The sequence below is a fragment of the Microtus pennsylvanicus genome, chromosome X (genome assembly GCF_037038515.1).
Source record: "Microtus pennsylvanicus isolate mMicPen1 chromosome X, mMicPen1.hap1, whole genome shotgun sequence".
Classification (NCBI taxonomy): Eukaryota; Metazoa; Chordata; class Mammalia; order Rodentia; family Cricetidae; genus Microtus; species Microtus pennsylvanicus.
Genome location: NC_134601.1, coordinates 84,416,031 through 84,488,119, shown reverse-complemented (window position 1 = coordinate 84,488,119; position 72,089 = coordinate 84,416,031). Strand labels below are relative to the sequence as shown.

General features: G+C 40.9%; 1 pseudogene; it reads right to left on the bottom strand.

Annotated features, from left to right (window-relative positions):
• Positions 1-20,181: 20,181 nt before the first annotated feature.
• On the bottom strand, positions 20,182-44,707 carry LOC142841591 (nicotinamide phosphoribosyltransferase-like; annotated as a pseudogene).
• Positions 44,708-72,089: the final 27,382 nt, after the last annotated feature.

The following is a 72,089-nucleotide window of genomic DNA, read 5'->3' as shown; positions in this document are numbered from 1 at the left end:
TAATATTTTCCACATGGTTTGTAAACTAAGCATTGCTAACTGGATTTCTACTGTTCATTTAGCTCACCTGACTGTCTGTATTCACAATAATCAGAGGAATGCATTTGTTTTATAACTACCAATTTGATGACTAGCAATTAGAGCTCAGGGCTGCCATCCTGTAGTTATGTATGTCTCGACCACTTTGGGTGTCAAAGGATCCTCTCACAAGGACCATCTAAGACCATCAGAAAACACAAGAAAAGTAAATTATGATTCATAACAGTAGCAAAATTACAGTTAAGAAGTAGCAAAAGATAATTTTATGATCAGTAGTCACTGCAAAATGAGGGACTGTATTAAAGGGTCAGAGTGTTAGGAAAGACGAAAAGCACTGCTCTGCCTGTTGTTTTTGTAATATGGTACAAGCTGCACTTACGGATACAAGTCAGTAAGAAGAATAAACTTAGGAAGTAATGATCTTTGTTCTTGAAATTTGCTGAACTGGAAAACATCTTGTGCTTAGGAGAGCATGTCATTTTTCTAGAATATTTCACTTGTCTGTGATGATCCATGTCATAAAGTATGCTGAATCAAGGTGTCTATGGTCGCTTTCTTCAGCAGAGATAGCTCATACTAATGATGTCTTTTTCTTTACTACCACCTTACCTCTGGGCCAACTTGTTTCTGTCATCCAATGGCAAGACTGATGAAGTGTATGATTCCAAATTGGAGAGCCAGCCAGGAACCTAGAGCTCTTCCTAGGGTTAGCTACCCCAAATTGGCTATCTTTTTTGATAAACCTGTAGCATCTTCCAAGGCAAGCTGCCAAAGGCAGCCAAAATAGGATGTGTATGAAAAGGGTAATGGAGGGAAGTGCTGAAGAGGGGAGAGAATGAGCCCCAACTTCAAATGCCATTAGCATATGACTTTGAGTTTTAATTCTAAGTGATATAATTTCTAACCAGGGTCCTGTTTTTTTTTTCAATTGAGGCACATGTTAGAAGCTCTAATTCGGTTTAGGTGTCCACAGTGGACACCAGATAATCTGAATATAGAAATGAATTTTAGCCGGGTGGTGATGGCACACACCTGTAATCCCAGCACTTGGGAGGCAGAGGCAGGTGGACCCCAGTGAGTTCGAGGCCAGCCTGGACTACAAAGTGAGTTCCAGGACAGCCAAGACTGTTATTCAAAGAAACCCCATCTCAAAAACAGAAAAGAATTTCAATCATTTGATAGGAAGAGCAATAGGATAAAGGGGGCTGGGCAGTGGTGGTGCACGCCTTTAATCCTAGTGCTTGGGAGGCAGAGGCAGGTGGATCTCTATGAGTTCGAGGCCAAGCTGGTCTACAAGAGCTAGTTCCAGGACAGGAACCAAAGCCACAGAGAAACCCTGTCTCGAAAAACCAAAAAAAAAAAAAAAAAAATAGGATAAAGGGGAGGATGAGCACTGGAAACTCTCTTTATTAATTATGAAACTATATACTGTTAACTTTGTGGTCAGCTAATGATCATTCAGATTGTGGTGCGTGCGTGTGTGTGTGTGGTATTGGAGATTTTTTAAATCCGGGGCTTCGCCTGTGCTAGCCTAGTGCTTGTCCTATTTACTATTGTATTGCTGTGATAAGACAGTATGACCAATGTCATAAATAAATTAAAGCATTTAATTGAGAGGGTTCCTCCAGTTTTAGAGTGAGTCCATGACCACCGTGGTGGGGAACATGGCACAAGGCAGGCAGGCAGGGTGCTGGAGCAGTAGCTAAGAGTTTACATCTGATCCAGTACACGGCAAAGAGAAGACTGGGCCTGGCATGGGCTTTTGAAACCTCAAAGCCGATCCCCACTGACATACCCTTCATCAACAAGGCCACACCTCCTAATCCTTCTGTATTAGTTGGGGGTGGTCTCTCTAGAGGAACAGTGTGTGTGTGTGTGTGTGTGTGTGTGTGTGTGTGTGTGTGTAGAGAGAGAGAGAGGATTTATTAGAATTGCTCACAGGCTGCGGTCCAGCTAGTTCAACAGTGGCTATCTACCAACAGAAGGTTCAAAAATCCAGTAGTTGTTCAGTCCATGAGGCTGAATACCTTGGTTGTATATGCCAGAATCCCAAAGAAGTCATCTGTAATGCAGTGTTAGGAATGGACTTGCTGATGAGAGCAAGAACAAGGAGGCAAAGAGAGGGCAAGTTTCCTTTTTCAATGTCCTTTATGTAGTCTGTCCACAGAACGTGTGGCCCAGATTAAAGGTGGATCTTCCCACTCCAAAGATTCACATTAGAAGTGTATCTTCCCACTTCAATTGATTTAATTCAGTAAAAAATCCCTCACAGGTGTTCCCAGCCATTTGGGTTTTAGTTAATTCCTGATGTAATCAAGTTGACAACCAAACCATCACACATTCCTAAACAGTTCTACCAAATGGGAATCTATGGGGCCATTCCCACTCAAACCACCTCAGTACTCTCCCACTGAGTTAGGCTTAGACCAGAAACATGCATTTCCTTATACCCATGGAACCAAAGAAAACCTTTCAGAGCTTGCAAAAGGACTCATATTCAAGACTACTTGCACTCTTCCCCAATCTTCAGAGCTTATGGGTCAATCCTCTGAGAAAGCTTCGGGCTTCTGCAGCTCTCCGTATTCTTCTAGACTCTGTGCCGTCATCTTCCAGAAAATTTTCATTTGGTTTCTCTTTAACATTAGCTTTGATTCCTGTTCCAGGCACTAGTGACTAATCCTAATTAATGTCTTTGTCTTTAGGTGGGATGGTACTCAACCCTGCATTCCAGTTCTCTGAACACCCGCAAGCATCACAACAAGCTGCAATTTTTTGTGTCAAGGTTTGTGCTCTCACTTCTGATTCTGTAGCTGTTGTAGGTGTTTGGTCTGTTGTCTGCCTGCCACCGTCAGTTTAATATTCTCTTTTTCCCGTGAGCTTTTAATTAGTTTCTGAAGCTCCAAAACAGTTGACTAACATTTTGGTTGTTTCTTATCTGCTTTTGGAGCTCCTTTCTTTGCCATTTTTCTGCTATTCATTAATGGCTTTTGCTAAATTTTAAATTGACTTGACTGAAAATCATGAACCTCCATTAGGTTCCCATATATGGGAAGGAAAATGGTCCTGAAAGAGAGTAGATCCAAAATTGGCATTAAGTGTGCACTCAGTTAGTTGGACAGCTATCTACCTTGAGTCTCCATTGTTGATAGTGGAACATCCAAGGCTGCAAGCTCAATCTATGACTCTCATTCTGTTATCAGAGAACTAGGAAGGAAAACTTTATCATGTTGTATTAGTTTTTATGATTTTATGTATTAGTCTTGATGATCCCCAATCCCTTCTGAGGCACAGCAGGAGGGACTAGAACCAAAGAGGTTTTCAAGACCATAGATGCTAATTGGGCCACCTTATTTCTAATGGTCCCCCACCTTAACAAGTGTCTAATCCTGCTGCCCTCTCTTTTCCTAAGCTTTGTATTTGGGACACTCCTTCTGGGTATCTACTGCACGATATTGCTGACAGGAAGTTACTCCACTGTATTCTGATTCCTCATGCTGATCTCTTAGCCCCAGAGCTGTCATCTTTGTACCCCAAGATCAGGTATTAGTGTTGTCCAATTTCCCCTCTATATATTCCAGCTGTAGATTTGATTGAGGAAATTTGCCGAAAGTGGTTGTGGCTTATGTTGGTTAGTTTTTGTCAACTTGAAACCTGCTGGAGTCACCTGGGAAAGAACTGAAATTGAGGATTTACCTCCACCAGACTAATATGTGGAAATGTCTGTAGGCTATTTTCTTCATTAATGACTGATGTAGAATAGCCCAGACTACTGTTGGTGATGTTGTGCCTGGACAGGTGGGTCTGGGATGTATAAGAAAGCAAGTGGAGAAAGCCAGGGGAAGCAAGCCAGTAGGAAGGGTTCTTCCACAGTCTTTACTTCCATTCCTACCTTCTAATTCCTATCCTGAGTTGATGTCTTGGCTTCCCTTGATGATAGATTATAACCTGTAAACCAAATTAACCCTTTCTTTCCCAAGTTTCTTTTGGTTGTGGTGTTTATCACAACAACAGAAAGTAAACAAGAACAGGAATTGGTACCAGAAGAGCAGAGTTGTTTCTGCAATGGACCTGACTATGTTGCTTTTGGCATAGACTCTTGTGGGAGGAAGGTGGACAACTTGAGGCTTTGGGATGGAAAAACCATTTGAGTACTCAGGCTATTTTGTGGCAGCTTAGTAGATAACTTGAGACAAATTAGATGAAGGAAGCACAGTTTGTCAAATGTAAAATGGGAGTTTAAGAATCCCTCAAAAATCCTATTCATGGTTCATTCATGTGATATATTTGAATTAAGAACCTGTAGTTTTTGGTTCTCGGCTGTGGCTGAAAACTCAGCTGTGATTTGCAAGAGTCCAATACCATTGAAAAGAAACCTTTGCTTTACTGTGACACTTGTTCACATGTGATGCTTGTTAGGTGGGACTGAAAAATCTGTTGTGATTAATAAGAGACAAGCATCACTGGGGAGAAGTCATCTGAGAGGTGTTTTCCCAAGGTCAGCACACAGAACTGTGGTCTGGGGGAGGCAAAGCTGCCTCTTAAACCAGAGGTCAAGCCTGAAAATATAGTAGAGTGTCCCCCATGTGATACTGGTTTTGAAGGTCAAAATAGTCATGATGAACAGCAGCTGAGACTTGGCACTGTAGGAGGTCACTGGTGAAAGTTTAGCTTCAGTTACAGTGAATACCCAGGGATATTGGAGATTCCCAGACCGTAGGACAGCCACGTGAGATACTCACAGGTGTAGAATGGAGCTGACTGGCATGAGCCTACCAGATAAACTTTCTCTGCAGATGGTAGAACTGGAGTAGTAGAACTTCCTAAACCTTTTAGAGTCCAGAAAACCATGAGTGAGTTCTGAAAAATTGTCTCCACCAGACTGATCTTTGGGCATATCTATGGGTTCATATATTGAGTTTCTATACTGTTGATTGATATGGGAGGGTCAGCCCACAATGTGTGGTACCAAAATTGGGTAAGTGATCCCGAATTATATAACAAAGGTAACTACTAAGTAAACTAGGGGAAGCAAGCCCACACACAACATTCCTCCATGGTTTCTGCTCCAGTTCTTGCCTTCTGGTTTCGGCCTTGAGTTCTTATCTTGGCTTCACTTGATGATGAACCATAACCTGTAAATCCTCTCCTCCCAAATTGCTTTTGTTCATGTTGTTCATCACAGCAACAGAATACAATCTAGAAAATGACTGCTTAAGCCCATTATTCAGTTACTCCTGGTGACCTTCCATATGTGATTTACATGTATGTCAAACAACAGTGCCACTGGAATGACACCCTTATTGCTATCCTGAAAAGACAACTAGTATGTGGCCCCATTGTGAGTTCCTGAATCCACTACCATCCTGTCCAGAAAGCTCTGCAGGAGCCCTGTCCACCCTAACCCCAACACGTCTCCAAAATCCTAATCCTGGCTGTGTTCTTCTTCCTCTGAGAACCCATTTCTCTAATTCCAGGCTTCAATTCTCTCACTGTTCACCCATGGCCTCTGTGGTGGTTTCAATGAGAATGGCCCCCATATACTCATGTGTACGGAATACTTGTTTTCTCAGTTGTTAGAACTGTTTGGGAAGAATCAGGAATATGGCCTTGTTGAAGAGAGCAGTGTCACTGCAGACAGGCTTTGAGGTTTCAAAAACCCATGTCATTCCCAGTTTGTCTCTCTTTCTTCTTGTGGAGGTTTAAAATGTGAGCTCTCTGCTGTTCCTGCTATCATGCCTTTGTTCTGTCATTGTGGATTTTAACCCTCTGAAAGTGTAAGTTGAATTAAATGCTTATTTTATACATTGCCTTGGTCATGGTGTTTTGTCACAGGAATAGAAAATTAACAGTCTCCTTCCCCATTATGTTCTCCTACCCAGTACCCCCTTTCTCCCATTTGTTCATATGTCTTATATATTTCACACTTCTTCAAATTCTCAAATATTTCCCAAAATCTGGTGGAGGAGTTAGTGCAGCACAAATCCTGTCTGTCACTAATGATGCTACCAAGGCCTAGACTCTAGAGCAAGCTCTTTGGAGAAGCCATTATCTTCTCTTGTATACAAGGAATACCAGATAGCCAATTTGTGAGACAACCAAGGTGTAGGCCATATGTATGGCTCCTAGCCCTTAGTCAGTTATGAAGTTTATAGATTGGCCTCAGGTTCCTAGTTAATCATAGTGATAAGTTATGCCCTACCATTTCTTCTGGAGAGGAATCTAAGAGTGCCTGGTCAGTCCTGAACATTCAGAGTGCCCCTATCCTCATATCTCCTTGAAGATCGCCTTATTTTATGAGATTGGAAAAAGTCTTGAAAGATCAGATGGATGATGCCTCTGCAAAATATGATGTTTAGTTGAATTTCTGTTTAGTAGGACGTTTGCAGACAGAGCATTTCAGAGTGTCTGCTCTATGGCTGAGGGCAATTCCTCACAGGAATGGTTTCACATCATTGTTCATCCTGCCACCCCCTTTCTCCCTGGCATAGTGTTTTGGACTAGTATCAGATGAATCAACAAATGGAAAATGATCTCATTGCCAGGAGGGCCCCAAATACAATGCCGCAAAAAATATGGACCCTGTGGTTCTCCAGTTGTCCACTAAATAGTGGTGTAGGCACTTAGGTTGAGAATACAGATGTGGACAAGAACACTGCTAACAGCATGAAGCCTGTGATCAGTTGAGACACTACATGCAGTACCTGTGCCTGGAACCAGACTCCTTCCCAGTTCTTAGTCCTGTTCGTTTTCCTCTGTAACCCCCCAGATTCCTCCCCAGGATTTTCCTGTGGTCTCAGAGCCCATTATCATATAATGATATTATACTCTGAATGTCCCATATTGGCAATGCCATGTGTACTTGCACAGCCCTATGATCCTGGGATACTATGGAAGGCTCCCAATCTGCCTATTCCCTTTGTTCCTGTGAGATTTACCAAGGCAGCTTACCTAGCCTGAACCCTTCATGTCCTCACCCTTTACTCTGCACACACAGACCACAGTATATGTGCTGAGGCTTCTGGAGCTTATTTTGCAATGGGGATGGGGCTGATGTCCCTCTACGGCTTCTGAACAAACGGTTTCTCTTTTCAATGGGAAAGTGAGTCATAATTTTTCAATCAAATAAGTCTTTGCAATAGCTGATTTATTTTTAAATGTCTGCCAATGTTTCCATTGCACCTAGACTCTAACCCCCCCCCCCTGAAGTGTGCTCATGAGGCTTTAGCGGATATTGCATCTTTTGGGGCCATAGACCTATCCTCAGAGCTCTGTACTGGAGAGATCACCATGGCAACCATATCCAGTCTTTGGGCAGTGTGGCAGATGGGGAAGAGGATGACTCAGACACTGCAGAACAACACTTAGCGTGGTTAAGGCCAGGAATATGGCTTTATTCAATGCGTCAGGAAGGCCCCTGGTGAGGAAAAGCCTAGTAAAACAGTCACAGAGTCATGGATCTGAGTCCCAGGATGCAGAAAATGAGGTAATGGGAGTCCACACTATATATGAGGAGGCCGTGTCTGAGCTCATAGTATGTGTCTGTATGGAGGGTGAAGATTTCCTGTAGACATTCTCCCACCTCACTTGGGTCATGGTACATATGGAAAAGTCAGGGCCAGTGCCTGGCCAGAGTGGTGGTTTTGATGGCTGGGGTATGCATTAGATTATAAGAATACTCAATATTATCATCAGAGATATTCAGACTGCTGGCCTGGAAATCTGTGAGGTTGTCACTGCCATGCTTAAGCCTAATACTTGGAATTATCAGCTGACTTCCCTCTATACTCAGGAACTGGGTTTCCCAGAACAACAATAATCTTTGTTTTCTCCATTTTCATAGAAATTTCTCCTTACAAAATGTTTGATTATGGGCCTCAACCAGCAGAGGTCCTCTACTACAAAGCCTTAACACATGATTCAACTAGTTTCTAATTAAAGGTGAACAAATGAGACAGCTGACTTAGATTGTTGAAAGGAAGAGGGAATGTTTCTTCATTAATTTTTAAATATTTGTTTAGTGCTGGGAACCAAACCCAGAAGCCATTCACAGGCTAGGTAAGTACTCTAATGTTACTAAACCATATACCCAGCCATCTTTTTAATTTTCTTTGGGCAGAGCCTCACTGAGCAGGCTGGCCTTGAACTCAGTTTATAGCAAAGACAGGCTGTGAACTTGTGACCCTCCTGCCTCAGCCTCCCAGATAGTTGGAATTGCAGTCCTATACGACCAAGATCTCTTCATATTTTGAACAAAAGCCAAAACAAAGATTCTCTAATTAATTAAACTTTATCCAGACTCCCGAACCTCTCTTAAACTCACCTACGAGTTTTAGAAGATTCAGGGTTAACAAAGAACTCTTGCTAAGTCAATTTATCAACCATTCTCTACTCTGCAATGTCTAATGTTCCTCAATTTCAGATGAAGTTCTTCTTCCTCTACATAACTTCAATGATAACTGAGCATCCTGACCTGTTTTCAGTAAGAATCCTCTTAGATAGGTTTAGCCATATTGCCTTTATTGCCCGTTTCTTCTTAGTCATTTTCCATCTATTGACATGTATCAATATGCTTCTCGGGTATGAATTCCATTTTGCCCAAGCTGTGTTTGGGGTGGAACCCAATGTCCCTTTCAGATGTTCCTTCCCAACTTTAATAATCTCTTGCAAAGCAAATTTGGTTATGTTTTAATAAACAAAGTTGAATAATTACTTCTCTAAAACTATTCCAAGGAGCACCAAATACTGTTAGCAACATTTGTGGACAGGTGGCTCAGTAGTTCAGAGTAGTTAATAGTTAGGTGCTATTCCCAGCACCCAAACAGTAGCTCACAATCATCTATAATTCTAGTTCCAGGTGATTTGACTATCTCTTTGGTCCCTGTAGGCACCAGGTATGCAAGTTATGCAAAGATATAGTGTAGGCAAAAGACCCCTACACACAAAAATAAAATAATAAGAAAATTGTAGTATGAGCTGTGGGCCTGCTTTTCGTCCCGCCCGGCTCCAGCACGGCTAGCTTTACACCAGAAATAACAACACACAAACTGTATTCATATAAACACTGCTTGGCCCATTATATCTAGCCTCTTACTGGCTCTCATATCTCGCTTTAACCCATTTCTATTACTCTGTGTAGAACCAGTCTTACCGGGAAAGATTCAGCATGTCTGACCTGGCAGCTTGCTTCATGGCGTCTGCCCAGGAGAGGGGAGCATGGCCTCTGAGCTCACTTCCTCTTCCTCCCAGCATTCTGTTCTGTTTGCTCCTCCCACCTTTGTTTTAACCTATGAGGGCCAAGTAGTTTCTTTATTTTTTAACCAATGACCTTCCTCCATCAGAAAATTTTAGAATAAGTAGATAAAATGTCAACTAAAGAAAAGCCAGGAACTAGAGGAAACAAGAAAAGATTCTCCTAAGCAACTTTCAGGGGAAGCATGGCCTTATTGATGTCTTGATTTTGGAATTCTAGTGTTCAGACCTATTTGATAATGAATATCTGTCTTGAACTGTATAATTTATGGCATTCGTGACAGTAGCCCTAGGAAATAAATGCATACATAGCCTGTCTCTTTAGTAAAGATATCATTTATTTCTTCTACTTCATCACTTTGCTTATCACATCAAGAGGACTAGGAGATTATTCTAAATTTGAAGATACAGACTTTAATCAAGGAAGAAGACTAAGGAAATCAAAAATGGCTTTGGGGAAGAAGATTCGAAAAATCACAGTGGTGCATGGCCTCAGACCAAGTCAGAGATAGGTGTACAGCTAGTAGTTGTGAAGCTAGTAGATGTGTAGCTAGGAAGGAAACTGACTTGATTTTGAACAACTATCCTCCCTATGCCCCCTCTCCTTTTTTCTGAGTCTGCTTCCCATATTATCATGCTCTGGGATCATTTCAGGCTGACAGTCTTGTGTCATCAGAGAAGTGATCCATGTCCAAGATTCAGGAATGAACTCTTATTCTACAGGCAGAAAACAATGACCCCCAAATATTGAGGCCATTTGTCCTCTTCTTTGCACATTTCTGTTCAACTTTTTCCTGTAAGGAAAACTTCAGCACATCTTCATCCTGTTCTACTGGAGTATGAAAGGGAGATCTGATTAAAGCCTATTCCAGGAGCACAAGAAAAGGACTGTAGTAGTAGGGGTTGAAGACTTCTCTGTAGGACTGTAGCCATGATGTCTCTGCCCTCCTGAGCTGGGCTGGGTCCTGACAGAGAATTATGGATTTTAGTAATGGGCAAGCTGTAATGCTAGTTCTTTTGATGTTCTTTCTTAAAGAGGACTGTTTTTTTGTTCTTAGATTGTGTTTCTTTGTACCATGATTAATAAAAGCCCAGTGACAGATATTGGGGTTCAGCCTGAAGACCAGAAAAGCAAAGCAGTCATCCACTGGCTCTTACCTCTACCTCAGTCTGAAATTGCGATCCTACCTCCAGGAATCCTCAGAATGAGACTGACTGAGAGCTGTCTCCTCCCATCTTATATTCTGTTCTAGTGCTAGGATTAAAAGTGTGCACCACTACTGCCCAGTTTCTATGGCAAACTAGTGTGGCTATTGGGATTAAACGTGTGTATCACCACTGCCTGGTCTGTAAAGGCTGACCAGTGGGGCTGTTTTACTCTCTGATCTTCAATACTTGACCATAATCCTAAATTTTCTTTGGGTCCTCACAAGATTATTAGTACCCCCAATCAGCAGGAAGTAACCTAGAAAACTATGCCCACATTCCCTAGAAATGGATTATGCATGTTTGTTGTTTTTTTTTTTAGAGTGTTGGTTACAAGTTGTTATGGATAATGCTCAGGAAAAAAGCTAAACAAAGAAAATTAGATTCAAAATAGGTTCAATTAGTTCTTGTTTTGAAAAGAAAAGGGGGGATATAGATATGATAGGATAAAAGGGTAGATTATTGAATCTACTCTGAAAATAAAAAGTGATGATATAGATTTGATAAGATATAAAGGGTAGATTATTGAATGTACTTTTAAAAAGCTACTACTAGTTTTGAATGTTTTACAGTGGATTGGACTTTTGTATCTTGTATACAAATATGAGATTAATTTTGTAAAAACTTACTGTACATGCATTTCTAATCTTTTTCAATGTATTATACCTATATAGCTCATTTAACAATTTAATGTAAATTTCCTTGAATGTTATTATCATCAATTGTTTAGGAAAATAAGGAAATGTGGGTTATTAATTAGTCTCCTATTATAACTGAACTTGTAGTCACATTAGGTATGTTTTCAAGGTCAAAAAATATATATTTTAGATAGACAGGTCATCTTCAAAACTTCAGAGATCTACAGAATATAGCATTTAAGATATTTTAATAACATAGGCTCTTTTTTATGACAATGAGGCATGTCTGCTCCTGACAGCACCATTCTACTTCAGAGAAGATAGTGGACATTGGAGAAACTCCACATGGAGTTTACTTTCTTTTTGACAAAAGTAAGCCACTGGGCAAGAAAATGCCCTTGCCTCAACTGCTGACAGTATGCTGTCCAAACTAGACAAGCGGGACAGAAAAGATAGTGACTGCCAAACATTGTCAAGACAAGGAGGGACAGCCCTTCAGAATATCCTGCTTCACAGAAAAGTCTATCTGATATGGTAGGCCTATAGACTGAAGATAAATGCCCCAGAATTTCAGAGAAACTGTGGGTGACTTCCAGGCAGCCAGATGTTTCTGTCATCTCTTATATATTTTGAAAGTCAGTTGCTCGCACTTTCTGCTTACTCAGTTAATATTATATCCTTCTTGGATCTCTGAGGAAGTTGATAGCTAGATAGTAATAATTTTCCTTGTTTACCTGATGTAGAAAACAAGTTATGATAGAAAATAACTTTGAACTCACCAAGATGGGATAGATGTGGAATATTTTTACTGAATTTGTCAAATACAAATGGACTAGACATTGTTGATGTATTTATTGCCTGTATATATTGTATATAGTCATTGTATTTATTGAATATAGTTTTCTTATATTAGTTAAAGCCTTCTTTTTATTTTTGACAAAAAGGGAAAATGTACTGAGTGATATTGCATTTGTATTTTAGTAAATAAAGCTTGCCAAAAGATCAGAGGGTAAAACAGCGCCACTGTATGCCATGGGTGGGCTCCCATTTTCTAATGTCTTCCTTAATGCCTTTCTTTAGAAATTTGAAGTTTTCATTGTAGACATCATTAATTTCTTGAGCAAGAGCAGGATCAGTGATCAATAATTTCACAAAGAGGCAGGATACAAAACTAATCTTATAAAATTAGTAGTCTTTCTATATACCAACAATAAAAATGCAGAGAAAGAGATCATGGGCATACTCCCATTCACAATAGGCTCAGAGAAAATAAAATATTTTAGAATGAACCTAATCAAGGAGGCATGACATTGTTGGAGGCTCTATGTCTCTGCTTCTAGTACTCTTTAGGCTTGGTTTGGTAGACATGAAATTTTTGAGGCTGTTTATACCACAAACAGTTTTTCTTTCTCCTTAAACCATAGTGGATGGTTCTGCTGGGTACCACAATCTAGGTTGCCATCCTCTGTCTGTGTCCTGAGGTTCAACTGAGTAGTTCTCATTAGAGACCATTTCTACAGGACTGGAAGATTTGGAGGAGACATGCTGTTTTGACCTTTCATATTTTGTGGTTTTGTGATGTGTCCTAAGAATGTGGGCTTTATTTTTATTGGTTCTGTATCTGTTCTGGACACAGGGTGCTTGACTATGCACGGAATGTGTGTCTGGTCCCAAGTCTGGAGGTTGGAAAAGCATGGACAAGGTTCCTCAGATTGGGCTAAATCACTGGGCATGGGACTCAAGTTCTGGCTGAGGGTTAGGTTAAGTGTAGGAAGCTTATGGATAAGAAGATGGAGTAACTAGTCTAGGCTGGGCAGGTTTGTTGGCCTGGCTGGGAAAATGTAAGGGGTCAGGAGACCACCTCTAATGCTTCTAAGAATTGTGAAATGGAAGTGTAAAGGACATTCTTCTATGTGATGCTTCACTCACACTACCTGAAAACATCAGCCTCCTTTCCATATGTCCCCTCTGGTACATAATATGTGACTTATTAACAAGTCTTGCACACACACTGCTGATAGCATATGGCTACTTTTTCTGTGTGTTTCTAGTTCCATTCTTGATAGATAATGTGCAAAATTTCTGATAATTCATCTATGGGCTCTGTTTTGCCACTAAAGGAAGTGATTGATTCAAGGTAGAAACTGTGAAGCTGTTTACACTTACAGCTCTCTTATCCCATCTTCCTACCTCTTCCTTTAACTATGCCCATGTCCTGTGTAACAGGCAATGGTTTCTGGTGTTTATAATACTTCTGGGATCCTGGCTGGTCCCTAGATTCCTTACTTTGTGGCTATGGTGGAGTGATTGGCCCATCTTAATACTTTGTGCAGCTTTCTGGTACCATGACCCACAAGTGAACCCTGGATGTTCCTACTGGATAAAAAAAGTTGCCATGGTTTCTCCCTCCCAGTTATGAGTTTCTGAGTAGCTTCTGGACAAGAATGACCTGGTTCTTTCTGAAGTCCTCCCTAATTGGCAACTTTGACCCTCTTTCCATTCTCCAGGTATGGACATTGTCTTGACATTTTATCAGTGTCCAGAGTATTACACAGAAAACTTGATTTTTTTCTTTCACAGGGAATCTCGCTTTCCCAATTTTTATTTAAAATGTTACTTAAAGATTAAAACTGAGCAACTGCTTTTTGACATCTTCCTCCAGAACATTGGATGTGACTCTCAAGAACCCAAATAGTTGAAAGTAAAGGCTGAGTGGGACAATAGTTGTGACTGGTGCTTTGGATGTGCCTTCTCTGTTGTAGGCACTGCAAGCCTTCTCTGCAAAGACATAATAGCCAGTGGCTTTTTAGATCTACATCTATCTAGTTTAGTGCCATGCATCATCTCTCTAGTAGTAGCCCAATGTTAAGGGGCTTGAAGTATGCATGTGTATATGTGGAAGGTATATTTGGTAAAATTTCTTGGTCCCACCAAGATAACACCTTACTTTTGGTGATAGGGATTTCCTGTGTTTCTGATGGATAATGATCACATCTTCTATTTATGTATACAAGTGGAATTTAAGGTGGAAATATTCAGTCTCTGCAGCTGCAGAAAGACTCAAGTCAGGATGCTTTTAGGATTTATTTCCTTGGCACATATACGAATCTGTATACTAATTTCAGCCTCTGTGAACAAACAGCTTTAAACTAGGGTATCAGTAAGTTTCTTGATGGACTCAGTAGAGTCCTGTGCTGAAGGTAGAGTGGCACAAGACAGTAAGAGAATATTCTGAACAATTATGTTGTTGCATGTTCAAGAGGAAAGTCAAATACAAGCCAAAGTTCCACTATCTAGAATCCTCAGTGGGCTCAGTGTCTAAGGGTGAGAGATACACTGATACATGGGAGTGCTATATGTAAGGGAGGAATTTTTGATCTACCACTCCCAGATACTGCTGAAAAATTCACTTCTGAACTTTGCGTTCTCTTCATTTTGACACTGACAATACTGGCTGTCTTAGTCACTGTTCTATTGCTGTGAAGAGACACCACAAGCAAGGCAATTCTTATAAAAGACAGAATTTAATTGTGAGCTTGCTTAGAGTATTGGAGGGGGTTAGTCATTATCATTAAGGTGGGGGCATGGCAGGGACCATAGTGGGAACATGGTGATATTCATGATACTGGAGTCACACCTCCTAATCCTTATAAATCCTTTCAAAGAGTTCCACTCCTTAGTGACTAAGCATTAAAATATATGAGCATATGGGGGTCATTATTATTCAAATCACCACTCCCTGGCTTCTTATAAAAGAAATAATTTAATTCTGGGTTTGCTACAGTTTTGGAGGTTTACTCCATTATGGCATGGACATAGAAAGATCATGACAACACTCATGGTTCCTGAACAGTAGCTGAGAGCTACACCCTGTTCCATAGGCAGAGGTAGCGAGAGACTCTGGGCCTGGTATAGTTTTTTGAAACCCCCCACTGACACACTTCTCTAACAAGGCTACATCTCCTAATCCTTCTAAAATCCTTTCAAATAGGATTATCCTTTCAAGAAATTCCCTGATGACTAAGCATTCAAATATATGAGCCTAAGGGGACCATTCTTATGCAAACCACACTGACATTGGTATTCTTGAAACTCATGATCCTAAATGGGGCTAATGAGTAAAAAAGACATTCCCTCTTAAAGACTCTTCCCTGGGACCTTAATGTTGGCTTTCTATTTCTATTTCTAAGGCATAATTGTTGGTCACACACTTTAGCAGTGTGCAGTTGCAGGTCGCTAATCTGACCTGCAGTGTTCATATTTTACGGCATTACTTGAACTCATGAACTGTGGAGGTTAAAATTTCTTCTGAGTTTGAGGATAAATGTGACTGACTACCAGTAAAGCCATCAGAACAGACTTGATTCAGTAAGGACTGACAATAGAGGAAAGGGATGAGCTCCATTCTGGTTTGTGTAGAGGTGATTTGCATATTGTAAGCAGAGTATGAGGAAGGGGAAAGTATGAGGACTCATGACAATCAGTGAAGTTAAAAATAACAAAGTTGTGGCCAGTGTAAATATGATTAGGTTATCTGTTTTTGTGGCAGCCAACTGTGTGCATTCAATCTTCCTGCAGAATGAGAGACAGACTTTATCCTCCTTTCTTTTTCTTTCTTTTTTTAAAGATGTATTTATTAGTTTGCGTACTGTGTTCTGCCTGTGTGTATGCTTGCATGCCAGAAAAGGGCACCAGGGCACCAGGGCACCAGATCTCATTAAGATGGTTGTGAGCCACCATATAGTTCCTAGGAATTGAACTCAAGACCTCTGGAAGAGCAATTAGTGCTCCTAACCTCTGAGCAGTCACTCCAGCAGCCAGTGCTCTTAACCTACGAACCATCTCTCTAGTACATCTTCTCTTCCTACCTCCCTCCCTTCCTTCCTTTCTTTTAAACAGAATCACGTTATATAACTCTGACTGTCCTAGAACTTCACATTGTAGACCAGGCTGAACTCAGACTCACAGAGATCAGTCTGCCTCTGCCTCTGAGTGCTGGAGTTAAAGGTGTGCACCAATTGCCTAACAGACCTTACTATTTTTGATGATCATATATCAGAAAAAAAATGTTCTCAGGCTCACAGAGAAGTCCTTCTGAGCTACCAACTATATATATTTCCTATTTTGGTTGTTTTTCAGTATATGCTTCAAGACGGAGGGTGCCACAGGCCTGTCTTAGGCTGTAGCATGATAAGGCTTTTGGCAGTGCTGAAATTTTCTTAGGCATTTTTTCTCATAATTATATGTGGAATTTAAAAAATTTATTATGTATTTATAGTACAAAATAGTGGGTTTTGTTATGGCATCTCATACATGTATATCATGTAACTTGGTCAGATTCACTCCCCATTACTCCCTTATTGTTCTCCTTCCAATTGGGCCTTTTCCTCTTCCCAAATAATCTTCCTTGTGCAGTTATGCCTTCTGTTTTTTTCTGGATGGTTCTTTTTTCTTTTATTGAAAATAGGCTTTTTTTGTACAATATGTTCTGATTACATGGAGGGAGGGGGCTGTGGGAGGGAATTCAGGAAAGGATAGATAAAATAAGTGGCATTTGAGGGATAGTATGGGAAACTAATACAGTAGAAACTTTGTAAAATATATACATATATAAAGGCCATCTAAGTAAAATCACCAAATAATGGAGGAAACAGTGTCCTAATGAACTATCTTTTGTAACCAAACAAAGCATCCAGTATCAAAAGTAGGTTACATCTAATTGAGTTGTTGGCCAAAGGGCACCATGGAAATCCTCAAACAACCCAGGCTGTTGCCAAGACTATAGATTGTTCTCTACAAATTGACAGCAAGGCCCCATTGCTGAAGACAGCACCTGTACAACTCTTTGAACATGGAGAAGTCCAGCTGGTGTTTATATAGAGCCTTTATCCCTATGTTCTGGCATCTTTGGTACAGAAAGGTACTCTGAATGCTGCCAAAGGAGAAACATAAGCACCAACCCAGCCACAAACCCTTTAATCTACAATGCTGTGTTGCCTGCAAGATAGGCTCAGGTAATGGTGGCACAAAGGTTGCGGGAGTAACCAACCACTATCTGATTTGACTTAAGGCCTGTTTCACAAAATGGAATTCATACCAAACACTGCTTGGGTGACCAAGAACCTGAGACTAGATAGTCCAGGGACTCAGGGTTAAACAAAATAATACTAGTCTAAAAGAAGAAAAATGTAATGATAAAATTACTCCTAATGATAGTCTGTTGTATTCATAGATCAATGCCTTGTTCAGCTATTATCAGAGAAGCTTCCTCCTGCAGTACATGAGAGTACATAGAGACCCACAACCAGGCATTATGCAGAGAATGAGAGACCTTGGAACACTCAATCTTATACAGGATGTCTCTCCATCAAATACCCCCCTTCAGGGCTCAAGGAACCCTGTAGATGAGGAGGCAGAGAAAATGTAAGAGCCAGAGGGGCTGGAGTACACCAAGAAAGTAAGGCCCTCTAAATCTACATGATCAAAGCTCATATGACATAATGACCTCACAGAGACTGAGGCAGCATGCATAGGACCTGCATAGGTCTATATTAGGTCCTTTGTGCATATACTATGGCTTCTAGTTATTGACTGAGTTTTCTGTCCCACCTGGTCCCTGTAATCATTAAGTTCCAAAGAAATCACACAGAATTCTACATTAGTTATAAACTGATTGGCCCATTAGCTCAGGCTTCTTATTAACTCTTATAACTTATATTAGTCCATTATTCTTGTCTCTTAGTCATATGGCTCGGTACCTTATCCGGCGGGGCAATTATATCTTGCTTCTCCTGTGGCTGGGACAGGACTGCACACTAGGACTTCCTTTTCCCCAGAATTCTCCTGTTCTCATTGACCCACTCTACTTCCTGTCTGGTTGTCCAGCCTATACTTCCTGCCTGGCTACTGGTCAGTCAATGTTTATTTAAAATATAATTGACAGAATACAGACCATTGTCCCACACCATCTAGTTTAACGTTTTTATTTGATTTCTGAGTGTGTGAATGAGTGGGTCTTTGATTCTTGTGTCTTCTCTTAGGCTCTTTTCCTTCTGTTTGTTTGTCTTGCCCAACTTTAATGTGATAGTTTTTAGTTTATCTTATTATATTTTATTTTGTTACACTTTTTGAAAAATTAATGAATGAATGAAAACCTAGCCACTACAGTGAAGGTTAACAACTGAACTGTTATTTATACCCAATGGGAGAAAGAAAATCAATTTTCAACAATGGAGTGACACTGGGTATATCAACCATTCCAGGACAGGCCTAATGTTTTAGAGGAGTAGTTGACCAACATGTAATGGACTCCTTGGGTTTTGGTGTTGTTGTTTGTTGTGCATGTATGTGTGTGCTTTTACTTGGTTAGAATTAGATTTTATCTTTTGGGGACATGTATTTGTTTGGTTTTCTTGGTTTGGGCGTATTTTATTGTTGTATTGGATTTTTGTTTGTTTGTTTTTTAGAAAGAACTTAAAGTTGTGTGGGTAAGGAGGAGGAGAGGATCTGGAAGGACTTGAGGGAAGGGAAGAATATAATCAGAATATATTTAAAGTTAAAATTGTTTTAAATAATAAAAATATAATAATAATAGCAATGAAAAAGTATAAACTAAAATATAGATTTTTGTCACATAATATATCCTGATTATGGTTTCTTCTCCCTCTTTTCCTCCCAGCTCCTCCCTATCTCACCTCCCATCCCAATCTACTCCTTTCTGTATCAGAGAGCAAACAGGCATTTAAGGGGTAATAAGAAAACAAAATGTAAGCTAAATAATAAACAGACAAATTGGAATAAGGAAAAACAAACAGAAGGAAAAGATCCCAAGAGAAACATATAAATGCAGAGACACTCAGGAATCCCATAAAAACACAAAACCAGAATTGATAATATATATGCAAAACCTTTAGGGTTAAATAAATAAATAAGAATAAATAAAAGTAAAAATAAAACATAAGAAAAAAGCCCTGGCTTAACATTGTGAGACAAGGAACTTCCAAAGATGCTATGGAGTTTGTTTTCTGTTGGCCATTTACTGCTAGGCATGCAGCCTACCCTTAAGAGTAGTTTATTTTTGCAGTGAGACTCCCTCGGAAAAGTTAAATTTTCATTTTCAAGTGGATATCAGTAGGAGGTAGCTTCTGGGTTAAGAATGAGGGTATGTGTTCACCTTTCAGTTCGAGGACTTCATCTGGTACAGACCCACGCAGGCCCTGTGCATGCTGTGTCAGTCTCTGAATTCATATGTGCATCAAGCATGTTGATTTAGAGGGCCCTGTTTTCTTGGTGTCTTCCATTCCCTCTGGCTCTTACATTCTTTCTGCTTCCTCTTCTGGAGGGGTTCCCTGAGCTTTGAGGGGGAGGTATTTGATGGAGACATGCCATTTAAGAGTGAGTGTTCCAAGGTCTCTCACTTTCTGAATAATGCCTGGCCATGGGTCTCTGTATGTATTCCCTTCTGCTACAGGAGGGAGCTTCTCTGATGGTGGCTGACCAAGGCACAGACTGATCTGAGTATAACAGAATGTCATTAGGAGTCATTTAGGGTTTCCCCTAAGTTTCTGAGTTATCTAGTCTCAGGTTCTTGGCCACCTACACAGCATTGGGTATGGGTTCTATCTCATGGAGTGGGTCGTAAGTCAAATCAGATATAAGTTGGTTTCTCTCACAATTATGTTACACAGTCTAAAAAGTCAGTTTCTAATAATTTTTTTACTATGGATTATAGGATAAAGACTACTAAGAGTGACTAATGTTGAATATTTCCTTAGTGTAGAATAACCCGTGAAAACATCTTTTCTGTCTAATTGCACTTGTAAGCAATTAAATAATTTATCTCATTCTACTGATAAAATGATTTCTCATGTTTTAGATAATTTATAGCTTTAAAATTTTTACTTTTAATAGCAAGATGTTAAGATATTTCTAAATCAGTTTTCTAGTATCAAATTCTTAAATGAGAAGGAACAAGAGGTAAACACCATAAAATTTAGCTTCCTCAATTCTCAGAAAAAAACAACATCTCTCTTAAAATGCAAGAGCATGCTCATTTTCTTATAACACAACTAGCTAGCTTTTGTTTCATTCCCTCTGCAATGTCCTATAAAGTATTAAAGTATCCACTGCCTCTCCCCAAATAAGATAACGAGGCAGCAACTTGTAGCCTTTTGAGTTCCCAGTAACAGGAAATTTCTTACTCAAAATATTGGAGAGCAGAATCAGATCTGATGATAAGTGGTGCCTCTGTACTTTTGATACTATTAAATTTCTTAGGTCTTCACCCCACATTTTCTTACACACTTTGTAAATGCCATAGCTCTGCTGGCCATAGACTGTTCAAAAGTATCTTTTTCAAGGTCTTTCCGTGAAGTTGGAACAGAACAGGATGGAACAGATCTTGTGTTCTGTATTATTATTGCAGTTCCTAGTACGGTAACTGTTTCTTTCAAGTTAACCAAATAAGCAAGTGCCCCTTCCCTAGAAATCTCTTGTAAAGAGACTCCTCTGTAGTCAAAACCATGTAACCTGTTTTCCAGACCATTCAAAGTAGGAAAAGTTTCTAACAAATATTTGGTCAGTCTTTTCTTCTTCTGTCTATAACTTGTGGCCACTTTGACCAGATACCAGGGACTGAACAAGAATAGTCTCAATTCAGTGTATAAGCAGGGAACAGCTTTTTTTTTGATGGGATGTGACCATCAAAGTCTAGTTCTCATGAGCAAAATTTCGTTTTTCTCATTAAAGACATCATATGGGACATGCTCTTTGTGCACTTCGTTGACTTCTTGGATTTTCTCTTTGGCCACTACTTTACCTTTTAAGTATTGTTGCGGGAGGTCCTTCCGCTCCTACAGCCAATAGCCGCTGAGATACCAGCCCATTGGGGCGTGGTCTCTCTCCCTTTAAAAAAAAGCGGCTACTTCCCTTCTCGCTCTCTTTGCTTCCTGCTCCGGTTCTGGCCACTAGACTTCTTCCTGATTGCGCAGAGGGCTGTTGTCTGGGACGGTTATCTGTAAGTTTTTTTCCCCTTTAAATAAGTACCACCCTATTAATCATAATTCCAAACTGGTGTGGCATTGTTTGTGACTTACGCCTTCAAAGTATTTATGAAGAAAAATAAAATTGTGTTTCCTCATATTTCACCTTCTTCATATTGTCGTTTTCTGCTTCTTTTCATGTTTTTCTTGTGTTGGGGGTTATTGTTTGTAGAGAGTAACCTTGTATGAGGCAGTCAGTGACCATCAGGATGTTGAACTCTGCTTCTGTCACAGCATTTGGCTCCAGCTAGAGCAGAGGCTCCATACTGTGTGCATCTGCAAGGGAGAAGGAAACTGGGCTTTGCTGCGCTGAGTTGTTTAAGTCACCATCCTTCTACCAGGTTTTGGGACAAAGTCCCCCACGAAAGTTGATCTTTCTACTTCAGCCTCCTGAATGCTGTGCCTCTTCTTCTTTGTTTTCTTTTTTTGGTTTGTTTGGTTTTGTTTTGTTTTGGAGACAGGGTTTCTCTGTGTAGCTCTGGCTGTCTGGATCTCACTCTGTAGACCAGGGTGGCCTCAAACTCACAGAGATCCGCCTGCCTTTTCCTTCTGAGTGCTGGGATTAAAGGCGTGTGCCACCACTGCCCGGCAAGTGCTGTGCTTCTTTTTGGTTATCTAACTGCATTTCTTTTTTATTTTTAAAATTGCATTTATTTATCTATCCATGTATTTATATATGTATTTGTTTGTGTGTTTGTTTTGTGTATGTGGGCTCAAATGCCCCTGCATGTATGTGCAGATCAGAGGGCAACTTACGAGAGTCATTGATTTCCTTCAACTATGTGGGTTCTGAGACTCAAACTTAGAATAGAGTTCCATTTTTATACTGATGGGGATAATTTATCAAAGAAGACAGAGACAAGGTAGCTAAGGAGTAACAATAACAGCAATCATCCACCATCATTATCATATCATCATCAAAGTTCCCTTAAATTCTTGTTTATATATCACCTTATAATCATTGTTTATAATCTTGTTTTATAATCTTGGAGGAGGAGAACAATTTCCTCCTCCTCCTTTTTTTTGTTCCTCCTCTTCCTACTCCTTCTCTTCTTTCTTCTATTTTCTTTTTTTCCTTCTCCTAAAAACAGTATTGGAGACTGAACTTAGGACCTATGCATGCTAAGTAAATGCTCTAGCGTTGAGCTGCGTCCTCAGCCTTTTTTAACTTTTTATTTTGAGATAGGGTCTCACTGAATTGTCCAGGCTGGTTTTGAACTTGTTATTCTTCTGCCTTGCAAGTAACTGGAAGTGCTTGCCAATGCCATCAGCCCAGTTTCACTACTTCCCTGAATGAATACTAAAACTTTAATGAACTGATCCAACCAAAAGATGTCATTTATGTCCTGGTTGACCATTGTCTCAATTATTTTATTTTGTTTTTGTTTGACACATAATAACTGTTTATATTTAGGAGGTATAATGTATTTTGATATATGTGGTCATTGTTGTGATGCTAAGATTCTATCCATTTGTTGTGCAATTTAGTGAAGCCTGACAGAATAGGATTCCTACAAAATGGTGCTTCCTTAAAACAAAGAGCTTTTTAGTTTTAAATTTATTTTTATTTTTTAATTTAACATTTTTAATTTTTTGAGAATTTCATATGTGAACACATATTGTCATAATTTTTATTCCTCTCCACTCTCCAACTCCTCCCATGTCTTCAACAGTAGGGTCTTATCTTCAACCTCTGGGAGGCAACCAGTGGTAACAGCAATAGCCTATATTGTTTTGGAAGTTGCTTAAACTCCCCTGAAAAACAATTCAAGAGAGAGTTTCCTTATTTACACTGTGGTTTTTGTTAGAGAGTCTGGGGATCCTTGGGAGAAAATTATTGTCCCAAGAGGCATAATGTCATTCAGTCTCTCTCTCTCTCTCTCTCTCTCTCTCTCTCTCTCTCTCTCTCTCTATCTCTATCTCTCTCTCTCTCTCTCTCTGTGTGTGTGTGTGTGTTTGTACACTTACATATATTATGTATGTGTTTCTGAAGATTTATTTTTATATTATGTGTATTAGTGTTCTGTTTTCATATGTACTGTGTGCACACCTGGTACCTGTGGAGGCCAGAAGAGAACATGTGATTCCCTAGAACTGGAGTTACAGAAGCTTGTAAGCTGCCAGGTGTGTGGCTGGGAACTGAACCCAGGTCATCTGAAAGAGCAGCGAGTGCTCTTAACTTCTGAGCAACCTCTCTAACCACCTATACATGTATTTTTGTTTTGTTTTGTTATGTTTTCAGGACAGGATTTCTTTTAGTAATCTTGGCTGTTCTAGAACTAGCTCTGTAGTTCAGGCTGTTCTCATTATATATGTATTTTTAAGTGATGATAAAATGTTTTTATATGGCTTTCTCAAACATGCTTAGTAATATTTATCTCTTTTCCCTTGCCCTCCATATTTTCCTTCTTTCCCAATTAAATCCTTCCACCCATTTGTTCCATTTCCACTTTCATAGCACCTGTGTCCTACTAACTCCCCCTCTAGAGCTTTACCATCCACAGACCCATTTTGCTCTCCTGGTTTCTGCAGTTACGCCAGGATGTATACTCACTTCTAAATGTTCAGAGCTATAAGCCACAAATAAGAGAGAACATACAAAACAACAGCCTACAGAATTGGAAAAGATCTTCACTAACCCCACATCAGACACAGGTCTGATCTCCAAAATATAAAAAGAACTCACAAAATTGGACACCAAAAGATCACATAACCCAATAAAAAAATGGAGTATAGACCTAAACAGAACTCTCAACAGAGGAATCTAAAATGGCTGAAAGACACTTAAGAAAATGCTCCACATCCTTAGTCATTAGAGAAATGCAAATCCAAACAATTCTGAGATTCCATTTTCCATCTGTAAGAATGGCCAAGATCAAAAACACTGATGACAACTTATGCTGGAGAGGTTGTGGGGAAAAGGAAACATTCCTGCATTGCTGGTGGGAATGCAAGCTGGTACAGCTCCTTTGGATGTCAGTGTGGCAATTTCTCAGAAAATTAGGAAACAAACTTCCTCAAGACCCAGTAATACCACTTTTGGGTATATATTCAAAGGATGCTCAATCGTGCCACAAGGGCATGTGTTCAACTATGTTCATAGCAGCATTGTTTATCATAGCCAGAACCTGGAAACAACCTAAATACCCCTCGACCGAAGAATGGATAAGGAAAATGTGGTACATTTACACAATGGAGTACTACACAGCAAAATAAATAAATAAATAAATAATGACATCTTGAATTTTGCAGGAAAATGTATGGAGCTAGAAAACATCATTTTGAGTGGGGTAACACAGACCCAGAAAGACAAATATCACATGTGCTCACTCATAGGTGGTTTTTTAACATAAAGCAAAGAAAACTAGCCTACAAATCACAATCCCAGAGAACCTAGACAACAATGAGGACCCTAAGAGAGACATACATAGATCTAATCTACATGGATAGTAGAAAAAGACAATATGTCCTGAGTAAATTGGGAGCATGGGGACCTTGGGAGAGGGTTGAAAGGAAGAGGAGAGGCAAAGAGGGGAGCAGAGAAAAATGTAGAGCTCAATAAAAAATAATAAAAAAATAAAAAAGAGAACATTTGTTTGTCTTTCTGGGTATGCATTGTCACACTCAATATGATCTTTTTTAGTCCCATCCTTTTATGTGCAAAGCTCATGATTTAATTTTTCTTTATATCTAATTAAAAATCCATAGTATATATTTACCACATTTTTATTATCCATTCATCACTTGTAGGATATTTAAGTTGTTACAATTTCCCAGCTATGGTGAATAGAGCAGCAGTGAACATGGCTGAACAAGTACCTGTGGAGTTGGATGTAGAATCCTTTGGGCATATGCCAAGGAGTGGGACAGCTGGATCATATGGTAGGTTTACTTTTTAGCTCTTTGAGCGTTCTTCATACTGATTTCTATAATGGATGCACCACTTTGTAATCCTACCAATAGTGAATGAGAGTTCCCATTTTCCCACATCTTCAGCAGCAGTTTTGTCAATTACTTTCTTGATTTTAGCCATTCTGAATGATTTAAGATGAAATCTCAAAGAAATTTTGATTTGCATTTTCTTAATCGTTAAAGATGAGAAACACTTAAAAGATATTTTGTAACTATTTTTATTTCTCTTTGAAAATCCTTTCTTCAGATACATAGACCATTTTCAATTGGGTCATTTGTTTTTTTTTTAGATTCTTCGTGTTTTCAGTTTTTTGTGTTATGAATATTTATCCTCTATAAAATGTACAACTAACAAAGATTCTCTCCCACTCTGTGGGCTTCCTCGTCATATGACTGATTGACTGTTTCCATTGTTGCACATCAACTTTTTTGTCAATTGCTGGCCTTAATTATTTCTGGACAAATGGAGTCCTATTCAGAAAGTCCTTTCCTAACACCTATATCATGTAGGGTGCCACTTCGTTTTCTTCTAGCTGTTTCGGCATTTAGGTTTCAGACTAAGGTCTTTTATCCATTTGAAATTAATTTTATGCAGAGCAATCACTAGGGGTTTAACTTCACTGTTCTACATGTGGACATCTGATTTTCCCAGCACCATTTGCTGAAGATACTGTCTTTCCTCCACTGGGTGTTTTTGGCATCCCATTAATGGTAGTTATGTGCACTTACCATTTGGGTCGTCTGTATTTTCCATTGACCTACATGTCTGTGTCACTGTCGTGTTGTTTTGTTTTTGGTTTCTGCTGTTGTTTTTTTATTTGTTGTCTTGATTTTTTTAATTATCACTCTAATATAACTTGAGATCTGGAATGGCAATCCCTCCAGCAGTGTTCATTTTGTTCAGGATTGCTTTTACTACCTAGAGTCTTTTGTGGTTTGAGGATTTTTTTTTCTATTTCTATGAATGATGGTCATGTTTTTATTGGAATTTCATTTAATCTGTACATTGCTTTTGCTGGAATGACCATGTTCACAATATTAATTTTACCAACCGTGACTACAGAAAGTCTTTCCATCCTCTAGTGTCTTCCTTAATTTCTTCAGAGATTTAAGGTTTTTATTAAGGTCTTTTGTTTATTCATAGATAACTGACCTTTTTGAAAGCTGTTGTCAATTTGAGTGTTTCCATGATCTTTCTCATGGTGTTTGTTATTAGTATAAAGAAAGGCTATTGAATTTTGCTAGTTGATTTTATATCCTACTACTTTGCTCAAAGTATCGATCATTTCTAGAAATGTTCTAGTGGAATTTTGGTATATGTTTTGTGTCATATATCACCTGCAAAACGATATGATTTGGTGTATTCTTTTCCTAGTTTTATTCCTTTATTTTCCTTCTCCAGTTGCTAACCAGTGCTTGCAGCACTATATTGAAAAGGAGTTTGGATGGTGCAAAGCTGTGTCTCAATATTGATTTTCATGGGATTGTTTTGAGTTTTTCCCACTTGGGATGATGTTGGCTGTGGGATTTGTCATATATAGCCTTTATTATGTTGATATATTTCCCTTCAGTCCTATTCTTTCTATGACTTTTATCATGAAGGCATGTTGTGTTTTGTCAAGGGACTTTTCTACGTCTATTGAGATGATCATATATTTTTGTTTGAAAGTACATTTATATGACATTACATTAAGTGATTTATGTGTATTTATAAATCCTTCATGTTAAGTTAGGGTAACTATTATGACAAATCACCATGACCAAAAGCAATTTGGAGAGGAAAAGCTTTATTTCAACTCAGGTCACACTTCATCACTGAGGGAAGTCAGAACTGCAGCAGAGGCCATGGAGGAGTGCTTCTCACTAGCTTGCTTCTCATGGCCTTGTCAGCCTGCCTTCTTATAGTACCCAAGACCTCCATCTCAGGGGTATCACCACCTGCAGTAGGCTGCACCCTCCACACATGAATCACTAAATAAGTAAATGCCCCACAGACTTGCTACAGGTCAATTTATTTTCTCAATTAGGATTTCCTCTTCCCAGATATGTCTATTTGTGTTGAATTGAGAAAAGCCAATCAACACAACTTTTTGTCAACTTGACACACATTATTATCAATCTTATATATTAATAACACTTATTAATCTATAACCTTTTCTTTCTTGTTCATCCCCAAGATCTCATATTAATATTAATATCAAAATATAAAGAATTCCAACTTTTAAAAGTCCCACATTCTTTTTATTTATTTATTAAAGATTTCTGTCTCTTCCCCGCCACCGCCTCTCATTTCCCTCCCCCTCCCCCAATCAAGTCCTCTTCCCTCCTCAGCTCACAGAGTAATCAGGGTTCCCTGCCCTGTGGGAAGTCCAAGGACCTCCCACCTCCATCCAGGTCTAGTAAGGTGAACATCCAAACTGCCTAGGCTCCCACAAAGCCAGTACGTGCAGTAGGATCAAAAACCCATTGCCATTGTTCTTGAGTTCTCAGAAGTCCTGACCCATTGTCAACTTGACACACATTATTATCAATCTTATATATTAATAACACTTATTAATATATAACCTTTTCTTTCTTGTTCATCTCCAAGATCTCTTATTAATATTAATATCAAAATATAAAGAATTCCAACTTTTAAAAGTCCCACATTCTTTAAAACCTCGCTTTATCTCTTTAAAACATTCAAATGCTCTCTCAAAGTTCAACATTTCTCTAAAATACCCAGTCTTTCTGAAATGTCTGAAGTCTCTCTAAAATTCCAAAGTCCCATAACTGTGGACTTCTGTGAAATTAATAAGTTACATATTTTTTAATTTCAAAAGGGAAGAATCGAAGTATAGATACAATAAAAAAAAATCAAAGGAGACCCAAATTCCAATAGTATAGAAAGGTCAATCATTGATGCCTTTGACCCAGTCATGATACTCTGGTCTCCAAAGACTCTGTACCATCTGTCTGGCTCTTCCTTCTGCAGCACACACAAACTTGTCGCCTAGGCTCAGAACGACTCCAATCCATGACTGCTACTATTCTTGGCTTTCATCCCATAGCACTGGAATCTTCAAAATGCTGGCGTCTCCACTCTAACTGAGCTTCACCATTACCAACAGCCTTTTGTAGGCTCTGTTTGGGGACTCTAAGCCTGCCGCAGGTGAAGTTTCAACTTCTCTCCATGACCCCTTTAGTTCCGGGGATTGTACTGCAACTCAAGTTGTGCCTTCACCAGTGGCCTTTCCTGGCTTCTCAGTGCCAAGCCTCAGATGCTCTCCATGACCCTTTCATTCTTTCAAACCCAGTATTACCAAGTTTGGCTGCCAGCATGGGGTACAACCTTGGATACTTCTGGAACACTGCTTCTGTATGCTGACTCTGAGAAAACACTTCCCAAAACATAGCACCTCAATGATGCTGGTCTCTTCCTAATCATAGTTGATTCTTCAGCCCCAGGTGACCAGAACCACAAAATTTTAATTTAAAATATCACATTAATAGGCCTTATAGAGTCTTTGCTTTCCTCTGAAGCTTCACAAATCAGGTCTTCATCTTTTTTGCATAGCTCTCAACATTCTTGTCTTCCAAGTTCCCACAATAGCTCAGTAAGCTCTGAGCAACCAATGGCTTTTCTAGCCCCAATTTCAAATACTACCACAGATCCTCCCCCAAACACATGGTAATGTCTGTCACAATGAAACACACATGAACCTGTGACCTATTTCTGGCTTACTTAGGGCTTCTATTGTGATGAGAGCATAAAGGACCTTGTTCTAGTACTAAGGAAACCACGAATGTTAAACAATTTTCAAAGAAAAAGATGCATAACCTGTTTTCAGCCCAGAAATCTGAGAGTGGAATCTGAGAGTAGCTAATAGTCTAGATGATCCTTACATTATCTGTAGGGCCAGGCCATACCAAGCTCTCAGAAGTAGGACTGGAGGTGGCTAATAGTCTAGGTGACCTTTGTATTATCTGTATGGTCAGGGGTTCCCCCAAACTCTCATAACCAGGACCAGAGGTAGCTAATAGCTCAGATGACCTCTGCACTATCTGCATGACTGAGACCACACCAGATCCTCTCCCAGGTCCTTAAGATAACACATGTAGCCTATCTCTAGAACCCATCTTCATGGAAAAAGTGACATGTACTTTGAGAAAAGTTTCTGTGTAACTGTGCCTCATTGTTCACTCAAATCTTTTTTCCCCAAAGTTTTCTGTACTTAAATATGCTTACAATAAATGGCTCAGGGTCAGACTCTAGAAGTTTGAACCAACACCATCTAACTAAGTGATGTTGAACCAGATTTCCTTCTTGCCTCACATGGATCGTTACTCTGCCTGCCCTGGTTGTCACAGAGACCCCCACACCGTGGCTGTGAGAAAAACAACTTGAGGAGGAATAACGGGTCTATTTTAAATCTACAGTTCCATGTCGAAGGAAGTCAGGGCAAGCACATGGAGGCAGGAACTGAATGAAGCAGAAGCCACAGAGGAGTGTTGCTTACTGGCTTGCTCTCCATGGCTTATCACCATGCTTTCTAATATTCCCGAGGACCACCATCCCGGGGTGGGAGGTCACTATACACAATGGGCTGGGCATGTTCACATTAATTATTGATTATTAAAATGCCCCATATGCTTGCCTACAAGGCATTCTGGTAGGGGCATTTTCTCAAATGAGGCATCCTCTCCCCCAAATTACCCTAACCTGTGGAAAGTTGACATAAAAATTAGCCAGCACACTTGGGCAGGCTAAAGTCAGACAAGCTGATTAGACCAGAATGGAACACAGGGTGCGTAACTTGGACCAAGCTTCCAGATTGGGAATAGCACAGGCAGAACTAGCCAGACTCTGTTGGCAACAGCACAGATGGGATTAACTAGATTCAGTATCAGTACATTTTAAAAGTGTAATTAGCAATCATCTAATAGTAAAACATATGGTAGCATCATTTAACCATCATTTTAACAAGGTTGTTGCTTTTTGATTTACATAATTATATTTATAGTGGATTGAATGAGAATGGCCCTCATAGGCTCGTATCTTTGAATCCATGATCCCCAGTTGGTGGAACTATTTGGAAAGGTGGAACCCTTCATGGATGTGTCACTGGGGGAAGGCTTTGAGGTTTCAAAAGACTCATGCCAGGTCTGGGATGTCTCTATCATTGCCTTCTACTTGTGCATGAAAATGTAAAAACATAAGCCAAATGAAATATTTTCTTTTCTAACTTGCCCTGAGCTTATGGCTTCAGAGGGCTAGAGAGTCCATAGTGGTGGAGCAAAGGCATGGTGGCAGGAATAACAGAGAGCTTACAATGTCATTCGCTCTATTTCCCTCATGGCTGTTAGCTCAACATGTAATCTCTCATCTGCTTCTGTAAACCAGCCTCGTACTGGATGTTTTCTTTTATAAGTTGTCTTGGTCATGGTATCTCTTCACGGCAATAGAAAAGTAACGATGACACCCTCCAAGTTGTCACATTCCAAATTCTTCTTGGACCATACATCTAAGCTCCCTCACTGGAGTTATAGTATAAAACTTTGCACCTCACATTTTTTATGGACTCATACAAAACATTGATGATCTGATTTCTTTTCTCCAATAAGGGCCTATAGATCTTAGCAAATTTCCTCTTTATAAAACTAAATTCCCTCGGGTATTTGGAATCTAGGCCAGAGGATTTGGCCCGAAGCTTTTGAGAGCATACTTAACCATCAGAGGCTTCAGTTCCAAGGGTAAGGATTAGCCCCATCAAAGCCTTCAGAGAAACAGAGGATGTCATAGCATTCGGTAACTGGACCATTTTCCGTGCTTGCTATAATCTCCAATCCCTTGTACTATTAGCTTTGGGGGCCAGAAAAGACTCACTGAAATGATGGATATAGTTTGGACTGGGTGAGATTTAGGCACAGGCAGAGGAGGGCCTAAGAAAGGCAAGAGGAAACAGATTTTGGAAAAACTGGCCCAAGATGGAGACAGCAGCAGAGGACCTGATCAATATTATCGGGTAGAAGGCTTATTGAGCTGGAGCAGTCCACTAAAGAACGTTTGTGTTAGCTGTTGTGGCAAAAGGAAGCAGGGCCCCAAATCAATTGTACAAGATGATCCTGTAATTTTCCCTGCCTTCACAGATGACTCTGTGTGCTAAGTAGCTTTGAAATGGAATAAGGTAGAAAAGAGTAATAACTAGATTCTGATTGATTTATTTAGTTAGTAATTTACTTAAAGCACTGCCTGTACTGTCTATTTGCCAATGACGTCACTTGCTACCTGAAACAGAATGATCTGGAGAAATAGCTGAAATAATGGACCGTTGCCCTTAACAACCAGCTGTCTGTTGCCCTTAACAACCTGCTGGCTGCCACGTAAGCGTCTGTAAAATTTTCCTAGCTTGCTTGCCCCACCTTGTGGTTTTACAGTATAAAACGAGAATACAAATGACCTTTCTGAAGTCTTTCAGAAGCTCTCGTGGCTTTGGTCCTGTGGTGACATTTCCTCTCTTCCACTGTCATGGTGCTGGAGTGCTTATTCCAGAAAGATTTCCACAACAGCTATAATCAGCAAATCTTCATGCACAAGTGACTAAAATCTATTACATGTCAAATGCCACTCACCTTCCTAGCAGTGGCAGCTCCCCAATCTTTATTTAATCTTTATTCCTGTGTTATTGAGTTTAGTTGCTTTATATATTTCTACTTAAAATATTATTACATAGTTTGCTTCCTTCCCTTTACTGCCTTCAGCCCCTCCTAAGTCAAAGCCCTTTTTTCCTCCAACTCCCTCCATATTTCCCACTCCAAAATTCATAGCTTTTATTTCCAGATTATTATTGCTACATATATATGTGTATGTATATATATGTATTCATGAATACATAAATATAGCCTGCTGAGTCAGTTCTTGTAGTGTGTGTGTATGTGTGTGTGTCTGTGTCTGTGTACGTGTATGCATGTGGTTTCAGGGCTGACCACACTATACTTAACAACCATCTGGGGAGCTGTTATCAGTTGCTTGTCCAGGGATATGACTCTGCAAGATTTCCACCTTCCTTTGTTAGTATTTTCCATTGATATTACCATTGTTCCCATCTTGTTTATGTAGCCGTTTGTATGAGAGACTTTTACACCTTACTTCCTGGTATCCTGGCTCTTAACAGTCTTTCTGCCTTCCCTTTCTCGGTGCTTCCCAAGCTATAGGTGTAGATGTATCCATTGGGACTGGATGATGACACACTGATCTCTGCATTGTATTCATGTATTAGTTGGGGTTCACCGGAGAAACGGGATGGATAGAATGAATGTATATACATTAAAAACAAGATTTATTAAAATGCTTACAGTCTGTGGTCTGACTATCCCAACAAGGCCTGTCTCCTGACAGAAATTCTAAGAATCCAATAATTGTTTGGCTCATGAAGCCTAGATGTCTGAGATGGTCTTCAGTATATGTAAGAATCCAAAAGAAGTAGGCTCTTCTATGCCAGTTGAAGGAATGAACTTGCCACTGTATGCCAGTGAAGGAATGAACTTGCCACTGTATGCCAGTGAAGGAATGAACTTGCCACTGAGAAGAGGGCAAGCAAGCAAAAAGCAAAATCTTCCTTCTTCCATGTCCTTTATGTAGGCTGTCACCAGAAAGTGTGATCCAGATTAGGGTGTCTTATAACCTCAAATGATCTGGATTCAAGGTGGGTCTTCCAACCTCAAATCATCCAATCAAGAAAAAATACCTCACAGGTGTGCCCAGATGCTTGGACTTTAGTTAATTTCACATGTAGTCAAGTTGACAAACAAGAATAGCCATCACAGTCCAGTTGTGGTTTTCTGTGATGACTTCCATTTGTTGTAAAGATAAACTTCTTTGATGAAGGGTGTCTTAGAGTTTCTATTGCTGTGAAGAGACACCATGACCACAGCAAGTCTTATAAAGGAAAACAGGCGTACAGTTTCAGAGGTTTAGTTCATTATCATCATGGCAGGACGTGGTGGCATGCTGGCAGACATGGTGCAGGAGAAGGCCTGAGAATTCAACATCTTAATCAGAAGCAGAAAGAGTCTCTGTACCACACTGGGTGTGGCTTGAGCTTATAAGACCTTAAAGTCTGCTCCTTTAGTGACATGCTCCCTTCAACAAGACCACACCTACTCCAACAAGGTTACATATCCTAATAGTGCCACTCCCTATAGGCCGTTGAATGCCTATAAGCATTCAAACACATGAGTCTATGGGGACCATTATCTATTCAAACCACTACATTCCACTCTCTGGGTCCCAAAGGCTCATAACCATAACAAATGCAAGATGCATTTAGTCCAATTTCAAAAGTTCCCATTGTCTATAACAGACTCAACAATGTTTTAAACTCTAAAGTTCAAAATCTTCTTTTCTGCTCTTACTGTGATACCCTATAAAATTAAAAAAAAAAACAGATCACATGCTTCCAAAATATAATGGCATGGGATATACATGACCCTTCCAAAGCATAGGGAAAGGAGCATAGTGAAGAAAAACTGGACCAAAGCAAACAAACAAAAAAAAAAACAACTGGGCAAACTCCAGACGCTGCATCTCTATGTCTGATGTCAAAACACTCTTCAGATATGCGACTCCTTTCAGTTTTGTTGACTGCAACACCTCTATCTATCTATCTATCTATCTATCTATCTATCTATCTATCTATCTATCTCTCTATCTCTATCTCTATCTCTATCTCTATCTCTATCTCTATCTCTATCTCTATCTCTATCTCTATCTCTATCTCTATCTCTATCTCTATCTCTATCTCTATCTCTATCTCTTGCTGGTTCCACTCCCTGTTAGCAGCTTTCCTTGGCAGATATCCAGTGGCTCTGGCATCTCCAACATCTTGGTGTCTCCAAGGCAATCCAGGCTTCACCTTCACAGCTTCACACAATGATCTCTCTGGCCTACACATAGGGACACACCTGACACATGTCTGGCCCCAACAGCTTTTCTTAGTCACAGAGAAAGATTCCAAAACCCTGTTTTTGTATCCTTGACTCTAACGTCAGAACCATGTGGCTGAAGCTGCCAAGTTCTGTTGCTTGCTGGAGTTGGAACATGGCTCCCTCATTCAATTACATCTTTACCAGCTGAAACCTCTTGAGCCAGGCCACCACAGCTCAAATCACCCTCAGCACCACTATCTTCAATGTCCTTTTAGTTAGGCCCATCAGGCAGCACTTAAAGCATTCCACCGCTTTCCTCACCCAAACTTCCAAAGTCCAAATTCCTCCAAACAAAAGCGTGGTCAGGCCTATCTCAGAAATACCCCAGTCTCTAGTACCAACTTCTGTCTTAGAGATTCTATTGCAATGATCAGACTCCATGACCACAACTCTCATAAGGAAAACATTTAATTGGGGGCTGGCTTACAGTTTCAGAAGTTCAGTCCATTGTCATCATGGCAGGACATGGCAGGGTGCAGACAGACATGGTACTGGAAAAGAAGCTGAGAGTTCTACATCTTGGTCTGCAGGCAGTGTCCTACACTGAGTGTAGCTTAAGCATATAAGACCTTAAAATCTGCCTTCACAGTAAGATATTTCCTCCAACAAGGCCACACCTACTCAAATAAGACCACACCTCCTAATAGTGCCATTCCCTATGGGCCAAGCACTCAAACACATGAGTTGGTGGGGGCCATTCCTATTCAAACCATAACAAGAGGCAATAGCTATTCATATATGTGGGGAAAAGGGATAAGATTTATGAAGTAATTAAAAATTATGCTAGGTGTAGATATCTTCTAAGATCCATGATGTCACTAGCCCCAGGGAGTCAGATAGGTTTCTAGTACCATATATTGTTTCCTTCCTGTTGAGTGGGCCTTAAGTCCAACTATATAGCTGCTGATTACCACCACGATTTGAGTGCAGTAAGTCGACATTTTGCTATGCTGGACACTATCTGTTGTGGTTCATAAATGTCACAGCTGAGTGGGACTATTAATTGACTTCCCAAATGTCCTTACAAATATAAATGAATAGTGAAAATATGCTGTATGTGTACAATGGAATCTATCTATAAAGAAAAATAAAATCATGAAAGTTGCAGGTAAATGAATGAACTTAGGAAAGATTATAGTGAGTGAGTAACCCTTGCTCCAAATCCTCAGATGTGAGTATATGACATGGAGTACCACAGAAACCAGGAAAGTATGATGGGGCCATAGGGAAAGGAAAGGGGCTCAAAAGGGGGAATAGCAGGATACAAGTGATGTGAGGTGGGAAATGGGGAAACAAGAAGGGGTCTCCAAATGGGCAGGATGGAAGTCAAAGCCTAATGAGGAAAAATAAATAATATTAAGGTTGTTTGATAAGGCTTCAATTCAAGGAATCTTTAATATTTACCTTAAAATTATACCCAATACATATAAGAAAGTTATGACACATGGCAATGCTCCCCACAAGAACCATAGACTAACCAAAACCCCAGTACCAGGTACCAGAAACCTCCTTTCAAATGGTTGGTCAGGGTAGACCTTGTGACTCCCCAAACAGTATCGACCATGGCTCTTGCCCTTAGTCGCCTCTCAGAGATTACTGAGGACACTGAATATTTGCACACATGGCTCGGATTATTTGAGCTGAATCTAACCTGAAAGCCTCTTTCCTGTAGTTTAACTTCAATGCTACCAGTTTCACAAATTTCTAGACCCATAGAGTTAATTGAGAAAGACTTAACCAGGAGGAACTCCTTCAAACTACTCTAATGTTGGTCTTGAGTAATCCCAAGAAAGTCAAGCAAAGAAAGGAGGTGAGAGGAGTTTTCAGGGGGCAGGAGTATAGGTCAAAACTTATATTCAAATGGACCATAAACAAAGGGGAAAGAAATGCCAAATGCTGACAATAAGCATCTTTAAGTGATAAGAATTTCTAGACAGTTTTTATTTTCTACTACTGATTTTTTAAAATTTCTATGAAGGGTATGCATTCTTTTTTATATACTACATTTTAATGTACTTCCTGAGGCCGCAGGCACAGAAGGCTTTTGGTTTTTTGTTGTTTGTTTTGTTTTAAACTTTATTTTTATTTATTCTCCTTGATCCAATAGGATCAAGAATACATTTCTGCATCCCTTTGTATTCACCCTCTGCCCTTGCAACCTCCCAATAAAATAAAATTTGTCAGGAAAAAAAGAAGGCAAAATCTCGCCATGGAAGCTGTACTATCTGGCATGATAAACCCTTTTCTCCATACATCTTTATGCAAGACTTCATTGCAAAGAGTCATTGGTCTGGTTCCTGCTACACTGTTGATGCTGGGTCCTCACTGGGACTCCTCTTGGATATCCTATTGTTGCCCTGTGTCATGGAGACCCTGTAACTTTGGGTGTGCAGGGCCTACCCCTTCATTTGTTCTAGCATATCATAGACGGGTGGGCCAACTCATAACCCTGGTTCTGAGCCTGGGTAGTTGCAGGGCTGGTGAGCCCGCCAGCTCTCCCCTGTCCTCACCACCAGGTGAGCTCTCCAGCACTGCCCCAGCTAATTCACCCCTCCTTGCAATGAGCAAGGGGCGGGGCCAGTTCTCCTGCTTTCATGTCTTCAGGGTTGGCTCTCCCACACCTGAACCATCAGAGCTAGCTCTACTGTGTTGCCCAGGTGGGGTGCAGGGGCCACGAGTGCTGTAGCTAGTGAGGGGGCAGGAACAACTCTCTTGCTGTTATGACTTTAGGGCTATTACGACCTTAGTGCCAGCTGTCCCACCTACTACAGATGGCTAGCATCCCCCCCCTACACCACCATGTGGCAGATGAGGGGCAGGACCAGATCTCCCATGCTCACATTCTCAGGATGGTTCGCCTGCACACCCCTGTCAATAGGGTCAGCTCTACTGTGCTGCCCAGGTGAGGAGCAGGGCCCGCTTTCCTGAGTGCTGCAACTAGTAAGGGGGGGTCACTTCCCTTGTCACAGGCAGTGAGAGGTAAGGGAGACATTTCTCCCCCCACCCATGCTGCCGCATGACAGATGAGTAGTGGGGACAGCTCTCTTACATTCACAATTTTGGGGCTGGTTCACCCACATATCCATCAACAGGGTCAGTGATACTGTGCTGCCCAGGTGAGGTGCAGGGTCTTCTTTCCTGAGTGTGGCAAATGATAAAGGGGAGGGTCAGTTCCCTCGGCAGGTGGGGGTAGTAGGGGCAAAGAGGGAGGGCATTTTTCCTTCGCCTCCACCACCACACCACAGACGAGGGAAGTAGTACCAGCTATGTCCCTCTCCTGTTCTCAGGGCTGGCTTCCCTGCACCCCTGTCTACAGGGTCAATGCTACTGTATTGCCCAGGCTAGGTACAGAACTCATTCTCCCAACTGCTGCAGCTGGTGGGGAGTTGAGTCAGGTCCCCCACCTGCTGTAGATGGTAAGGGGAGGAGGGCATCTTTCCCTCAATCATGACACCACATGGCATATGAGAGGGGAGCGACCTGCTCTCCCATTTTTATGCACTTAGGGTTAGCTGTAACCCTGCAAACAGAAACAGCTCTATTGTGCTGCCCAGGTGAGGTGGAGGACCCTTTCTCCTGAGTGCTTGAGTCAGTGAGGGGCAGGACCAGTTCTCCCTAGGGATGCAGCCACCAGTGTGGGGCGAGGCCAGTTCTGTACAGACATATCCTTTCTGTCTTTGGTGGTATCAGGAGCCATAGATATCAACAGTGACCACAGCTGCATCAAAACCATGAACCCAGACATGGACGCCAGCAGAAGCCCAGACCCAGACATCAGCATGGGCCTGTTCCTCATTTCTTTTGCCTCTATCTTTTGTTACCCACATTTCTTTTGCTTCTATCTACAGTACATGAACCATTTTGTAGCTCTCTCTCCCGTAACACACCATAGTAGTGCCTGTCTGCCTGACACCTCAAGGTGCCGGTGGGTCTGTGTTTCCTCCTCAGAACCCAGGGCGAACTGCCTCAGGGCCTTCATGTGGATCTCCTTGCCCCTCTCAGTCCATCCTGGCACTGGGTAAGACTTTTGCTCACTCCTCACAAAGCGATCATAATAGTGCCCAACCGCCAACTGGATGTCTGGTTGGTGTAAAGGTGTTGCTGGGGTCCTCTCATGGGCCTGGACTAAAAAAAATGGGTTTGCATTCTTTTTGGTTAAATCAACCCTTATAATACTTCTGGGGAAGAGTGGGATGAGATGAAATGGGGGAGGGAAAAGAAAACCTACTTTCTTTTAGGGGTAATTGGTGCCCCTATTCATGTATCTGACCAGTTAATCAATTACATTAAATTACCAATCAGATTACTGTTGCTTATCTGCCAATTACCCCTTGTCAAGTCTGGCTTTTTTGAAGTCCTAATAGAAGTATGCTCAAGTGTGAGATGTTGTAATATGAGCGGCGGGGCTGAGTCCCCAGCACCCCGGCCGCCTGGCTAGCTTATGCCCTGAAATAACAACACACAAATTGTATTCTTTTAAACACTGCTTGGCCCATTAACTCTAGCCCTTACAGGCTAATTCTTATATCCCAATCAACCCATCTCTGATAATCTGTGTAGCATCAGTCTTACTGGGAAAGATTCTAGCCTACGTCCATCCTGGGTCTGAGCTTCATGTGTCTGCCTCAGAGAGCAGAGCTATCGCGTCTGCCCGGGAGAGGGGAGCATGGCGTCTCTGAGCTCACTTCCTCTTCCTCCCAGCATTCTGTTCTGTTTACTCCTCCCACCTATGTTTTAACCTATCAGGGCCAAGCAGTTTCTTTATTGCTTAACCAATGAAATCAACAGATTGATTTATGACACTCCCACATCAGTGAGATTGCTGGAAAGAAAAATATTTACCTTAAATTCTGAACAAATTATAAATATTCAATGGCCCAGCACAAGGGGAAAGATTAAGGCACATAATATATTCAGAAGATGGCATGCCATGTTGCATTGCAAACTTTTTAAGAAAGGGAAAACAGGACAGGATTCAGTGATGGCTCAATATAGCACATAAAAATAAAAGCTGTTCATTTGTACAGAAGGTTTATGATATTTCAGATCTAACAGTTTATGGTTCAGTGGCACAATCACAGAAAATCTTACTTAAGATGTTAATGCATTCTTTCCAGGTTTTTAGATATGTGAAGTGTAGTGTATTTTTAGTTTTAGAAAATGATAAATATAGATTTGATTCAGGGATTCTCCTCATTTTACCTCACAGCCTCCCTTTTAGATGGCAGGTTTCTAGAGACTGGTGGTGTTATCTTTGATATGGTGCCAGTGCCACTTCTTTTTTTAAAGTGTGCTACTTTTAGCTAATACAGATTTCCACTAAATAAACTGTTTGACAACGAGAAAGGGGGAGGGCAGAGAATGAGAAATTAGAGCAGAAGAAAAAAAAAGAACAAAGTCGTCTTACTGGGTTAAGAAGCGCATGTTAAGTAGTTACAAAATGGGTAGGCCCCCACACCATCTTGTATAGGGGCTATAGCAAAAAGGCTGAATAGGTCTGGGGGGCGGGAAGTATATGTTTTCCTTAGTGAATAGCATCTCCATGGTTAATTACTCCTATTGTACTTGTAAATCTTTTTAAAATACATCTCATTTAAAACAGATTGAGGGACTGGAGAGATGGCTCAGTGGTTAAGAGCACTGGCTGCGTTTCCAGAGGACATGGGTTTAATTCCTAGTACCCACATGGCAGCTCACAACTACATAGAACTTCAGTTCTAAGGGACCCGACACTCTCACACAGACATACATACAGGCAAAATACCAATTCATAAAAAAATAAAATATTAAAAAAGGATTAAAATCAAAGGCTCAGACAAACATGTGAATAATTGAATAATCAGTCAAGGTTCAAGTTCAAGTATTAGTCTCATATTTCCTCAGTTGAGCCCTACATTGCTTCGAGGGGGGGGGGGTGTAGTATGTGTATGGGTAGATGTGTTTGCCCATGTGAATGCAGGTCAGACATTCATGGTGGATGTCTTTATTTATCATAATCCAAATTATATTTTGAGCCAAATTCTCTCACTGAAACTGGAGTTCACCAATTTGGCTTGACTGGCTGACCACAAAGACCTAAGGACCTTCCTGTCCCTGCCTGTATTACAGGCATAAACTCCCATGCCTTTAAAAGATAAGTGCTAAATTTGAACCCAGGTTCTTATGCTTGAGCAGCAAGTACTGGTTGAGTCATCTCCCTAGCCCCATTTGCTTCATTTTTAAAGCAACTTCTAAAATGATAAAATCTATTTTTCTTTTCTGGTAATGTATATAACATATATGTGTGTGCATATATACACATATGTATACACCTATACATACATATATGCATACATATATGTGTGTATACATATATAATATGGAATGGGGAAATCTCACAGGATACTACCCTCAAATGAGAACTATAGGCAACTGAGGAATGCTGAAAAGAGAAAAAAATAGTCTTCCCAGGAATAAGCCCCCTAATTGGTTATCCACTACTAATTGGTCATATTTGAAACAACATACATACAACTAACACTAAACAGAATAAAAAAATGTAGGTATATATTGATGCATTTATATATGTAAATAATATATGTGTAACAATATCAAAAAAGAGGCCATGAATTTGAGAGGAAAGATATGAGAGGGATTGGAGAGGAAAAGGAAGGGGTAATGATGTAACTGTTTTAATTTAAAAAAATAAAAGTACACATGATTAGTTTAGTATGATTGAAAGTCAAGAAACTTATAGTAAATAACAATAACCACTAGCAATATAACCATTATAATGAAATGAACAAGAATCTGAGTTACTCACTTATTTTTTGTATATTTAAAACATATAAACTTTTTTAAAATTATGATCATATAGCATGAACTCTTTCAGAACTTTTGATTTCCCCTCTCAGATGCCTATCATGACATATTTCCATTAAAAATGAGTATTCAAAACTATGAATTTAGCATACAGAACACTTTCCAGTACCATAAACACTAGTGAGTAGGGGCGAAGGCTCTAAGTAGGCAGCATCTCTGACTTCTCCATGTGCGATGAGTTATGCAGCTGTTGTCTTCAGTAATAGTGTTATGGAGTATTCACCAAAGAGTGCTCATGCATGAGTTTAAGCCAACAGAAAGTCTTTATTAGCTGGCCAATGACTATACTGGGTGTTCAGGATCCCAGTAGAGCCCTGAGTCTTTCTCAGGGTGAGCTTTTAAGCACAAAAATCATGTTCTTGGTTGACATACTTCAGTTAACAAGAACCATTAGCCAGAAGCAGAACTACAGAAGCCAATAAACAAAAGTAGTACATATAGAGACTTTCCCAGAACTATGGACTTTGGTGGGTTAGGCCTTTGTTGTAGTTTTGGCAGCCTGAATGATACTTCCATCATGGAGTCAGTTGTGTTAAGATCTATGGACCTGCTAGGATCTGGGCCCTGTTACATTCCCCAATGATCTTAGTGAATGAGTTAAATCACACATGGATTCATTTTAGTTTAAGATGCAGAGCCTCAGTGTTAATCCAATCAGAATGAGAATTAAAGGCCCAGCCAGTGTTATCAGAGTAGTTAGCAGGGGGAGCAACAGAACAGAGAGTGGTACCAATTATTTCCCCAATCATCACAATATTTTCTCTAATTATTCCTGACCAACTGGGATAGAAACAATAGGTTTCTCCCAAAGTCATACATAATTTATCTCTTGAGAAATCTAAGCCTTTCCAATTTTGTAGGAACATTTTCGCAAGGGAATCTAACTGTTGTTTTAATTCAGAAACTGAAACTTTCAATATCTCTAGGTCTTGATCAACCTATCCACTTAGTTTAAAGTGTCAGAAGGGTCACATTTAGTTGAAACATTGTTACATGTCTACCAAATAGTCTCAGAAGCCCAGTAATATTGTTGTTGTCCATATGAATTAACCAATAAGGCAGAATAAGGGGAAGTGCTTAGTGATGTGGGAGTCCCCTCTGTGTGCTGTGATTACCATTAATGAATAAAGAAACTGCAGTGGCCTATTGATGGGGCAGAACTTAGGTAGGCAGGGAAAACTAACCGCCTCTGGAGATAGACTTGCTGAAACTTTACCTAGGTTAAGTCTTCTAATGTTAATTTGGGCTGCTCCCAGTCACTCACTGGGCTGGTTAGTTCCTATCCCTATGTAGTACAGAGGCCAGGTATCTAAGCAAAACCAGCAATCCTGGCTGATTTCTGGCTATGAGTGATTAGCTCTACCCTCAGAGTCCCTTCCTGTGATATAGAGTCTGACTTCCCAGGTTTTTTTTTTTTTCTGTTTCACAAAGTCCAAAATCTTTTCTTAAAAAATTTTTAGGAAGCCTCAGTTTTAAAAACCCAGTTTTTGTAATGAAAACTACCTTATTTCCAGCAATAAGGGGGTCCACTGTAGGACATACATCAAAAGATAAACCCCATATCTTTGCTTTCTTCAGTAAATTTAAAGTGGGCATCAGTGAGCAAAGGTCACTAATACCTAATACCTTCCCTGTATCTGTCTTTCTCTGTTTCCAGTCCAGGCCTAAGGACAGTGGGAGTTGGGCCATGATCCTGCATTTATACCCATAGTATAAAACACAAAACTCAGGAAAAGATAGAAGGACTGGAGGGGGAAGGGCCAGGGGCCCAGTGAAACCTTAATTTCAATGGTCCATAGTCTGGAGACGGTCTATTTGGCAACAGTGTATGTTGCGTCCCCCTTTTTTTTAACCTGGTATGGTGGAACTATGGTGTAATGTCAGCCACCTTCACAGCCATAGGAGTAAGTAGAATCACTGTGTAGATCCTTTTCAAGTTGGTTTCAGTGCCCCTTGGGCTACTCGCTTGACCCAGACTGTATCCTGAACTGGAACAAGGGGAACGTGGTGGTGGACTCAGGGGTCGGCTGTATCTCTCGGATAGTCCAATGAATAATAACCTTTCTGGAGAACTGGAGGGCATGTTGAGAAACAAATGGTTAGAGAGTTCTGCCAACTGCTGGTCTCTGTGCCTGGGAAGCAGTGGGGAGGTCTTCCAATCATAATCTCATAGGGGATAAACCCTTTCCTATATGGAGTGCAGAGAGTCAAAGCAAAGGAAGGAGCCCTGTCCATTCTTCGCTGGACTCTAATGAGAGTTTTGTTCTAGTTTCTTTCCGTGCCCTGTTTATCCCTTTTACCTGGCCACAGCTCTATCATCTGTATGCATGCACAGGGAAGTTTTAAATCTATGTCTAAAGCTTTAACTATTAACTGAGAGGTTTTGGCTATGAAAGCCAGGTCAGTACGGGGCCTCGGATGAGACCAAATCAGGGGATGAGTTCCTGGAGGAGCTTTTAGCTACTATTTGAGCAGTTTCAGTCCCGGTGAGGAACGCTTCTACCACCCAGAAAAGGTGTCTATTAAAACTAGCAGGCACTTTTATCTTTCTCCCACAGGCTGGATGTTGGTGAAGTCAGTTTTCCCAGAGTTTGTGGGCCTGTTGGTCTCTCATTGGAGCCCTGCCTGGGTAAGGGCTCCCTGTTCTGTATTGACTTGAACACAAACCTGACATCTGGCTGAGGCATCCCACACTAGGTTGTCCAGTCTAGGTATAGCATACCTTGGTCTGAGCAACTCAGAAAGTTTGTGGACCTGAGCTGAGCAGCCTGGTGAAGGTCAGTTACCAGAGTCCTGCCTGGTGTTTCTGGGAGAATGACCCTTCCCTCTGCTGTCCTCCATCAGCCTGTGGGTTTGAGCTGTCCGTGCCTTCTTTACTGTGGAGTCTCAGGCAGCACCGGGTCATGCTGTGTCATTAGGGTATCAATAGGCCCCACTGGTCTTGGGGCTGTTTGTCGGGCAACCAGGTCAATAGCCTGGCAGTGGAGGACAACAGTTTGTAGGGGAAGCCAAATAGCCTCTAGGAGGGCCAAGATTATTTAATGTCCCTTTTCTCTAGCTGTGAGAAGCCCCCTTTCTCTATAGATCATACTGTGGGCATGGCCAGTAGTAAAAGTACACTGGCCGACAGTCCGTATGTATATTGGTGGTCTTTTCTATTCCCCATCTGAGAGCTTGGCTCATTTCATTAGTTCTGGTCTCTGGACTGAGGTACCTCACTTGGGCCCAAATCATTTTCATTAAAGTAGCTACAGTAGCTCCCGCATAGCTGGTTTCATCTTTCATCTCCAACAGTCATGGTGAGAGTATAACCAAACTTGATAGCAGTGGGGTCTCAAACTGGACTTGAGGGTGGGGACAGAACAGGGCTTGGTACTGGGTCACACAGTCATTAGACAGCCTCTGGTGTTCCTCAGGGAGGGCCACTGTGTTGTGGGGTGCTGTGAGTATAAGATCTTGACCCAAAGTTAACTGGTTTGCTTTCTTTCATTAAACTAGCAGTAGCCCCCACGCTCTTAGATAGGCTTGTCATAGGGCATTTTCTTGGCTCTGAAGTTTGGGTTAAAGCCCCTTATGTCTAGAAATTCTAGGGCTGGAGTGGAAATTTAAGCTATTTTTGAGGCCTCAAATGCTTTTTGTTTAGTCTCAGTCCAGATCAGGGGCTCAGTTTCCCCCACTTTGTGCTGCTATTTCCACAAACTCTGGTATGCAGAGACAGCAATACCCAGCAGTACCTAGGAACTCGGGAACCTGTGTCTTGGTCTCTGAAGTAAGGATCTGAAGGACGGCAGCCATCCTGTCGTCAAGATAGGTAACCTCTGATGTACAAAGTTAGGCTTTCTTAGCCGATGACACTGTTCTGTAGCCCAAGGTCTGTAACTCTTGCAGCAGTTCCGTGGTGGATATTTTATAATTGATTTTTCCCAAGAAACTTCTGACAGAAGGGCAAGAAGTCTACATTTAGTGTCTTTAAATCCTGGGGCAACCTGGTCCAGGAATGCTGCCTACCATAACCCCTCTCTGGGCCCGCCCATTTAAAATCAAAGATGGGTTAACTCACCTCTGCCAACGGGAGGATAAAGAATGCATCTTTCAGGTCTAAGACAGTGCACACCTGTTTCTCTGGAGGAATCAGACTCATGAGAGTGCATAGGTTTGGTACTATTGGGTGGATAGTATTGATCTCCTTACCCACTTCCCTCAGATTACAGGTCTGTAATCCGAGGTCTCGGGATTCTTCACAGGCAGGAGAAGTGGACTCCAGGGAGACTGGCAGGACACCAGGATGCCTGTCTCCCTAATTCAGGCAATATGAACTGCAGTTTCCCCTTTTGCTTCCAGGGTCCTTGGGAATTGTTTAATCTGAGTGGGGATAGCTGAACTGGTTTGTTGAACAAGTATAGGAGTTTGTTGTTAGGGCAGTCCTGGGGTTGGTTTCTGCCCACATCCCCAGGAATCTTTGTTGTCAATCTGAGAGATAGTCCAACTGTATCTTTCGATTGGAGGCAGAACTTTCTGCTAGGAGATATTCTTATGACCGAGGGTGAGACACGACAATTTTTCTGGGTATCTGTAAGTCAACTGTGTCTCATCATCAGAGGTGATGGTGGCTTTCGGTTGATGCAAAAGGTCTTGTCCTGATCAGCTCTGTGCTATTAAACACCCTTTGAGCTACCTCCAGCAACTGGGACTTATTTTTTTTTAACTTTTATAACATTTTTTTCTAATATCTGGGGCCAACTGGGTAACAAAGGAAATTTTTTTAGCAGCCATCTTTAATCATTTAAAAAGGACCTAGTGAAAATCACTTAAAGTTCCCTTGGTCAGTGTTGGACAGATGGGAAAATCTGTTCTGTCCAGCTGTGTTGTCTAGTAGCAATCTTCTTGCTCAGCCCAGGGCAGTTGGTGTAGGAGGTCCTTCTGTCTTTGTGTTGCTTTAATTGGTTAATGAATAAAGAAACTGCCTTGGCCTGATAGGGCAGAACTTAGGTAGGCCAAGAAGACAAAACTGAATTCTGGGAGGAAGAAAGCAGAGTGAGAGAAAGACACGACATGGATCTGCTACTGGCGATAGATGTGTTTTGCCAGTAAGCCACTGCCACATGGCAATATACATATTAATAGAAATGGGTTAAATTAATGTAAGAGTTAGCCAGTAAGAAGCTAGAACTAATGGGCCAAACAGTGATTTAATTAATAGTTTCTGTGTAGTTATTTAGGGGCTAAGCTAGCTGGGTGAACAAGTAGGCCTTGTCCTTGAAACAATTGGTGTTCAAACGTGGTCAACTAACTCAACGTAAAACCTAAGAGAGCTTAAAAATAAATTCCACAATATATATATACACACACACACACACACACACACACACACACACACACACACACACACATAGTTTAACATAGCTTTTTGCTGTTTGCTGGCAGCATGCTGCAGCTCCTTTAGGAGAGATTTTCCTGACTCAGCAGCCACAGCATAAAATAGTGGCGGTTTTAAAATGCCGGCTTTCTGGGCTATGCTGCTAGCATGACCTCTGTCTCTTGCTGGAGACAGAGCATTTGGATGGGGTTTGTGAGTAAAGTGCTATGACTTGCTGGATGGAAGCGTGGAGTCACTGAGTGCCTGGAAGTAGGGCAGTGTGTTCAGCTCAGAGACACAAGTGGCTCTGAGGCACAAGTGGCTCTGCCATGCTGAACTATGCAGAGTGCATGGAGGAACTGCCATTTTATCATAATAATAGCACAGCTTAAGTTTTGGACTGGGCAGGCAAACAGGTAGTACCATATTACCCCTACTAATGGAACAACTTAAATTTTTAAGAAGTAATTAGCATTTTAAGAAGTGCTTCTGGACTGTAAAGAATTACAGATTCACAATAGGACAAATTCAGACATAAAAGAACTCTAAATGTGTCACAGTGTTGGATAAATGTACATAGGCTTGAGAGAGAGAAGAAAAAGATAAAGTTAATGCTTTAAAAACTGTTTCTAAAGATACAGAGTACAGATAGTCATAGATTAAAAGGAGTAAAGAAAAATAAGCCACGTGAAGATGGAAAATTCACAGAGACTTTGGATTATGTATATTGTTTTATCTTTGAATTTTTTGACTGTGAAGAAGTTAAGTACAGAGAGACATTTTATTGTATGGGCTGCTAAGCTAAACCAGCATATATGTTCTAAAGCTATCTTGGTTCCAAAATTTGAGTCTAAGGATATGTTGCTTTGGAAAAGAAATTTTTCTTTTGTTTCCACAGAAGATGAGAACCTGTGGAATACTTTCAGACAAATAAGATTTGATAGACCATGCCCCCTGAAAGGTGGCAGTAAACACCCTCAAAAAATTACTTTGCTCAACTGCTGACTGAGATGAACCTAGTACACAGGATATACCATGAAAGACCTGATTAACAGCACCCCCAAACAGCAGGAAGAAGTATGGACAGAAAAATGCCCATATTCCCAAATATATTGTTTATAAATGTTCTTTTACATTTAAAGGGGGATATGATATAGTTATGAATAATTTATATTGGTATGGATCTTAGTTTATTGATAAAAATTTAAGGTCAATTTTGTTATATGTATATTTCTGCTCTTGATTAAGGTATTGTGATTGTGTAGCTCATTTAAAAATGTAATGTATAATTAAGAAATACAGGTTAATAGAGAGTCATCTTTAATAGTCAAGCTTGTAGTCATGTTAGTTAGATTTTCTAGATGTATAGAAATATATTTCAGTTGGGTATTCTTCAAATCTTTCAGAGATGTTCAGAATATGGCATTTAAAATGTTTAAGAACTTAAGACTTTTCATGACAGTGAGACACATCTGCTCCTAGCAGCACCAAGCTACTCAAAGAGGATGATGTGCATTGAAGAGACTCCTCACAGAGTTGGCTAGCCATTTGGGCAAGAAACTGCTCTTTCCTGGACTGTTGTATGAATTGGACATACAGGACCTACCAAGCAATGACTGCTGAACTTGCCTAAAGGTAAGACAGTTCTTTAGGGCTCCTGCTTCGTGAAAGAGTCTGCCAGACATTCTGCAGGACACAGAAGAAAGTAACAAACTGCCAATATAGGCAGAACTGTCTTTGAAATTTCCTGCTTCATGGGAAAGTCTGATGGATACTATGGGCCTGTAAGCTGAAGATGGATGCCCCAATGTTACAGAAGAATTTTGGGTGACTGTCCAGGTAACGAGATGTTGTCTCTGTCAATTCTAGAGTTTTAGAAGTTGTTTATAATGCACTTCCTGTTTACTCAGGTAATATATTTTTCTGGAGTCTTTGATGGAGTTGAAGAATTTATAATTATAGTTTTTCTTAGTTATGATAACAGATAAAGTAGATATAAATATTATAACTGTAATTCTTGTTTGATAACTGTTTTGTTATATGTAATTTTACTGTGTTAAAGTTAAAACCTTCCTTTTTGTTTACACAGAAAAGAGGAAATGGGTAGGAGGTCCTTCTGTCTATGTGTTTCTTTCATTGGTTAATGAATAAAGAAACTGCCTTGACCTGATAGGGCAGAACTTAGGTAAACCAAGAAGACAGAACTGAATTCTGGGAGGAAGAAAGCAGAGTGAGAGGGAGACGCCATGGATCCTCTACTTGAGACAGACGCCCGTTAGACTCTTTGCCGGTAAGCCACTATGTCTGCATGCATGCTGCCATGGCCTACAATGATGATAATGGACTGAATGTCAACTGAGGTTTCTGTCCTGCCCAGTTCCCACAGTTGTTAAGTCCCAAATAAATCACACAGAGGTCTACATTAATTATAAATTGATTGGCCCATTAGCTCAGGCTTCTTATTAACTCTTTCTTACATCTTATATTAGCCCATTATTCTTGTCTATGTTAGCCATGTAGCTTGGTACCTTTTTCAGCAAAGCAGACACATCTTGCTTGCTCTGTGTCTGGCTTCCTCTCTGTCTGGGTGACGACTGCAACTGAAACTTCCTTCTTCCCAGAATTCTTGTTGCCCCACCTCTACTTCCTGCCTAATCGTACCGCCTATACTTCCTGCCTGGCTACTGGCCAATCAGTGTTATTTAAAATACAAGTGACAGGGTACAAACCATTGTCCCAGAGCACTCCCCCCTTTTTAAAACAAGAACTCTGAATTAAATCTCTTTTGTTTAGCCTTTCTACTGACCATTATAATGTAACCAACATTATAAACAAAGGCAAATATTCATAATCCATTTTTGGGAATGTGGGTTAGTTTTCCAGGCTACTTCCTGCTGATTGAGGGTGCTGATAATCTTATGAGGACCTAAGGAAAATATAGAATTATGGTCAAATCCTTACTAGAGTATCCTATGAGGCTTGGTCATCTTAGGCAGCAATCTTTGAACTGTTCTGGATATAGAACTCAGACATCTGGGCCATTCCTCCTAGCAGAGATTTCTCAGGTCAAACCTGATTTTTCTTAATGCAGAATGAATCCACAGTCCCTCATTTCCTGTGGAAACAAAAGCAAAACCTCTTTTCCAAAGTAATATACCTTTTGACTTAAATTTTAAAATTAAAGCAATATATATATGTATATATGATTAATTCAGTGGCATTTATAATCAAATGTCTTATAGCAGCTTTTGTTCCTTCCTCAGCCATCAAACAATTTAAAGACCACACAACAACATAGTGTCCAGACTCTCTGTGTATTTTTCATGTTTATGTAGCTTTATTTTAACCTTTATTTCTTTTATTTTTAATTTTTGGCTTTTTGAGACAGCATTTCTCTGTGTATCTTTGGCTGTCCTGGAATTCACTCTGTATACCAGGTTGTCCTTGAACTCACAGAGATCTGTCTGCCTCACAAATGTTGGAATTAAAGGTGTGTGTCACCACACCCAACTACTCTCTTTTTTTTCTTTTTTCTTTTACAGACTTTATCCTTTTTTTTCTCTCAAGCCTACATATATTTTTTAACACACAGTAAACTGTTTAGAGGTTTCCTTCATCTTTGAATCTACCTTTACTGCATATCTCTCTTTTTCTGATCGCATGAGTCTTTAATTTTCTAAGTGATATGGCTAGGATTAAAGCCGTGGCTTTGACGACTGCATCCAGTCCATTCCTTAGCTTTTTTTCTGAGAGTCTAGCCTCATGGCAGAGGTGCTGGTTGGAGCCATGTTTATTGCCAAAGCTCTATGGTGTTTCAATGTCCTTGCCACCACCAAAAAGTATGCAGTTAGCTTTTCATCAAGACCATTTAAGTGTTTCGTGGCAGGACCTCTTAAAAGAGCTGTAAGGTTCTACAGCTAAAGCTGAATCAGGAAGCCTCTCTTAAATGAGAGTGCTTACCTCTAGCAAGCAGAGCCCACCTGAGAAAAGCCGTGCTAAACTCTATTCTTTTCTATCTAGAATAACTTCCCAAGCTCTTTTGGGCTTTATGTGGATGCAGTTGTCCACACATTGGGCACCATTTGTTTGAGGGAGGCTGCTTGTTGTTTCCAGGCCACTTAGCCCCAAAATAATCACACAGAAACTATATTATTTAAATCACTGTTTGGCCCATTAGTTTTAGCTTCCTATTGGCTAACTCTTACATCTTAATTTAATCCATCTCCATTAATCTGTGCATCACCACCAGGTCGTAGCCTACCAGCAAAGTTTCAGCACATCTGTCTCCGGCAATGGCTCCATGGCTTCTCTCTGACTCTGCCTTCTCTCTCCCAGCATTCAGCTTAGTTTTCTCTGCTTAGCTTTGTTCCTCTACAGCTCTGCTATAGGCCCAAAGCAGTTCCTTTATTTATCAATGGTAAGCACAGAATAGAGAGGGAAATCCCACATCAACTGAACCTCTGAAACTATAAGCCTCCCAATTGTTTTCCTTTATAAGAATTGCCATGGTCGTGATGTCTCTTCACAGCAGTAGAAACTTTAACTAAAACAGATGGATTAGGTCTTTGTTTTAATTTTGGCAGGTGGTATTGTCTACATGCTGAGGTTCACAGCCTTGATATTACTTCAGTTATGGAGTCAGTTTTGCTAAGGTCTGGAGGCCTGCTAAGGTCTGGGGCCCTGTTACAATAAGGCCTTACCATTAGTTTGTAGAGAGAAACAATAGCCTTGATTATTTGAGGGTTTCTGTGAGGGCCCTTTGACCAGAGACTTGATTAAACATGACCCATTCCCAGAACTGGAGTTTTTGTCACAGTAGAAAGGTAATCACTAGCCTAGCAATAAACCCTTTGATCTATAATAGTAACCAGCCTACAAGATACACTGGTATAATAGTGCCACAAAAGTAGGATTAACCAAACACTATCTGATTGGAATTGAAGCCCACTCCATGAGATGAAACCCATGCCTAACGCTGCTCAGGTATCCAAGAAACTGAGACTGGATATCCCAAAAATTGAGGGGAAAACCAAATACTACTGTTCTGCTAGAGGAATGTAGCAATAAACTGATACCTAATGACAATATGCTATACTTATAAATCATTATCCTGCTCAGCAATCATCAGAGAACTTTCTTCCTGTGGTTGTTTGGAACAAATACAGAAACCCACAACTGGACAATGTACAAAGAGTGAAAGAGTTTTGGACATTGAGTCCTAAATAGGATGTCTCCATCAAATTCTTCCCCTCAGGAGTTAGGGAGCCCTGCAGAAGAAGGGACAGTAAGATCAGAAAGATCATATGAGCCAGTGAGGATGGAGAACACCTATAAAACAAGGCTTTCTAGGCACAGCAGGACACATATGAAATCACAGAGACTGTAGCAGCATGCATAAGGCCTGCATAGGTTACACCAGATGGGATCTCAGCACTGAGAAAGGAAGTGGACACAATCCCCCATTCCTAACCCAGAAGCTATCCCTAGTTGATGCTTTTGTAATGGAAAATTAGTTTTTACAATGGAGTCTCACTGGGTGTACAAATCACACTTAAGGGAGGCCCCATGCCTGGCAGTAGATGGTAACTAAAAATGAACACAGTACTATCTTGTAGGGCGCTATCTGTTGTTGGTTTTGGTTTTGTCTCAGTGCTTTGTCTGGACACTTTTTAAAAAAATGTACAGGTCTTTTGCTTATAGCTTACAGTTTCTAGTTTTGTACTTTATTGGGATTCCTGTGTGTGCATTTATGTCTCTGGGTGTATATGTATTTCTTGAGCTTTTACTTTTGATCTTTTTGTTTATTTTTCCTATTTTGATTTTTTTTATTTTAACTTATTTTATTTTTTAGATGCCTGTTTGTCTTCTAATGAGAAAGAAAGTAGGACAGGGTGGAAAGGATTTGGGTGGGGAGGATCTTGAAGGATTTCAATTTTGGAAAAAAAAACTGATTTTAAAAGATTACTTATTGTATTTAGCTGAATTAAATTTCTGGACAAGTAATAGGTTGCTGTGAAAACTAATCCTAGTATATATTTAGACTTTTTGATTACTTATGATACTCTTGACAGCGATTACAATAATGCTGTGAATAAAGTCTCCTAGCTTTAACAAGTATCATTCTGACTTCTTTCTTAATAAAGTTTAAACTTCACAAAGCCTTTAGTTGTTCCAGATGGAACTGTGAAACTAAGGACAATTTCAATGCCATTTTCTTTTTTACATTTGTCAGATTTTCTATTATTTTCATAAGTCATATACATGAGCTACAGAATGAACACATGAATGAGTTAGAGAAAAAGAGAGGTGAGCCACTGTTTCCAAAAATAAAACCCACCAGGGCTGAGAGTATAGCTTGGACCTAGAGCATGCATCTTGCATGCTTGAGGCTGCAAGATCAATTCCCACCCATGTAAGGAGCAAACAAAAGTATTGCCATGCCTTAGAAGCTGCTCAGTTTTCCAGAGACTTTGAAGAAGTTTGGTCATAAGAAAAGTAGTTTATTAATTACTTTTAGTGTCTTCTATTCATCAACAAGTTCCACTGAATATCCATTTTAAACATATGTTTGTATGCCCAGAAATTTACAACTCTTATAGTTGTGATCATCTAATTTCTAAAAGTCAAGCATTCAAAAATTGTGACTCTCTATTGGCTTAGAAATATGTTACTATATTAGTCAGGGATCTCTTGAAAATTGAGATCAATATGAGAGCTCATCAACAAAAAAAAGATTTATTAGCCATCAAAATATGAAAGAAAAAATATCCTTCTAAACCTAGCCAGCCCCCATATCTTTTGCCAGGACCCCACCTGGTGAGTCCTGCGCCCAACTGCTGCCATATTTCCCAATCCTCAGATCTAGCTCAGCTCCTACATTTAGTGCCCCAGACTAATCTTGTCAACCATGTCCACAGTGTTTCTAAACTCCAGGTGTGGGCCAAGACTTATATCCTACATGCTAGCCCAGCACCCTGACTTCATCCTGCTTGGGTCATTTCTAGCCTCCAGGCCAAGGCAGGCAACAAGTAGATGAAAATAGTAAAGAGAACTCAGGAGAAAGCCTTTTAGGTAGAATGAAGCAATAAAAGGTAGGCTATCCAGACTCCAAATTAAAACATAGGAACTAGATCATACAAGCAAAGAATATGGGAGGGGAACCACAGTAAAGAAATATGAAGAAGTTGTGGGATACCATGAAAAGACCAAATCTTCAAATTATAAACATAGAAGTGGGAGAAAAATTCTAGAATAAGTGGCATAGACCATATCTTCAACAAGATCCTAGAAGAAAAGTTCCCCAGACTAAGGAAAGATACACATACAGATACAAGAAGCACACAGAACCCCAACTAGACGAGAGAAGAAAATAAAATACCCATGGCATATCATAGTTAAAACACTAACTATACATAAACAAAGAGTACTGAAAGCTGCAAGAGAAAAATTCAAATCACATATATGTTGCTAGGTCCCAACAACTCCCTCACCGAAGGGGATGAGAAGGTGCAGTATCAACAGCACAGACAGTGAAAGTCAGGTAAAAGGCAAACAGCAGACTTGTTTATTCAGCAACGGGGAGAGCCTTACATACCCTCCTCCCAGCACCCAGGCTGCCTTCAGATCTGTTGACATTACCTGGTCGCCCCTTATTGGCTAGGCATGATCAGGACCTCTGACATTGCCTGTTGCTAGGCCCTCAGGCAGCATTGCATGGTCCCTCATTGTCTAGGCACAATCAGGACTTCTGGCAGCACCTGTTCGTAGGCCCTCAGGCCGTCTCCAGGCTAGCTCATCTCTCAGCCTTGTAGGCCTTATCTTCCTATACTTATACAGGAAAACTCATAAAAATAATATCTGATTTCTCAATGGAAACTCTAGAACAATGCACTACACGTTTTAAATGACCAGGGATGCTGTAGATCTTCCCATATCGAGGACCCACTGACTCTGTAGCTGCCTTTTATGCTACAGAGATGTAATGGAAAATAGATAAGCTGTTGACAGATGGGCAAGTAGATGACAATTAGCAATGGCCTGAATGTAAGCACATGTCTAAAACCTTGCTGGCTGAGTCCAGAAAAACCCATGTGTTGTGTGTAACCTGTTTAAGTTGGGTGATGTTAGGGCCAAATCAGAGGTGCGAAGCTTAACTAACCGGGAATTGTCTCCCCAAAAGGCCTCCAGCCTGCCAATTGGGGGACTAGATAGGAATATGATAAATATGTGTGAGCTACCTGTCAGCCATGACTGATAATAGAACAGTAGGCATGGCTTCTGAAGATTCAGAGAGAAAAGCTTCAGGTTTGAGATCCCATAAATACTTTATCAGGCTGTGAATGTGATCTGTGGTCTTTTGGGTCTGAAGAATCAGCTGTGATTAATAAGAGACCACTGAAGTAAAAGTTTTTGCTTTACTGGGACAATAGATACTGGTTATCTGGAACTGGATAATCAGCTGTGATTAATAAGAGACCAGTGTCATTGAGATGAATCATCGGGAAAGTATTTCCTCAGAAAGCTGTGGTCCAAAGGGGCCAAAGCTGCATTCCACATTGTCAGACCAATTTGGTCAGATATAAGAGTCCCTCACAGGGTACTAATTTTGGTGGCATAAAAACTGCAGGAGGTCAGAGACCCAAGCCACCCACCCAGGAGCATCAGAGGTGAGCGACCACCAGGAGACAACAGCAGAAGCTTCAAGCAGTGGCTTACAGAAGCTATCATGAGAAGTTCCTCTGGGAAAGAGCACCTGTGCCCTAGCCAGCATCTTCTGCCATTCTCGATATAAGATACTCCACTGCTGTAGTGACCACTGGCAGCTCAGCCCCACCTACACCTAGAGGAGCAATCACCAGAACCTTGGCAGCACTTCCATCTGGAAAAGTGACCACTGGAGCTGTGGCCCTGCCTCCACCTTGAGGAGCGACCATCTGAGCCTTGAGCCTGCTTGCATCTGAAGGGATGATCACCAAAGACTCTGCTCTGCCTGCACCTGAAGGAGCATTCAACAGCCCCCAACTACACCAAATGGAGGAAGAGGGAACCCCTGAAGCATAGGCTCCACCTATACCAATTACAGGAAGAGAGGGGTAAACAACAAGGTTAGAATACATTCAACAACATAACGAGCAATTCAGCACCACCAGAAACTACTGGTTCTACAACAGCAAGACCTGAACACCCCAATGCAGATGAAGCAAAAGAAAACAACCTTAAAAAATAACTTTATGAAGATGACTGAGACACTTAAAGAGGAAAAGAAAAATTCCCTTAAAGAAGTGAAAAGAAAGACAAACAAAAATTAGAAGAAATCAACAAATGCCTTAAAGAAAACCAAGAAAAAGCAATCAAACAGGTGAAGATAATGATTCAAGACTTGAAAACTGAAACAGGGGCAATAAAGAAAACACTAACCAAGGGAATTATGGAAATGGAAAATCTGGGTAAATGATCAGGAAACACAAATGCAAGCATAAACAACAGAATGTAAGAGATGGACAAGAGAATCTCAGGCATTGAAGATACAATAGAAAAAATAGATGCATTCATCAAAGAAAATGTTAAATGCAACTAATTCTTAGCACAAAATATCCAAGAAATCTGGGACACCATGAAAAGACCAAACCCAAGAAAAATAGGGGTAGAAGAAGCAGCCCAACTTCAATGCACAGAAAATATATTCAACAAAATAGTAGAAGAAAACTTTCCCAACCTAAAGAAAGATATGCCTATAAAAGTACAAGAAGCTTACAGAATAACAAATAGACTGTACCAAAAGAAAATCCCCTCACCACGTAATAATCAAAACACTTAACATATGGAATAAAGAAAGAATATTAAGAGCTGCAAAAGAAAAAGGCCAAGTAACATATAAAGGCAGACCTATCAGAATTACACCTGATTTCTCAATGGAAACAATGAAAGCCAGAAGGTCCTGCAGAAGTGTTATGCAGACACTAAGAGACTACAGATGCCAGCCCAGACTACTATACCCAGCAAAACTTTCAGTCATCATAGACAGAGAAAACAATGACAGAACCAGATTTAAACAATACCTATACACAGATCCAGCCCTACAGAAAGTACTAGAAGGGAAACTCCAAACCAAGGAAACTACATTCATAAAAACACAGATAACAGATGATCTCAAGCTGGAAATCCCAAAGAAAGGAAACACACACACACACACACACACACACACACACAATGCCACCAACAACAGCAAAAACAAAAAATAACAGGAACTAGAAATGATTGGTCATTAATATAAATGGACTCAACTCACCTATAAAAAGACACAGACTAACAGATTAGATATGGAAACAGAATCCATCCTTCAGCCGCATACAAGAAACACACATCAATGGTGTGGGAGGTTTTTCTATATATGTATTGCTCTTGTTGGTTAATGAATAAAGAAAATTGCCTTGGCCTGTAATAGTGTAGAGTAGAGCTAGGTGGGGAAAACTATACTGAATGATGGGAGAAAGAAGGCATAATCAGGAGACGCAATGTAGCTGCCACAGGGAACAGACATGCCAGAACCTTGCCAGTAAGCCATAGCCACCACATGGCAATACACAGATTAATAGAAATGGCTTAAATTAAGATGTAAGAGTTAGCCAATAAGAAACTAGAGCTAATAGGCCAAACAGTGATTTAAATAATACAGTTTCTGTGTGGTTGTTTTGGTGCTGAGCAGCCAGGAACAAACAAACGACCTCCTATACACCTCAACCTCAAAGACAGAAATTGCCTCAGAGTAAAGAGCTGAGAAAAAAATTTCCAACAAAATGGACCTAAGAAACAAGCTGGTGTAGCTATCCTAATATCTAAGAAAATAAACTTCAAACTAAAATCAATCAAAAGAGATAAAGGACATTTCATATTAGTTACAGGAAAAATCCATCAAAAGGAAACCTTATTTCTGAACATCAATGCCACCAAAAGGAGGACACCCTCATATATAAAAGAAACATTACTAGAGCTTAAAGCACATCTTAAGCCCCACACATTAATAGTGGGAGACTTCAACATCCCACTCTCACCAGCGGACAGGACTGCCAGACAGAAACCTAACAGAGAAATAAAGGAACTGACAGATGTTATGACTCAAATGGGCTTAGCAGACATCTGTAGAACATTCCAGTGCCTCATGGAACTTTCTCAAAAATTGATCACAATCTCAGTAACAAAGCAAACCTCAACAGATTAAAGAAAATGGAATAAGCCCCTGTATCTTATCGGATCACCATGACTTAAAGTTAGAATTCAACAGCAACACTAATCTCAGAAAGCCCACAAAATTATGGAAATTGAAAAAAATACTCAACTGAATCACCACTTGGTCAAGGAAGACATAAAAAGAGAAATTCAAGACTTCCTAAAATTTAATGAAAATGACCACACAATATACCCAAATTTATGGGACATAATGAAAGTGGTGATAAAAGGAATGTTTGTAGCACTAAATACCTACATAAAGAAGCTGGAAAAATTAATTTGCCACATTGGCAAATTAACAGAATACCTGAAAGCTCTAGAACAAAAAGAAGCAAACTCACCCAGAAGAAGTACACAGCAGGAAATAATGAAATTGAGGGCTCAAATCAATAAAATAGAAACAAAAAAATAAATAAAAAAGAGTCAATGAGACAAAGAGTTGGTTTTTTTGACAAACCTTTATTCAAACTAACCAAAAGGCAGAGAGAGAATATCCAAATTAACAAAATCAGAAATGAAAAAGTGAACATAAGGACAGACATGAAAGAAATCCAGAGAATCATCAGGTCATACACACTTTAAAAACCTATACTCCACAAAATTGGAAAATTTAAAGGAAATGATACCACATACCAAAATAAATCAAGACAATATAAACAAATTAAATAGACCTATAACCCATAAAGAAATACAAACAGTCATCAAAAGCCTCTGAAGGGAAAAAAAGTCTAGGGACAGATGTTTTCAGTGCAGAATTCCACCAGAATTTCAAAAAAGAGCTAATTCCAATACTCCTCAAATTGTTCCACAAAATAGAAGCACAAGGAACATTGATTGCTAAGCTCTATTACAAGGCTGCAGTTACCCTGATACCCAGACGAAAGACACAACTAAGAAAGAGAATTACAGACCAATCAGACACCGATCAGAATGGTTAAGATCAAAACCACTGATGGCAGCTTATGCTGGAGAGGATGTGGAGTAAGGAGAACAGTCCTCCATTTCTGGTAGAGTGAAAATTTGTATAGCCACTGGGGAAATCATTTTTGGCAATTTCTAGAAAATTAGGGATCAAACTACTCCAAGGTCCAGCAATACCACTTTTGAGCACGTACCCAAAGGAGGCACACCCACACCACAAGAATATTTGTTCAACTATGTTCATAGCAACATTATTAGTAATACCCAGAACATGGAAACAACCTAGATGCCCCTCAACCAAAGAATGGATAAAGAAAAGCCTGGGATAAAACCGGACTCGCTGAACATAGCAGACAATGAGGACTACTGAGAACTCAAGAACAATGGCAATGGGTTTTTGATCCTACTGCACGTACTGGCTTTGTGGGAGCCTAGGCAGTTTGGATGCTCACCTTACTAGACCTGGATGGAGGTGGGTGGTCCTTGGACTTCCCACAGGGCAGGGAACCCTGATTGCTCTTTGGGCTGACGAGGGAGGGGGACTTGATTGGAGGAGGGGGAGGGAAATGGGAGGCGGTGGTGGGGAAGGGACAGAAATCTTTAATAAATACATAAATAAATAAAAAAGAAAGCAGGCTGAGCAAGCATGAGGAACAAGCCAAAAAAGAAGAAGAAAAAAGAAAAAGAAAATGTGGTATATTTGCACAATGGAGTTCTACTCAGCGGTAAAAAACAATGACCTCTTTAAATTTGCAGGCAAATGGACAGTACTAGAAAAAAAAACATCCTGAAAACCAGTCTACATCCCACAACCCCAGAGGAGCTAGAACCCTATTGCAGTAACATATGGAATCACATTCAGTGATCCACAACCCACCACTGGGCTGAGTTCCTGAAGTACAAACGGAGTGGGGGAGGAGTTAAAATATGAGCAAAGGAGTTAAGACCATGATGGGGAAATATACAGAAATCAGCTGACCCAAGCTTGTGGGAGATCACTGACTCTGGGCTGACAAATGGGGAACCTGCGTAGGACTGAAGTAGGTCCCTGAATACAGGTGACAATGGTGTGACCTGGGCAATATATAGGGCCACTCGTAGTGGGACCAGGATCTACTCTGATGCAAGAACTGACTTTATGGGGTCCATTCTCTATGGAGAGATACCTTGCTCAGCCTAGGTACAGCGTGGGGGGCTTGGTCCTGCCTCAATGAGGTGATAAGTCAGACTTAGGTTGACTTCCCAGGGAGGCCTTACCCTCTCTAAGGAGCAAATAAGGGGTGGGATGGGAGGAGGGGGTGGAACTGGGATTGGTATGTAAAAAATAAGCAAAATTATTTTTAAAAAGAAAAAAGGTCAAATTAAATTAAATGCATAGGCATAAAAAGCTGCAGGAAATGGCAGGACTGTAGGATGAGCTCCAAGTACAGCAGCAGTTGTGCAGGGGAACTGACCCGAGCCTATGAGATGTACTGAGTGATACTGAGAGCAGAGCCAAAGAAGTGAAGCTGCCCAGGCCCTTGAGAGCTCAGAAAATCAGGAATGCATCCCAGGCACCAGACACTAAGTTATTTCTGTTAGTAATTGCTCCCTAGCTCTTCCCTCTTGGAACTATAATTTTAATTGTCAGCTGATTTCTTCAAATAATCAGAACTTCTGAATTGGTAGGTGGATGGGTCCCAGAATGAGACAAGGTTAAGTCTTGAGTCCTGGGCTTCCCCTAGTGTATCAATGGGCTAATGAGCTGGAACCTACATGCCTTTTTTCTGCATCTGATTCTGTCTCCAGTATGTGTCTGATCACTAGATTATGTGAGGCTGGAGCATGGGCAAATGGGGTGTCCGATTTTTCTCAGAGCTAGTGTGATTTACTAAAGGAGGAATTGGGAGACGCTCAGAGATTGAGCCATGGATAAACTGCGGAAATCCCACTACTTAGTAGGACCTTTCCAGGGGCAGCATAGACCACATCAGCTGCTCCTTGATGACAGACTGGACACACCCATCCAAGTAGAAATGAAGGTAGGGAAAGGGCAACTCTAAACTAAGACTTCTCTATCTTTCCTCCTACGTGATTTTGAGGATTCGGAATATAAAAAGGAGGGATCTGGGATATGGTAGAGGACTGGGCCGTGGGTAAGGTGTGGATAGCCAACTATCTAGTCTGGCCTCTCTCCAGGGAAGACTAGACCATACTCACTGCTGCATGCTGACAGACTACACATGGCCATTCAGGTGGATCAGGGAATCAGAGTGGAGACAAAACAATTCTGACCCAAGACTGCTCTCTCTCCCCTCTTCCATCTTTGTTATAGATGGGACAAATTGGTTCCAAAAAAGTCACCACTTAACTGCTTTCTCAAACACTGCAAAGAATTAGATCCTCAGACATTCAAATAAAAACCTAACTGTCTTTTGTAAGGAGGCATGACCCCAGTATTTCGTGGGTTGGTTTCTTGAAGGAATTCAGATCCACCTGTACTCACAGAGTTTTCTTGTTAGCACAGCCTTAAAGAAAAATCAAGGTTATTAAGTTCTTCAGGATATCCGACTCCATTTCCAGGCACTCACAAACTGGTTGTGGATACAGGCTTCGAAGTATTTGGTCACCTGAAATCCAGCCAGGATCTCAGGTTAGACATTGGTAAAGGCATATATTTCTGTCAGCTTGATCCTACTTTTCATAGGTACTAACTGCCATTCACCTATGAACTTATAAAGTATAAAGACTTGTTCCCAAGGCCTGACCCAGTAGATAAGAATCATCTGGACAGATCTATATGGGTTATAAGGGTAGTGGTTGTTTTAGGTTCAGTTAGTCATCACTGAACTCAACAGCAACTCTCTCATTCAGTGTTAACAACTAGGTTTGGTTTTATAGAATTTTATTAAATGCCTTTGGTGTATATATTAAATTTTATGTGCAGTTCAATCTCTCTGAGGTAGAATTTGGCCTTTCCACTTCAGACCAGAACATGTTTTGTCTCAAAATGTTCTTTAAATTCCCCTTTCGTGGGCCAGGCTGGCCCTCTGACTCTGTGACATGGAGAAAGAAGAAAAAGAAAGCAATCAAAAGTAAGGAACTGTGATTATCATTTATCTCATGATATAAAACTCTATTTCTGTTACTCATTAAAAGCCAAAAGAACGGTTACAGTAGATCACTCAATGTACTATATAAAGATAATCTTGTGTTTTCTATAAGGTTTACCTGGGAATTTTGCAAGTCCAATACTTTAACAGTATGTACACAGGTAGTATTAATTTATCATGTATGTATTTTGGATTCAGCTCTCTCTTATTTTCTTTTCCTTTTGAGACAGGGTTTCTCTGTAGTTTTGAACCTGTCCTGGAACTCCCTCTGCAGACCAGGCTGGCCTCAAACTCACAGAGATCTGCCTGCCTTGTCTCTGCCTCCTGAGTGCTGGGATTAAAGGCATGTGCCACCATCGCCAGCTCAACACTCTCTTATTAAGCTAGTGGTAATGTTTTGCTGTTTCACAAGATGGCTAGATGGTTTTTTTTTTCAAAATGGAAAACAAAGCTAGAAAACTTAAACAAGTTGCAAAGGTCTGAGCAACTTATATAAGATATAAAAAAAGTCAAAGTTCAATATACTACTGATAATTCTCTGCTTAAACCAATGGAGTTATTGATCCTTCCTTCATAATAATTACAATGATTGGATTAACAAATAAAAACATAAGTGTAATCAAAGGTTATTTATTTAATTTTTGCCTAAGTAGTTAAAAGCACCATACTGGTGCGTACCTTCTGGTACACAGAAGTACCTTCTGGATGTTTAATGTCCACATATAGAAGCTATACTAATATGGTCAGAGGGACTAAAATCGAGAATAGGTCCTCTCTTGCCTTTCAAGGTCAAGTAGGGTCTGGAGACATCTCTTTAAAAATATTCTGAACTTGTGAGAAATCACCTGTTTTCTTGTTCAGGGAAGCTATGGAGACTCCAGCTAGTGAGCTGTAACCAGTGTCCCGTCTACAAAAGAGGAAGGTTAAAATTTCTTCCATGCTTCCAAGTGAAGCTATGGTCAAGCAGTGTCTTTGAATTATCTTCAGATAGATATAACAACTGATAAACAGGAAGGCTTGGGGAATCAGAGGTTTCTCTTAAACTTAAGTGCCCCCTAAGGACCAAATCCTAAAGTGACATTGACAGATTACTTTGGCCACCTGCGTGGTCTTAAATACCCAACAGTAAAGTATAGTCATAGAATAAAATTATTACTGTCTCTTTAATGGTTAAAGGAATCACATTCCCTGGACATTAAGCTTAAATCCATATGAGATGTTTTACACAACTACTTCTTTTTGATAAGAAAAATTCTGTCCAGATATAGGACTGCATGACCTCTCCTAAATTAAACATTGTAACACCTACCTGCAGTGAAGAGAAACAAGCATACTATTGTTTTAAACTAAAAATCAAATGGTGGTTAAATTTCTTTTCTCTCCCTCTCTAGAATCAATATTGTGATAACTTCACACTGATTCTAGCCATTCCAACAGCTATCAAAGCCTTGGAACAATTGCTACAGTACAGGACTTTTCTGGGAATGGTGACCCTATGGACATAGTCTTGGATATAGTAAAGTGGCTTCTAGCATCGTCCTTTTCCTTCCTTCTTCCCCTCTGCTTCTGCAGATAGTCCTACAGATGGAGTACCAGGTGCACTGCTTGCCAAAATTTGGCCAGAGCACTCTGACAAAGCCCCAGGAGCCTGCCTCATTAGAGTCCTCTCTCTCTCTCTCTTGACTCCCTATCACCAAGAAGCAGCTAAAGGAGTCACTGCCCCCTTTTCCTGACAGCAGCCATTGTCAATTTTTGAGGGGGGGGGAATAAAGGAGAGTTAAAGAACATAGATAGATTAGGAAAACAGAACAGGCTTCCTGAGATGGATGCTTCTTGTTCCCAAAATATATTGTCAGGAGAAACTACGGGAAGGCATGGGGGCAGATATCTAAAGAGTAGTAATAGGGAGCAGGAAAGGATCTGGGAGTCCTATAAAATACCCAAGCCAGTGTCTGTTTAATGGAATTCCAGCCTTAGACTTCTCCCATCCTAAATGTATAAAAGTTTTTATTTCTGCTTTCTCCATCTGTTGGTCTTTTGTCTGTCCTGATCAATCAATTCTTTATTAATGCCGGGAAACAAACTCAGCAATCCCCTAGACAACTGCTGACACCTCTGTTTGATTACATAAGGGCTAAAAGAATACAACCTACCAAAACAACTTGACAGAGAATGCTGGAACAATACTTTGAAATGAAGAGAGAACTAGGCATAGTCAGGGAGGTTGTAGAAAGAAAATAAATGGAGCTATAATTACTGCAACAGAAATAAGATTAAAGTACACAGACATCAAAAAAGACTACAATCAACACACACTTTTCAATAATAACTTTAAATATTAATTGCCTCAACTCTTCAATCAAAAGATGCAATTTGGCTGAATGGAATATAAAATAAAACATGTCTTTCCATTGTTTATAATAAATTTACCTTAACTTTAAAGGTAGGGACTATTTTAAAGTAAGTATTCTAAGAAATTTATGACTGGGAAACAAACAAGCTTTGAAACCTTAATATCTGATAAAATAGACTTCAAACTGAACTAATCAAAAGAGATAAAGAAGGGTACTTCATTCTAAGCAAGGAAACAATCAAGAAGACATTATAATCCCAAACATATATGCACTAAATGCTTGTGTACCCAATTTCATAAAAAGTGGACCACTGGAAATTGCAACAGGGGTCCTCTGAAACATTGGATCATCCGGACCATCTGCTCCTATCAGAGATTTTTCAGAGGGCCCTCCTTGATCAAACCGTATTTTTCTTATCCAAGAATGAATCCACAGCCTCTCACTTCCTGTGGAAACAAAAGCAAAACCTCTTCTCCAAAATAGCGTATCTTTTAACTTAAGTTTTGAAATCAAGGCATTTTCAAAATATATAGGTTGAATTAATCCAGCAGCATTCATAATCAAATGTCTTTTAGCAGCTGTTGTTCCTTCTTCATCAGTCAAACAATTCAAAGACAGCACAATAACACAGTATCCAGATCTCTGTGTACTTTCCCTCTTGACATGGATGCTAAGCCTGGGCAGATGGGAGCTGGGAGCGCTAGTTTTTCTCCTGAACCCAGGTGGCTAGGTTTGTGTCCTTGTCTGGCCTGTGCCAGCAACTAAAAAGCCTCAGGCAAATGATTTTTTTCATGAATTTGTATCCCAAAAGTTGGGTGACAAACGGAGCACAATTAATAAAAACTTAGAAACAGAAATTAGGGTTCAACCTGAAGGTCAGAAAAGCAAAAGAGCCAGCCACTAGCTCTTACCTCTACCTCAGTCTGAAATGGTGATCCTACCTCCCAGAATCACAGAATGAGACTGAGACTGAGAGCTGTCTCCTCTTGTTTTGTAATTCTCTCTAGTTCTGGGATTAAGGGCATGTACCACTACCACCTGGTTTCTATGGCAAGCTAGTGTGACTACTGGGATTAAAGGTGTGTGTGTCACTGCTGCCTGGTCTGTAAGGCTGGCCAGTTTGGCTGTTTTACCTTTCTGATCCTCAGGCAAGCTTTAAAAAGATACAAATGAAATGCCACTACAGGCTTGCATCCCCTGGCTTACTTAACCTACTTTCTTACAGAACCAAGGACCACCAGCTCAGGGGTGGCCCCACCCACCATGGGCTGGGCTTTCCCTCATTGATCACTAACTGAGAAAATGCCTAACAACTGAATCTCATAGAGCCATTTTCTCAACTGCCTTCCTCTCTAATGATTCTAGCCTGTGTCAAGCTGACCTAAAACTAGTCAGCACATTCATCATCTATAAAATAGATGCAGTTAACAATGTTCTCAGGCTAGGTCATCCTAACCTGAGAACAACTCCTAACATTTTTGTTGTTCAAATGTAGTTGAAGGGGTTATGCCATCTACTCCCAATCACCAAACCCTTGCCCTCCAGCTCCTGGGATTGTCCATGCCAGCAACAAGAGATAATAAAAATGTAACTACTGGATGGTTATTCAGCAATGATTTTTTAAAAATAAAAGGGAGGCATGTAGAAAAAATGTCAAAATAATCAGAATTAAAAACTGAAGTGACATGCCAAAAAGTAAGTAAAGAAAAATGGTTGTGAAATAATAGATATCGCACTGTAAATCTGCACAGAGACCACTACAACCTTCTACAAAAAGTACTTCCTGTGAGAATCCTCGCACAGCAATGGTCTATTCAGTCTCAGACTAATGCTACTGTCTTTGGTAACCATTGCAGCCGCAATCAAGGCTACAGCTATGGAGCTGCAAAGGGACAGCTCTGAAGGGAAAGGTATCCTGACTCGTTGAAAAGTCAGGCAATACCTGGAGCTGGGGTGTGGTGGGGAATGGTCTTTCTGTAAGATGCAGCGGTCCTGCTCCTTTCCTAGAGAGAGCTGTTAAAGCTGAGCTCTGCTCTGTTCCCCTAAGGGAATGTCTCAGCAAAGGTTCTTTTCTCTGCTGGTGAAAGAAGATCTTCACCCAAAACTCTTTTGAGAAATAGATTTGGGAGGAAGGAGTACAGGAGAATGGCTGCCTCTACCAGGGTGGTGACAGACAGCTAGCAACAGGAAAAGCAAAGGGGCTTGTATAGGTCTTCTTAGGGGTGGGGTTTTCTCAGAGTTTCTGCTCAGGGATTAGTTAGTTTTTCTGCTCGGGGATTAGTTAGTTTTTCTGCTCAGGGATTGGTTAGTTTAGTTGGTCAGGGGCAGAGTTGGCTCTGGTTCCAGGGCCAAACTGTGTTTCTTTCACTGGCCTTTTTTAGCCTTTTGACTCAGTTTTCAAGGCTAAGGCATATTTCTTTCACTGGCTCTGGTTCCAGGACCAAAGTACTCAGGGGTTGGTTGGTTTCCTGCTCAGGGACTGACTGGTTTCCCTGCTCAGGGATTGGCTGGTTTTGTGTCCAGTTGGTCAGGGACAGAGTTGGCTCTGGTTTCAGGACCAATCTGTGTTTCTTTCACTGGCCCTTATTTATTTGTTTGTTTGTTTGTTTGTTTGTTTGGGATTTTCGGCTCTAGATTTGGAGCCAGGGCATATCTCTTTCACTGACTGGTTCCAGGGCCAAAGTCTGTTTCTATGGCTCTGGTTTCAGAGTCAGGGTGCTTTTCTTTAGCTCTGGGTTCAGGCTAAAATGTTTCTTTCACTGGCTAGGGTTTCAGACCCAGGGTGTGTTTCTTTCCCTGGTTCTGGGTTTAAGGTCAGGGTGTTACACTTCATGCTCAGGGGTTGCTTGGTTTCCTGTTCAGGGATTGGTTGGTTTCTTTGGCTAGGCCTTTTACCCTACAGCAGGCAAGGATTGTTGTTCATAATATCTGATATAAATCTTATAATTTTCATCTTTACAAACTCCTTTTTGTCTATGTAGTCTTTTTTCATGTATTCTCCTTTTCATATTAAAACACAATATTTGTATATCATATAGGGTACATTACAGTATTATAGTACATGTATATTAACTAATATTTTAAATAAAATTGGTAAGCCTTTTCAAACACTAATCATTTTAATGTATTGGAAATTTTGTAATCACTTTTAATTCATTTCATTTTTAATACATTTTCAAATTTGAATATAATGACATCACTTCCCCCTTTCCTCTCTTTGTCCCTCCTATGTCCCTACCCTCTAACCCCTGCCATGTTCTCCCTTCACTCTCGAATGATAGCCTCTTTCTCATACATATATGCAAGAATTCTGCCCATTATTCCATGATGTTTCCTGAGTCATAGATGCAGATCTTTTTATCTGTGGGTATTATAATAATAAGACTTACAATTTAGTTAGTTAATAATTTAGAATTTTGCTGGTCTAGCAAAGTGAAGGTATTAATTTCTCTTCCAAGATCCATGACCTCACTAACCCCAGGTAGTTGACTATGTTCTGTTACTAGGCATTGTTGACAGAGGTTTCTGTCCCACCCTGTCCTACAGCTGTTTAGTCCCAAATAAATCACACAGAGGTCTACATCAATTATAAACTGATTGGCCTAGTATCTCAGGCTCTTCTTATTAACTCTTTCTTACATCGTACATTAACCCATTATTCTTGTCTGTGCTAGCCATGTGGCTTGGTACCTTACTCAGCGATGCAGTCACATCTTGCTTCCTCTGCATCTAGGTCATGAGTGCAGACTGCAGAATCCTCTTCCCAGAATTCTCCTGTTCTCATTGCCCCATCTCTACTTCCTGCCTGATCACCCTGCCTATACTTCCTGCCTGGCTACTGACCAATCAGCATTTTATTAAAAATAATACAAGTGACAGGATAAAAGACCATTGTCCCACAGCAAGGCATTTCTCTCCTGTTGAATGGGACCTTACACATAAGAGTCACTGTTACACCTTTAGAAATATCTTACCATTGTTGTTCTTCATAGGTGTATCTGGGTAGGACTATTAATTGCTTCCCTTACATGGCAGCTTGTACTATAGAAGCTAGACCACAGGAAAGAGGCTTTCAGGAGAGGTCCTGCTCAGTCTAAGACCATGCCCTGTGTGGTGTGTGTGTGGTCTTCAAAAATAGGGGTTTATCTTCAACTTCCAATAAGCAACCAAGGATAACAGCACTAGCCTACATTGTTTAAATATAATGCCATTACTCCCCCTTTCCCTCCCTTCAGCTCCTTCCATGTCCCTGTCCTTCAATTCTACCCATATACTCTCCTCACCCTCAAATCTATCTATCTATCTATCTATCTATCTATCTATCTATCTACCTACCTACCTAGATATCAATCTATCTCTATATATGAAATATTTATGAGGGTATTGATATATATGCAATCATTTTTGTCTCTGTAATCCCAGCTTCCAGCCTCCATCTTTGGAGGGCCCCTCTTCTGAGCCCACCAAACCTTGACCTCTCCCCAGGAAAGGTCAAGACCACTCCCACAGTATATTTAAACTGCTCCCTAGAAAATAAACACATGGTCTTTGTTCTTCCTCTGTGGTGTCTTGTCGGCTTTCTGTTACCCCCTAGGGGCCACCCGAGAGCACAGGCATCCAATTAAACCTGGATATCTTTTAATTTGGTCGATTTGGTCTGATTGGGATTATTTGAGTTGGCAGAGAGGCTCATTTTTAGGAATATCCCTAACATTTTGAAGGTCCTGCAGGGAGAGGGTCCCATGGGTTCAAGGCCACATGTTGGAAAGTGCCCTTATTGCCCATATCTTCTGCCAGGCTCAAATTGGCTTCCATGCTAGATCGGCTTCATCTTGGTGAGTCCCCCCCCTTTTTTGCTTATGCTACTAGGGTTTGGGGGACCCATTCGTGTTTACTTTTGTTGATTTTCGGGCTTTTTATTGAAGTTGTGATCACACGGTGAAAGTCCAATTCAAGTGACTGAGCCAGGCTTAGCTGAGGTGAAATTGTGTGGCCAGAGATGCTTACCAGTCAATTTTCACAACCCTATTTTTGACTCAAGAGTTGTCCCACTGGATGCACTGTGATAGACTTGAGCCCCACAATTGAGCATAGGCTACAAATAGGTTCATTCGAAGCCAGATTTGTTATCACCCCTGATAAATAAAATTAAAGTTTACAAAATCTTTATAAATTGGGACTGTCTGATACAATCTGTCCTGAAAGGCTACTTTCTCCATGCACTAAGATTTGTCCTCAATACGACCTTGACAATGGGATGCGATGGCCACCAGAGGGAACTCTTGAGTTTTTCATCTTCCAAGACCTAGAAAATTTTTGCCACTGCGGAGATAAAAGGACAGAACTCTCATATGCCCACGGTTTCTGGGCACTGCACCCTCGCCCCTCCCTCGGTAGCCAGTGTCTTACAGCATTGGTTTTGGTTGCCATGGTCACAGTGCCTCCAAATTCCCAGTCATCTGGAAATTGGGATCCTGATAGTTCTGCCATGACTGTGCATCCAGAGTCCCTGGCCCCTCCCCTACTCCCTCAAAGCCTTGCTATCCAACCCCCTCCTATGGAAAAACGTTCTCCACATTCCCCTCTTACTCACCCCTACCTACCCCCTCCCCAGCCAAAAAGGAAGTTCAAGGTTAATTTTCTCCCTACCCACCTTCCTCCCCGCCCCTCCCTCCTACTGTTTTTCTCTACCCCCCTATGCCTCAACCTACTTCTTGGACCCCCTCTACACACTGGACTAACCCCTCCTAATCCTCCCCATCTTCTCCCTTACCAGATCTCATCATAACTGTAATTCTTTTAGCCACCCATAAGGCTGCACTTCCGGGTTCTAAAGCTGGCGCATGTACCCCCTGTGTGTGAATACGTGGGTTGCCCGCCATCTACATCATCAGCATCTAACGCAAAAGCCCCTGTATGCATGTGCAAGGCATAGCATCGCCCATCATCAGCGTCTGACGTAGGCACGACTTTCCCCTCGCGCACATGTGCTAGGAAGCCTTTAAAAGCTGGGCATGCCATTTTTACCCCCCCCCCTTCTTTCCACACCATTTCCCCGGGCCCATGAGCACAAACCCTCTTAATAAACTACTACGTCAGTTCGTTTGCATCTCATGTCCTCTTTTCATTTCTGCCTGACATTTTTATCTGGTGCCAAGACTCAAGAGATTCGCCCTCCCCAGGCCCCTATCCCAGGGCCGGAATTTCCAGCCACTGGCCCCTGTCCTAGGGCCGGGACCTACCCTGGACTCCTGGGACCAGAATCACAACCAGGGATTTCTCAAAAACGACCCACGTGATCCATCTGCCTGAACACGGCCCCTCCGAACAACACTGATGAGTGTCCCCATTCTGGCCAGTTTAACCGTTTCTTTGAACCTAAGGAATTGACCATTGAGCTCCCAGCAACCCTCTGGTGTTCCTAGAGACATGGGGACTGCCCCCAACCACGGTCTTCAAGGCCTTGGTTGTTCCCTTCACTGGCACTCAACTTCAGCTCATTTCCCTTAGTTAAGCTCATGTTTGGGACACCCCGGCCAACCCACCCGTGACTGAAGGCCCAGGGTCCTTCAGGTCTTCATCTTTTCTCTTTTTCTTCTCTTTTCTTTTTTCTTCCCTCGTCGTAAATGCCGCTCGGAGTGGCCCTAGGCCTCTCTGATTTCTGAGGCACCCAACCAGATCCAGCTAGGCCATAACACCCCACTCGTGGTCAGAGGACGCTCGTCCATGAGTCCTGGGTGTTCGCACCGATTTACACGCCCTATATGATTCTATCTAATAACCTACTTCCTGAAGAGAACAGGCAAGTTTGGGAGCAGGCCAGGCAACAAGCAGACGAGATTCACCAAACCCTTGCCTCCCACCCTCCTGGGGCAGAGGCAGTCCCAGAGCAAGAGCCACACTGGGATTAATTAATAATACTCCAGGTGGAATCGTAGCTAGGGACTGGTTTTTGACTTGCCTCCTGGCAGGTCTCCATAAGGCTGCCCTCAAGCCAGTAAATTACACTAAACTCTCAGAGATTATTCAGGATATGAAGGAAAATCTTTCCGCATTTTTGGAATGCCTCACAAAGGCTCTGTTACAGTATACCAACTTAGATCCAGAAACTATAGAAGGCAGACCTCATGACCATTTTTTAAATCAGTGCTACTCTGACATTAGAGCTAAGCTTAGATGTTTGGAGAAAGGCCCCTTGAAGGCAGGCAGAAGTCCTAGAGGTTGCTTTTAAGGTGTACGATGCGAGAAATGACAAAGCCTGCAATCACTGTCACGTGGTAGCCATGGCCTCCCGACCGGCCAAGGTGAAAGACCACCTGATCTGTGCTGTCCATGCTGCTCCCTCACTCCCCTGGGGCTCGAGAACCGCCAGGCCCGTGTTTCAAATGTGATAAAACCGGTCACTGGGCCTGAGCATGCCCTAATCCTCATCTTAGTCCTAGGAGACCTTGTCCAAGGTGTCACAGGGAAGGACACTGGGCAGTAGATTGTCCTCATGCACATGGTGGCATGGAGACATCGGACCCAGAAAATTCCCAAGTTGATCTTCTAGGTCTGGCCATGGATGAGTGAGGCTTCCTGGGCTCCTTTGACCCAACCACAACTGTCATCTGTAATAAGGAGCCATGGGTAATTATCACGGTATCGGGAAGGTCCATCTCCTTTCTCTTGGACACCGGAGCCACATACTCGATACTGAGGGAATTCTGGGGGCCTACCTCTCCTTCTAGTTTCCCTATTGTCGGGGTATGGGGACAGCCTTATCTACCTCAGCAGACCCCACCACTTAACTGTGTATTTAGAGACATTTATCTCACTCATTCATTTTTAGTCATGCCAACCTGTCCAGTACCTCTCATGGGAAGGGATGTTTTAACAAAGGTAGGAGCCTCCATTTCTTTTGCTCCTCCCATTTACCTTACCCCAGACTCACCAGCAGCTCCACTCCTTTTTCTCCTAGCTCCCAACCTTCCGAGCCTAATGCCTCTTTTCCTCTACCAGCCTCCCAGGTAGACCCCCATGTCTGGGACACCCAAAACTCCTCTGTTGCTAAACACCATTCCCCTATTGTTATCCAATTACAGGACCCCACTAAGTACATTACACAAGCTCAGTACCCTCTCTCTCTCTCCAGAGCCTTAAGGGACTTAAGTCTTTTATCTCTGACCTTTTAAGAAAAAGCTACTTCGCCCCACCTCTTCTCCCTTCAACACCCTATACTTGCTGTT